Below are 72,089 nucleotides of genomic sequence, written 5' to 3'. Positions count from 1 at the left end.
ATGTGTGTGGGTTTATCTCTGGGCTTTCTATCCTGTACCACTGATCTGTATTTCTTTTTTAGTGCCAGTACCATACTGTCTTGATTACTGTAGCTTTGTAGTGTAGTTTGAAGTCAGGGAACCTGATTCCTCCAGCTCTGTATTTCTTTCTATTAATTTCACTTGTTTCTCTTTACTTTTTAAAAACATGACTGCTATGACATTTAAAATTACAAATATAGCTGGAATTTTTGACTCCCATTATATTTCTGTTAGACAGTAGTGTTTCACATTCTCTCTATCTGACTTTATCTCAAACTGTTCTCCATGTTCACTATGTTCCAGTCACACTGGGTTTCCTGGAGATGCTTGAACTTCTCAGGTTCATTCCTGCCTCAGGGTCTTTATATATTTTATTCCCCTTTCCTGAAGAGTTATTCCCTTAGAACTTCCCTGATCTCTCTATTCTTTATGTCTGGGCTCAAAAGTTACTTCTAAGATAAGCCTGTGCTGACTATACCAGCTAAAGATCTGTTCACTCGTAATCTCATCTCCTTTTAAATGTATTTATATCATTTATTCCTGGATGAAATTTATTTACTTACTTATGGCCAGTCACCCTCTAGAATGTGTGATATATGGAAGCTGAGATCGTAATTACTTTTTGTTGACCTGTGCACCTCCAGAATAGTGTTTGGCATGTATTAGGTACTTGTTAAATGAAGAATAATCAAGATCTATGCTTAAGAGGACTTACTGCTATAAGTTAATATACAAATAGATAGATTTGACCTGGTCTGGGAAAAATCAGGAAGTCTTCCTAAGAAGCAAACATTGAGCTAAGAGTAGAGAGTGAGTAAACATTAACCAGGGGATAAAGTGAGGGAAGACCAGTCTGGGTAGAAGGAAGAGAATGAAGAAGAAACTCACTAATTAGTAAGTGATCTGATGAAAAGTAAAGGATAAAGATTGCAAGCAACAGAAATTTCTGTCTAAATAGATAAAAAGGAATTTTGTTGTAAGGAAATTGGGTAGCTCATGAAGGCAATGGGACATGGGAACACCAAGCTTAGAAAACGGACAGGCACCAAGGGAGGCTAGTAGCATTCAACATCATTCCACAGCAATGGTCAGGGTACCACCACGTGTGCTCTTGCATTGGAGAGCAACTGCCATGAGTCGGCTCTTGTTATTCCTGTATACTTGCTGCTCTGTGGATGTACATTCAACTCTGCCAAACTCGTAATGAGTAAGCTATGACTTTTTCTGAGGTTTTAGGTCATGACTTCCATACTCCACGTCCTAGTTGGAAGTACTTGAATGGCTGAGGCTATGTACTGATTATCTGGAATCTGAAAGAAGTCTCTCTGACTTCCCTATTGTGGGCTGAGGCCTTGATTCCCATTTGTTTTGGTATTGACACCAGATAGAAAGGGTGTTACTTGGTGGGCTTCCAAAATGACAAATATTCACCACAGTCCACTGCCTTGGCTTCCCCAATCATCATATACATTTTTCGCTTATAACCTCTTTCACTCCATCCGAAGTTTTCTTGCCTAACTAAATAAAATTTGGGTTATATGGTCCTATACAGCTCATGGTTAAGTATTTAGTCTTGACTGGGCCAGTTAAAATGCATGAGCATTTTCTTAAAAGGAGAATAATATTTGTTGAGTAGTTCACAAAATTGATTGTGAACTAGACTTGGAAAATGGCAGGAACCAATAGACACAAAGCCAGCCAAGGATGTGGCCATAGGAGTGGCTGTGTCTGATGCCAATACTGGTGCCATTAGCAATAACCACTTACTGAAGCCTCTGGACCCTGCTCCTCGGAGAAACTCACCATCAAGGCACAGGATTTTGAATTCAGCATCAGGCACTACAAATAATGCAGACTGTGTCAAGGCTGTGAGTCACTTACAGCAGAGTAACGGACTGAGTGTCTGATTTGTCAAGCCTAGGAGTTGGAAAAGGGACTATTTTACCTTCTTTAGCTTCTTTAGTTGGTTTGAGATTCCCTCAAATAGGATACCTAAATGATCCATCCAAATGTCAATCCAAATCCTAAATGATCCATCCAAATGTCAATCCAAAATGACAAATGTCTACTGTAACATATTTTTCCTTGCATCAATATTTAAATAGTTTTAAAAAGTTTGTTGTCTTTTTTTATATTTAATGCCACTTCCTTGAAAATAAAATATTTCTGAATCTGTGAATCTATGAATTGAATGTTATTTTTTGTATGTAAATAGTATTTGCACTGACATTCACCTAGTTATTTATTTTCTCAGTAGTGAACATCTTCCAAGATAAACATTGAAACTGTTTATAGGAAAAGATTTCTTTCAATATTTTGAGACATAATTCCTTTTAGGATATGCTGTGATCACTTCCTCCCCAACATTAGGCTAGAGATTTTAAGTTCAAATGCTCTTTTCTAAAACAAACAACTACCAGTAAATGATTTTAATCCTTAATAAATTACATCGATGATAGTTTATTTTAAGTGAGAGTGGGTGGCTTATTAAATTTGGGTGTGGCGTATAGATGTTCAAATATAACATAGGGTTGTAATTTAGCTCACAGTCTTGGAAAATTAAGCAAGATAGTAATGATCTGATTTTTAAATAAAGCATCTTTTACTGCATCCGATACATTTTTCAATCCTTATAGAAAATGGTGGTGAACAAGTATACTAAAACTCATTGTTGAATGGTTTTACTGGGATATCTTATGCATTGGTTCATTGTGAGAATTAAATTGATATTTAATGTGAAAATATATTTAAAAGCCCCAAGTTTTATTTGTCCATTTGTGTTGTACTATAGTACCATACAGTCATCAAATGGATTTTAAAATGTTTTCATTCACTTTCTTATTATAAATGTAGTATATATTCAGTGTAGAAATTGAAAAATATAGAAAAGCAAATGAGGCATATTAAGAAATCAGTCATGACTCTACTTTCCAGAAATAACCACTATTGACATTTTGATGTATTGCTTTTTTTTTTCCTGTGTTTACCTCTATGTACGTGCATGCATACATGCATGTGTTTGTGTACTATTATGTACACTACTTAACAACCTGCTTTTTTATTCACAGGATATGTATAGTGATATGATTGTGAAGCAAGAAAAGGGCCTGGGACTATGGACATATTCAAAAGATACAGCTTAAATGCTGAATTTTTAAAGTTTAGAAGCTAATTTTTGTTTGGCCTTGCCTGCGTAAGAGTATACAAGTGAAATTCTTCACAGGGCTTTCCTGGCAAGACCCATCCTGGGTCATTCAGAGGCTGTGCTCCTCAGTTACAGCTTTTTTGTTTCCTGGAAATCCTCAGATCCTCCTCTGTGATACCAAAATATCTGCTTTTTGCAACACCACACCTCACCACTGCCAACACAATCTGTTGTAATGAACTTGCATTTTTTTCTTTTCTTGTGTTTTCAGGGTTCTTAATCTCACTCACTTTTTCCTGAATCAAAGATGTTTGATTTTGGCTTCCAGTTAATTTTCCATTTGTTTTATCTTAATGATTTCTGAGTATATTCAGTGATGATGCACTGGATTGTTCTATGTCATTCTTATTTATTTATTATTTTTTTAACATCTTTATTGGAGTATAATTGCTTTACAATGGTGTGTTAGTTTCTGCTTTATAACAAAGTGAATTAGTTTTACATATGTTCCCATATCTCCTCCCTCTTGTGTCTCCCTCCCTCCCCCCCTCCCTATCCCACCCCTCTAGGTGGTCACAAAGCACCGAGCTGATCTCCCTGTGCTACGTGGCTGCTTCCCACTAGCTATCTTTTTTTATGTTTGGTATTTCATTCTTGATCACACTTTAGAAGGACAGATCATTTAACTGTTCTGGACCTCAAGTTCCTTATGATTAAAATGATGATTCTGGTCTTTTCTGGAGCTAACGTGGAATGTCTGTATGTCCATAAAAGCAGTATGGAAGAATAGAAAGAGCATGGGCTTTGCATCAAAGAAAGCTGAGTGCAAATCTTGGAGCTCTGTGACTTTGCCGCTTACTGTTTTCAGACATGCATTTTCTTTTTCATTTATTTTCCTTTTTGCTCCTCTGATTGAATGAGAGGAGCAAACTGCCTTGTTTTCGAGTTTGCAGATCCTTTCTTTGCTTCATCTAGTCTGCTGTTGAATGCCTCTTTGGAATTTTTAGTTCAGTTCTTGTTTTCTTCAGTTTTGTGTTTTCTCTTTGGTGCTCCTTTATATTTTTTATGTCTTTGTTGAAATTCTCAATTTGTTTATACATTTTTCTCCTGACCTTGTTGAACATCATTATGACCATTATGTTGAACACTTTATCAGGTAAATCATTTATCTCCATTTCATTAAGATCTGTTTTGGGGTTTTATCTTCTTCGTTTGGAACATATTCTTCTGTTTCTTCTTTTTTTAACTCTCTTTGTTGGGCTCTGTGTCTTAGATAAAACAGCCACCTCTCCCAGTCTTGATGGAGAGGTCTTGTGTAGAAGAAGAACCTTATCTTTCAGCCTCACCTTAGTTTTTGGTTGTCTCTCAAACCTTTGTGATTGTCTAAGTGACCTTCTTTGTTCTTGTTGGTTCCCAGTAGTTGAGGGTGTGCCTAAGACTGTCATTATCCCAAAGGGAAGGATCTCAGTCAGCACCTAGATGCAGGCTGGTTGGAAGCTGGACCTTCAGGCAACAGCTTCAAAAATATGCACATAGACTTTTTTTTTTTTTTTTTTTTTTGCGGTACGCGGACCTCTCACTGTTGTGGCCTCTCCCGTTGCAGAGCACAGGCTCTGGACGCACAGGCTCAGCGGCCATGGCTCACGGGCCCAGCCGCTCTGCGGCATGTGGGATCTTCCCGGACCGGGGCACGAACCCGTGTCCCCTGCATCGGGCGGACTGTCAACCACTGCGCCACCAGGGAAGCCCCAGGCAACGACTTTTAATGTAAACAAACAGACCCTTTTCAGGGAAAGACTGGGAGGTGGGCATTTATTTTTCTGTTCCTTCTGTGCTGAGCCCCAGGGGGATAGCCATGATAAGTCCTCTATAATCGTTAAGAACTGTTTGTTTATGGTAGTCTTCTGGGTCTTCTGGATGCAAACCCTGCTGGCTTTCAGAGCTAGGTGTTTTGGGATCCTGTCCCTGAGGTGGAAGTCTTAAAAGTTGGGATGCTAGATGTCAGGCAGGTCCACATCCTTCAGTCCTCAGGAAGAAACTGGGAATTGTGGGTTTCCTCTCAATTGTATGTTGCTGTGCCAGGAGTGAGGTTTATGGCAAGACTGTGTCTTGGCTTTTCCTACCCATTTCCATGTGGGTTTTTTCTTGTTCACCCAATGTGTAGGAATCACTCAGCTAGTTTCTGGACTTCTTTCAGAGGGAATTTTTCCATGTGTTGCTGTAGATTCGGTGTGTCTGTAGCGGGAGGTGAGTTCAGGAGACTCTGAGGTTGCCATCTTGGACTGGAACTCCCAAGCTTGTATTTTCTTATGCATAAAAAGGGGGTATAGATGTTTTTGTGTTTGGCTACATATAACAGAACTGACTACAATGGCTTGAACAAACAAGGGGTTTACTTTTCTTACTTATCAAGGTGTCTGGACATAGGTGGTCCAGAGCTGGTGAGCCGTTTCCTACATGTAATCATTACCTTGGGCTGCTTCTACTGGTCTGCTCCACCATCCTTCGTGTGTGGTTTTCACCTTTATGAGTGCACCGCCAAGCACAGTATCTGTATTCTAGGCAAGAAGAAGGGAAGGGTGTGCACCGCCAAGCACAGTGTCTGTATTCTAGGCAAGAAGAAGGGAAGGGTGTGCATCACCAAGCACAGTATCTGTATTCTAGGCAAGAAGAAGGGAAAGGTGGAGTTCAAAAGGGACATGCCAGGTGAATTTTCACGGGGAAAACAAACCTCACAACCCAAGAATTTTCCACTTCTGCTTCATTAGCCAGAGCTGTGACACAAGTTTATCCCCAGAAATGAGGGAATCTAGGGCATTATAGTTTTGCTGAATATATTGACATCCTGAATAAAATCCTAGTTTGGCTAGTCAGAAAGAAGGTGGGAATAGATAATGTGTAGGCAATATCAATGTCTGCAGTCAGGAAAAGCTAACTTCCATTGGTTGTTGAGATGTCATGAAATGACACATGTGAGATACAGAATACATATTGGGCCCTCAAAGAATGACCTCTCCTTATTTTGTGGTTATTCCTATTTTATGCTGTAGTGACTATTTGCAATAATCGTGGTGCTTGAATGATTTAATTATGTTACATTTAAAAATCCATATGTCTAAAAAATGTAAGAAATGTCTGTTTAAATGTCCATATGTCTAAAAAAATGTAACAAGTGTCTATATCCCAGCTTTTTCCCATCAGTTCTGGTTGTTATCCAATGTGGCTCAAGAATCAGATATCTCATTTTCATCTGATGTGTTAGATATTAAAAATAAAAAGAACTAAATAAATTGCAGAGATATGTATTCAATAATCATAAATGTGAACAATCTAAATGAACAATAAAACCAAATTAACTTGGGGAAATGTTTAATACTTTGGGGAGTCTTAATATGGGAGAAAATCCTGTCAGTTAGAGTAAGTTATCCCTTGTATAGTGTGGTTTCAGAGGAAACTGGAGAGCATATTTTCTTTGGAAATGCATCCTTACCCAAAATGATTTCCTTGAGTTCTTTTGTTAGTCTGCCATACACCTGATATGCCCATGGTTAGATTATGAGAATATATTTCCACAGTGTCCTTTGAAAATGTGTTAGCTGGAAGGAAATTCTGAGACATTAGTTATATATGTATACTAACTCAGCCTCTGTGCACCAGTGCTGAATCAAATCTTGGCGACAGTTTTGGGTGAGGTAGAAAAGAATAGCTTTATTGCTTTGCCAGACAAAGGTGGGCACAGCGGGCTCCTGCCCTCGAAAACTGTGTGTCCCAACCCGGGAAGATTTGGTGAGGAGTTTTATAGCAATGATTCAATGATGGTGTTGCTGATAAGGATCAGGGTGTGTGCAGGGCCTGTGCTCTTTTAATCTGGTTTGGGTAATCTTTTGCTGAGCTTCTCTGGTTCCTTTAATCTGGCCTCAGGTGCTTTTCTCTGGTATGAAGAATGCTGACATCTTCCATTTGTTGGGTTTTAGTTCTCTGAAGAGCTTAAGGATATTGTCGTGTGTATCCCTTGAGGAGGAACCAGGACCCTGCCCCAAGGCTGCACTCTTGTTTCCTGACTGCTCCTCCCCTGTCTCTTCAACTGTTTGAATCTGCCCTTTGGAACTCAGGGAAGGTCATGGAGGCTGAACAGAAAGGCTCTCACGCCCAGGAGCCCCACAGGGTCCTGCTTAGTTTCACAGTGAATAGTCTGCTATGAAACATGGTGGACACAAAGTCCATTTTTTTGGTTGGGGAAAGGAAGATTTGAAACTTAGGGGGAGGTCAGCAGTATGAAGAGATTAGGAGGAACCACAAGAGGGCAGGTGAGAATTAAAGTCAAACATCTAGAAGACATAAGCTTGTCTCTTCTTTCAACGCATCCACGTGCAGTACTAACACTGAAGCACTTTGTTATTATCACCTAGGTTCATGGAGTAGAAAGAATACTTGACTTAAATCTAACTCAAGGACTCTGATATTTGACAGGAACTATGAATCATTGCTCCATGAAATACTTTGAGGGCCATTCCAGATATGACCAGCGATACCTCAGAACTCCTTAGAGCCTTATACCTGCCCTCCCCTACCCCCACCACTGCCATTACACACTATGGAGAAGGGAATATTTCATGGTTCCATGAATGTCTTTGTGATCATCAGAATGGTACCCTGGGGACTTCCCTGGTGGCATAGTGGTTAAGAATCCGCCTGCCAATGCAGGGGACATGGGTTCGAGCCCTGGTCCGGGGGGATCCCACATACCGTGGAGCCACTAAGCCCGTGCACCACAACTACTGAGCCTGCACTCTAGAGCCCATGAGCCACAACTACTGAGCCTGTGCGCCACAACTACTGAAGCCCGCGTGCCTAGAGCCCGTGCTCTGCAACAAGAGAAGCCATCACAATGAGAAGCCCGTGCACTGAAACGAAGAGTAGTCCCCACTTGCCACAACTAGAGAAAGCCCGCATGCAGCAACAAAGACACAACACAGACAAAAAAAAAAAAAAAAAAAAAAAAGAATGGTACCCTGTAGACTGCCTGAATGTTCACATTTAAGACATTTCTCCAGGTTGATCGGAAGAGAGAGGAAACTTCTTTCATCTAGACTACTAAAAACTTGCAACCCAGAGTGCAGCATTAGCATTAATTTGCATAGTCAGGAGAGTGGGGGCAATATTGAGTGGTCATGTAATTCATTAGACTAAAGTGCACTTTCTTCTATAAATCAGCTCCCTTGAAAGATTTAAATTAGATCTCAAATCCATTTGTTTTTTGTAGTCCTTGAAAATTCGTGTTTATGTTTATTTAGCGAACATTCTGTGGCATTTATAAAATGCCTTAAATGTAGGCATTTAAAATATTGACACATTTAATCCTCATTAGAGTCCAGTGAGTTGGGTTTTTTTATGATCATCACTTAACAGTGGAGGAAACCGAGGCACAGAGAGGATGAGCAACTCGTTCAGATCACACAGCTAGCAGGCAAGAGAGCCAGCATTCAGACCATGCAGTCTGGCTCCAGGGCCCAAGCTCTAAGCCATTATTCTAGGCCTTGAGGAACATGCTTTCAGACTGATTCACAATCCTTCTTCTTAGTTGTCTTTTGTCTTAAGATCCTTGGTGTTCTGGAATTTTAACATAGAACATTTTGATAGTATTTTACCTGCAGCTCATCTTGATTTCTGCACAATAGATCCACAACCATGATGTCAAACTGATCAGGTGTTAGAGTTTATTTATTTGAGTAGCAGTATTTTCACTTCATTTTCCAAAGGCAAATGAAGATATAGAGTTTCTACATATTCCCAGAATTATATCACATCCTCTTATAACTTGCATGAAAATAATCACCACCCAAAAGCATTAAACATTTGGATATAAAAGCAAAAATCTAAGAAAAGCTTGCAATGGCAGGCAATAAACTACTCTATATGGTTAGTGTGTCAATGGTTCTGTGTCGTGATAAGTTTTATTGTGCAAGAAAACACATTGTTTTAAAAACCTTCCTCATAGCAGAGGACACAGTTTTTATCTTCAGTGAATTGACCATTTCTATAACCTTTCGAATATTACTCATAGGGCAACTAGAGGAACCCAAGAGAGCTGAATGAGTCAGGAATGAGAATAAAAAATATAGACTTGAAAAATTACGTGTGTGTGTGTGTGTGTGTGTGTGTGTGTGTGTGTGTGTGTGTGTCTTTATCTTTTACCCAAGGAGAATCATAGTTTGATTTTCTGGGTACCTCTGAAAAAGGGTAGTGATCTTTTATTCTACATGAAGATGCGCCCCCATTTGCATTTAGAGGGCTAGTACTGTTGGAGCTGACACCAGCTCACAAGAGTGCTGAATGTTTGCAATTTTTCCCATTCTACATTCAGTGACTCGTGCTGTAGCTTGAAATTGGCCATGATGAGAGTATTTATACCATGGAAATCAGGGAACAGTGGAAATCAGGGCCTTTTCTTTTTCCCCAGAGACAGTTGTCAAACATTTAGGAACACACCACTGGGTGCTTGAATACATAATGAATGCACAGTAGTTAAAATTTTCCCTCTAATAATTTTGAACAAAACAAACAGACAATTGAGAGAAACACACCCTCTTTGACTTAGCTTTACTTATTTTTCATACAATTTATTTTGTGATTCAAAGCCTATCTCAGGAGGAAGACAGTCCTAAGAACACAAAATTCACCTGTGAACTTTGTAACCAGACTTCCCCAAACGCACTCCCTATCAGCCTTGGAAAGCTTTGTCAGGAACAGAACCCTCATTGGGTTTTCATTTCCACTTTTCGCCAAACATTTTCAGAGAAAAATGACTTCCTCCTGAGTATCCATTAGCCCCCAGCACTGATGCTAATGAGCAAACTACAAGCAAGCTGACGCGCAAATGGATGTGAGTCACCCGTACACTTAGCCTGCCCGGCCTCCTGCGTCACCACTGACACTGGTTCCTTCCCAGCCAGGCAAAAATCATGGTCTGTGTTTGTCCATTGCTGGGAGACAGCTGATCTGAAGGTGCCCCTTTAAAAGGATGCGCTGATTTGTTCTCGTGAAATCATTCGTGCATCTACCTCCCCATATTGAGATTTGCATCCAGGTTGAAATGTACTTCAATGAATAAGATTAAGCTAAGAGAACAGACCTTTTAAAAGGTATTGCTTAATCAAGAACAGAAAGCCAAACAAATAGAATTGAGAGCAAGCCTGCTTTTTCTATACAAATATAAAGAAACATTCCATGAAGACGCAGGTAAGACCAAGAGCCACTAGGCAGCTAAGAGTAGAGAAACAGTAAATGCTACCCCATAAGAGCCTTGCTCTGTGGGATTTGTTTTGTGCCTTCCTAACTGCAGATGCTGCCAATGGAAGAAAGGAAGGAGAAGTCTGTGGCTCTAGGGCTTTCCTAGGAAAGCTTCACAGCACTGAATAGTCAACAAACAGCAGATGGTACAAAGATTTCTAATTAGCCTCTGGGAAGGCAGTGAAGCATTTTATGTCCATGGGATACTAATGGAAACAAATTGTGATTTCAAGTTTCTGTTACTGAACGAACGATGCTGAAGCCTTGAGGAGTGGCTAAGCATTCACTGAGGGACATTTTTATTTTTAAGAGTTATATTTATCAACCAGGAGGAGGTGGGCATCATAAGGAAAAACTTTGATTCAGTGGGAGATCTTGCAACGCTCAAGTCTAATTTATTTGTTTATATTCTTCTTGGTTCCCCAAATTATTTAAGTCACTCTTTGAAAGATGTGGAGGGAGCTTCAAGATGGCGGAGGAGTAAGACGCAGAGATCACCTTCCTCCCCACAAATACATCAGAAATATATCTACATGTGGAACAACCCCTACGGAACACCTACTGAATGCTCACCCAGCATAGGAGCACCTCAATACATAAGGCAAATGCTAACAGCCATAAAAAGGGATATTGACAGTAACACAATAATAGCGGGGGACTTTAACACCCCACTTTCACCAATGGACAGATCATCCAAAATGAAAATAAATAAGGAAACACAAGCTTTAAATGACACATTAAACAAGATGGACTAATTCATATTTATAGGACATTCCATCCAAAAACAACAGAATACACTTTCTTCTCAAGTGCTCATGGAACATTCTCCAGGATAGATCATATCTTGGGACACAAATCAAGCCTTGGTAAATTTAAGAATATTGAAATTGTATCAAGTTTCTTTTCTGACCACAACGCTATGAGACTAGGTATCAATTACAAGAAAAAAACTGTAAAAAGTAGAAACACAATACACTGCTAAATAACCAAGAGATCACTGAAGAAATCAAGGAGGAAATCAAAATACACCTAGAAACAAATGACAATGAAAACACGACGATCCAAAACCTATGGGATGCAGCAAAAGCAGTTCTAGATGGAAGTTTATAGCAATACAATCCTACCTCAAGAACCAGGAAAAATCTCAAATAACCTAACCTTACACCTAAAGCAATTAGAGAAAGAAGAACAAAGAAACCCCAAAGTGAGCAGAAGGAAAGAAATCAAAGATCAGATGAGAAATAAATGAAAAAGAAATGAAGAAAACAATAGCAAAGATCAATAAAACTAAGAGCTAGTTCTTTGAGAAGGTAAACAAAATTGATAAACCATTAGCCAGACTAATCAAGAAAAAGAGGGAGAAGACTCAAATCAGTAGAATTAGAAATGAAAAAGGAGAAGTAACAACTGACACTGCAGAAACACAAAGGATCATGAGAGACTAGTACACACAGCTCTATGCCAATAAAATGGACAACCTGGAAGAAATGGACAAATTCTTAGAAAAGTACAACCTTCCAAGACTGAACCAGGAAGAAATAGAAAATATGAACAGACCAATCACAAGCACTAAAGCTGAAACTGTGATTAAAAATCTTCCAACAAAGAAAAGCCCAGGACCAGATGGCTTCACAGGCAGATTCTATCAATCATTTGGGAAAGAGCTAACACCTATCCTTCTCAAACTCTACCAAAATATAGCAGAGGGAGGAACACTCCCAAACTCGTTCTACGAGGCCACCATCACCCTGATACCAAAACCAGACAAGGATACTACAAAAAAAAGAAAATTACAGACCAGTATCACTCATGATTATAGATAAAAAAATCTGCAGCAAGATACTAGCAAACAGAATCCAACAGCACATTAAAAGGATCATATGCCATGATCGAGTGGGGTTCATCCCAGGAGTGCAAGGATTCTTAAATATACGCAAATCAATCAATGTGATACACCATACTAACAAACTGAAGAATGAAAACCATATGATCATCTCAATAGATGCAGAGAAAGCTTTGGACAAAATTCAACACCCATTTATTATAAAAACTCTCCAGAAAGTGGGCCTAGAGGGAACCTACCTCAGTATAATAAAGGCCGTATACAACAAACCCGCAGCATACATCGTTCTCAATGGTGAAAAACTGAAAACATTTCCTCTAAGATCAGGAACATAGTTTTGCAAGTCCTAGCCACGGTAATCAGAGAAGAAAAAGAAATAAAAGGAATACAAATTGGAAAAGAAGAAGAAAACTTGCACTGTTTACAGATGACATGATACTATACATAGAGAATCCTAAAGATGCCACCAGAAAACTACTAGAGCTAATCAATGAATTTGGTAAAGTTTCAGGATACAAAATTAATGCACAGAAATCTCTTGCATTCCTCTACACTAACAAAGATCAGAAAGAGAAAGGAAGGAAACAATCCCATTCACCACTGCAACAAAAAGAATAAAATACCTAGGAATAAACCTACCTAAGGCGGTAAAAGACCTGTACTCAGAAACTATAAGACGCTGAACAGGAAAAAAAAAAAAAAAAGATGTGACACAAGCAAGTGAGCTAATTGAGCAAAAGAGAAAACAAAGATGAAAAAGTAATAAATATGGGAAGAAGCTAGTTCACAGTTTGTATGGTTGAGGCGGCCCTTACATGCACTAGAGGTGGGGCATGGTGTCTGCTTGAGCTTTTAGGAAATCAAGGTAGGAGGAAAATATGATGAATTATTCCCCCATGTATCTTTTAGTTGATTTTGGACCTAATAGTTTGTATGTCTTATTCCTTTACCCCTATATTGCCCCTCCCCCCGCCACTGGTAACCACTGGTTTGTTCTCTATATCTGCGAGTCCCCTTTCTTTTTGTTATATTCACTAGTTTGCTGTATTTTTTAGATTCCACATATAACTGATATCAAAAACATTTTAAATGTTTAGCAAAATTAATGGAAAGGAACCTTCTACTTCTATGATTTGTAAAGTGACATATCAATCTAAATTGAGTAATAGTAAAAATTACTCAGTACTGCAAAGATGGGTAGGCTTTAGAAGCAGGTCTTTTATTATTACAAAATCTCCCCGGCAGTTGTAACTGTGCGCACTCTGAAGAATCAAAGCGACACAAGCCTGAACCACAGCTCTCTTCACAGAACGCTCTTCTTTCTTATCCAGCTTCTCATTTTAAACTGAAAGGGGCTGCCTATTTGTGAGGCAGTCTTTATCCTTATCCCTGTCAGTTCATTCTCTTTTTCTCTTTGGTATGAAGACCATTATAGACTGAAACTCATCAAGGACCCAGCTGTGCATTTAAATGTTGATGGTTAAACAGCCGTTTATTTTTCTCTTATTTTATCCTGTGTTCAACTTTTATCTTGCCCCTTAAGCCCATACTTTAAAACAACCTGCAAGATGGATTCAACCGTACCTTCAGGACCACAAAAATATGATCCAGTGGTTCTTTATGTTGACTAAAGTTATGGGCTAGGGAAGGAGAAAGGGAGTTATTGATCATGAACAGGTGGGGGTTAAGAACACCTTGACAAAGAGGAGATACCTTTCCTTTTACACAGGAGGGATAGAAGAGGTTGAGTGGACTTTGAACAAGACTGGGTGGTGCAGCCAGGAGGAAAAACAATCAAGAGATTCTGACTAGATGGTTTCAACATACAATATAAAACTCAGAGCTACTCTATTGGTTTTCAGGCCCTGTGAGGTCAAGAGTACCTGGAAGCTTGCTGGAAGTGCCAGTTTCTGAGCCCTGGAACCCAGAGATTCTGAACTAGAAGATTAGGGAGGCCAGGGACAATGGTGGAAGGGCAAGGAGAGGGGCACAAAAATATAATTTTCAGGTATACTTTAAGTTGATCCAATGTAGGTGATTCCCAGATGCTACTTTATTTTATATCCTTTTCCCTTTTATGCCAGTGCCATTATTCTTATTATATTCCTTGAGTTCATGACTATAGAAAACTTTACTTTTGATTCTAAACTCTGTACATTCAGAGCTAACCTGTGTCATCCCCTTTTTCACCATCTTCTCTGTCTCCTCCATCTGTCTATTCAATATCTGTCTGTCTGTGTCTCTCTTTTATTTCCTGAAAAGGGTACCTATGTTATATTTGGTTTTTTTATTCTTTTTCTTTCATTTACTAACACATCTTGGAGTTCCTTCTATAATAGCGCATACATACCTGGGCCATTCTTTCAGTGGCTGCATATGATTGTATAATTAGGTGTACCAAACATTATTTAACCATTGCTTTAATAATATAAATTTAGACTGTTTTAATTTTTTTTTTTTTTTTTTTTTTTTTTTTACGGTATGTGAGCCTCTCACTGTTGTGGCCTCTCCGTTGCGGAGCACAGGCTCCGGACGCGCAGGCTCAGCGGCCGTGGCTTACGGGCCCTGCCGCTCATCTTCCCGGAGCGGGTCACGTACCTGTGTCCCCTGCATCGGCAGGCGGACTCTCAACCACTGCACCACCAGGGAAGCCCAATTTTTTTCTATTTTAAGAGACCATACAGTGAACATCCATGTACTGGGTTTTGGTGAACTTTGAGAGTATGTCTATAAAGTCTTAGAAATCTGACTACTGAATAAAAAGTTTTGGTTAATTATTCAAATTTTTTCTTCAAAATGTTTAATCTAAATCATATTTCCACTTGAAGTAGATAAGAGTGCCTTTTCCCCAAGCTTCATCAGGATTGTGTTGCAGGAAGGGGGACCCCTTCCAGGGCCTGAGAGTGGGCTCTTGTCTAACACTCAGAAATGAATTGTCCAAGGAGACATGTGCTGACAAAGCAAGAGACGTTATTGGGAAGGGGCACCTGGGTGGAGAGCAGGAGGGTACGGGAACCCAGGAGGACCTCTCTACCAGTGGCTCGCAGTCTCGGGTTTTATGGTGATGGGGTTAATTTCCGGGTTGTCTCTGGCCAATCATTCTGACTCAGCGTCCTTCTTGGTGGCACACGCATCACTCGGCCAAGATGGGTTGCAGCGAAGAGGATTCTGGGAGGTTGGTAGGACATATGGACTGGTGTCTCCTTTTGACCTTTCCCAAATTCTTCTGGTTGGTGGTGGCTTGTTAGTCCATGTTTCTTGCCAGGACCTCCTGTAGTAAAATAACCCATGCAAATGGTTACTGTGGTGCCTGGCCAGGGTGGGTGGTTTCAGTCAGTGTTTCCCCTTAAAACTGGATATGATCAATCTTAAAAATTTTTGCCAATCAGAGAAAAAGACTTTTCATTTTTATTTCTTTAATTACGAACAAGGCAGATTTTTTTTATTGTTCATAAACCTATTATATTTTTAAAATATGTAACTCATATATCTGTAACCATTTTTCTTTTGGGTTGCTTATTTTTTAATAGTTTTATAAAAGTGCTTAGAAATTAACAAATGAATCCTTTGTTATGCCATCTAGGTTGAAAAACACTTTTAAAAAGCACTTTGTTTCTAGATTTTTTGATGATGGCCATTCTGACTGGTGTGAGATAATATCTCATTGTAGTTTTGATTTTCATTTCTCTAATGATTAATGATGTTGAGCATTCTTTCATGTGTTTGTTGGCAGTCTGTATATCTTCTTTAGAGAAATGTCTATTTAGGTCTTCTGCCCATTTTTGCATTGGGTTGTTTGTTTTTTTGTTACTGAGCTGCACCATTGTAAAGCAATTATACTCCAATAAAGATGTAAAAGAAATAATAAAAGCACTTTGCTTTTGCATTTATTTTCTGTTGTCTAAAATATAGAACAGTCTATCAAGAAATGTGAAGGGTCTTTAATTTTACCCTGCTTTTAATCTAACTGCCATAGTTTCATAAATGCTGGTAGAAAAATGAGTCTCCTCGGTCAGAGATGAGGGACAAAAGCAGTAGCAAAAGTGTCAGCACTTTTGGGTGATTTCCCTGAGCCCCAGTTCTCACAGGTGACACAGAAATGGACAGATGACACTTGTATAGACAGTGGGATGCAGTATAGGAGGGGAACCCTGAGCTTAGGGAAACTTAGTATTTTATAATGGGCAGCAAGCATGTCTGCTCTTTGCTCTAAAGCATGGTTTCTGAACCTCGTCACCACTGACATTTTGGGCCAGACTATTCTTTGTTGTGGGAGTTTATCCTATGTATTGTAGGATATTTAACAGCATCCCTGGTCCACTGGATGCCAATATTACCCTTAGTCACGACAATCAAAAATATCTCTAGACATTGTCAAATGTTCCCTGACGGAGAAATCACCCTTGGTTGAGAACAAAGATGTGCCATCTGTAGAGACACGATTACTATGTGTCTCGGTGTGTTTCTCCTTGGGTTTATCCTGCCTTGGACTCTCTGTGCTTCCTGGACCTTGGTGGCTATATCCTTTCCCATGTTAGGGAAGTTTTCGACTATAATCACTTCAGATATTTCCTTGGGTCCTTTGTCTCTCTCTTCTCCTTCTGGGGCCACTACAATGCAAATGTTGGTGCATTTAATGTTGTCCCAGAGGTTGCTTAGGCTGTCTTCATTTCTTTTCATTCTTTTTTCTTTATTTCCTCCTGTGGCAGTGATTTCCACCATTCTGTCTTCCAGGTCACTTATCCGTTCTTCTGCCTCAGTTATTCTGCTATTGATTCCTTCTAGTGTATTTTTCATTTCAGTTATTGTATTGTTTGTTCTTTAATTTTTCTAAGTCTTTGTTAAACATTTCTTGCACCTTCTCGATCTTTGCCTCCATTCCTTATCTGAGGTCCTGGATCATCTTCACTATCATTATTCTGAATTCTTTTTCTGGAAGGTTGCCTATCTCCAGTTCATTTGGTTCTTTTTCTAGGGTTTTATCTTGTCCCTTCATCTGGCATATGGTCCTGTGCCATTTCATTTTGTCTATCTTTCTGTGAATGTGGTTTTTGTTACACAGGCTGCAGGATTTTAATTCTTCTTGCTTCTGCCGTCTTTCATATATTATTTTATAAGTATTTTTTTCATGGAGGTGAGACCATAGGGACACATCTATTTACAATCTTTCTCATAAAATACCATATGCTCTACAATGTAAATGGCCTCTTCTGTCTTCTCTATAGAATTTTCCTTTTGACAATAACCTTGTGCCAAGTGGAGTGTTGTTTTGGGGAAGAGCAAAGAAGGACATCAAGTTTCCGCTGATATATGGACTACCAGCTTTCAGATAAAAGAGATATAGTCCCTTAATTTAAAATGTCTCTCCTTGGGCTTCCCTGGTGGCGCAGTGGTTGAGAGTCTGCCTGCCGATGCAGGGGACACGGGTTCGTGACCCGGTCCGGGAAGATCCCACATGCTGCGGAGCGGCTGGGCCCGTGAGCCATGGCCGCTGAGCCTGCGTGTCCGGAGCCTGTGCTCCGCAATGGGAGAGGCCACAGCAGTGAGAGGCCCGCGTACCGCAAAAAAATAAACAAAATAAAATGTCTCTCCTTATAAACACTATGTAAATATTGTACAGATATTTTAAGAATGTTGACACGGGAGGCCAGTTTATTAGGCTGCTCAGAGATGCCACTTATTTCAGTGCTTGCGGGAATTTAAAAGTAGAAGAAATTAGTTGGTATGAATAGTCAGTAGAGGGATGAGGAAAGAAATAAGGTAACATTTAGGTCTTGGAGGTGTTATAGGTAAGGCACAAAAGGTGTTGTTGCAAATCAAATCCCATATTTTAATCTGAGTGTATATTTTACAGTATTTTGCTTTTAGGAAAATTACTGCATTTAAGGTATTTCCAAACCTTGGAAATATTATATTTTGATTAATCATTTTTTTTAACTTCTAAATATATTCCCAACTTATTTCTGTTGGATACCATGCTCAAGTTTATCTGTTTTTTCTTTTTCTGAAAATATTTGTTAGGAACAGATATAGGAGATGTTTACTTCCGGATGGCATTTTCGTTTATGGCGGGCCACTGCTTTCATGGAGGCAACTGAATAAGACCAGATAAATAATAACATGATACTTTTAAAGAAATCAGAGGATATTGAAAACAACAAGGACTAGATGAACCGAACTGTCCGAAGTGAAAGAATTTTCCGAGATGAGCTGATCATGTCCATTGGACTTGCTGGGGGAAAGAGAAACCAGCCATGCTTTCATTGATCATGTAGGGCTGGTGTCACAAACTGGAAACAGGAGAGACCATGGAAGAGACAGGTGGCTTTTTCCACTGGATATTTGCCAAGTTCTAGTACTGTGAGGAGCTAGGCTGGAACTATTACAAGGTACAGTGAAACCTCCCAGTCTCACGGTGCTTTTAGGAAACAAGACTTATTACAGGTGGTGTCTAGAATTGAGACAGAGCTAATATCCTTTTCAAGACATTTGCTAGAGTTTGGAGGTGGGTGGGGGATGGAGGGCAGAGGGCCAAGCTATAAGATTCTGCAGGGGCGATCTAGATCTGGATCTTCCTAGGAATCTCAGGACTAGGGAGAAGGATCTCTATTGCACTCTTAATCAAAATCCAGGAAGGGTTCCATCTTAGAAAGAGAGAAAGCTAGATATAGACAGAGATTTATTACAACTGAAACTCATTCCCAACAGGATCAATGTCTGATTTGAATTGAGTTCATCAGATCTTTATCCTGTCTATCTGAAAGGAGTGGGGGAAATTCTGTCTCATAGTAGATAACACCATTTGGAACCTATACAGTTCTTTTATTTACACTACGTCCTGCATGCAATAAACAATTATTAGACATATGAAAAGGCAAGAATATATGGCTGATAATCAAGAAAAAAAACACAGATGATATAAACAGACTCCCGAGTCACCCAAATATTTGATTTAGGAGAGAAGGAAAAGTCAGGATGTTTGCAGTTGACTTAGGAAGGCAGAGACTCGAAAGAACTTAGCTCCCATCCTTGCAATAATGAAAAACCCAACAACAAAAATGTTTTTAGGTTTTCTTGAAGCTCTCAGAGAGCTTGAATGGATAAGCACTTCATAAAAGAGGATATCCAAACGGCCAATAAACATAGGATAGGGGACTTCATTGGTTATACCCACAAGAATGCTGTGCAGTATTGCTATTCTAGACCAATTCAGTGGTCTGTAACAATCAGACCACCACTTATTGGTCTTGTGTCTGTGATCAGCTACAAGGTGGCGAGGCAGCTCTGCTCACCTTGCCTGGGCTCACTCATGTGTCTGAGGGTTTCTGGCTGTCAGCTGAGGCTATCAGGGCACGTGACTCTGTACTGTAGCTGACTAGCCTGGACCTGTTCTTACAGCAGCGGCAGAGGAACAAGAGCGAGAACAGAAACAAGGCTTTGCAACTAGTGCACGGTAACCTGTTCATTGTATAGACTATCGACTATTGACTATATAGTCAAGCTCAGATTCAGGGGATGGGTAGATAGACTCTGGCCTCTTCGGTGAAACTGCAAAGTCACGAGGTAGAGGGTATCATTACAGACGTGGGTAAGGAATGATGCTACTGATGCGGTCTATCGGTGTGCTGTTCTCTCTTTGGCGGTTTTTTTTTTTAAAACATGTGCATGTTTTATTTATTTATTTGGCGCATTGGGTCTTCGTTGCTGTGCGTGGGCTTTCTCTAGTTGTGTCAAGCAGGAACTACTCTTCATTGCAGTGTGTGGGCTTCTCATTGCCGTGGCTTCTCTTGTTGCGGAGCATGGGCTCTAGGCACATGGGCTTCAGTAGTTGTGGCACGCAGGTTCAGTTGTTGTGGCTCTCGGGCTCTAGAGTGCAGGCTCAGTAGTTGTGGCATGTGGGCTTAGTTACTCCGCAGCATGTGGGATCTTCCCGGACCAGGGATCGAACCCGTTTCCGCTGCATTGGCACGAGGATTCCCAATCACTGCGCCACCAGGGAAGCCCCTCTTTGGCCGATTTTATGCTCTCCCACTCAAGACTGGCTTCCCAACGGATAGAGAACAAGTCTGTCTCTAGCTCTTGAACTTTACATCCTGTATCCTCCACATCAGAGATGGCTTGGCCATCTTCCTTTTGTTCCAGTTAGGAAAATCTCTGGAGAATGATCCTGACTGGGCTGACTTGGCTATCTGTCTAAAGCTCCCCCTTTCAACATTTTGGCCAGAGATTTGAGGTCATGAAATAAGTCATGATTCTGATCACCATATCTCTCTCTGTGTTTCTGGGACATTCTCAGTAAAAGGAAAATCATTGTAACCAAATGCATCCAGTTAATTGTTATTTATAATATTCTGTGTCTAAGGAATCCAAAATATTTAGCAGCTGTAATTGGAACAGTGCCTGACATTTAGTTATTTGATAAATCTGGTTGGTTGTGTTTCATTCAACAAATATTTGAGTTGAATGATTGTTATTTTCCAAGCACAGTATAAGGTTTTCAGGATAAGTTTGAAAGTTAAGACAACAAACTCCTTCTTTTTTTTTTTTTTTTTTTTTTTTGCGGTACGCGGGCCTCTCACTGTTGTGGCCTCTCCCGTTGCAGAGCACAGGCTCCGGACGCGCAGGCCCAGCGGCCATGGCTCACGGGCCCAGCCGCTCCGCGGCACGTGGGATCCTCCCGGACCGGGGCACGAACCCATGTCCCCTGCATCGGCAGGCAGACCCTCAACCACTGCGCCACCAGGGAAGCCCCAAACTCCTTCTTGAAGCTTATATATGTCGTGAGGGATAAGTGGATGAGTATGTTGAGTCTATATAGAGAAACCCAAAAATTCTGAAAAACTTGTTTTGGGGGTAATTTAGGTTGCATAGTTGTAATAGGTCATTCAAAAGCACAGTAACTCTGGTATGACTGAAAATGTAGACCTTCTGTCAGACACTTCTCTCATACTATTTATTAAGTTACACAAAGTACTTATACTAAAAGAATACACATAAAATCACTTGAAGTGAAATTGCTTTTCTTCCTAATATAAATATAACTTTTTAATTGAGGGTCCACAACACAGAGGGTGTAAAACATATTTATTTTCTCTAACCCTGCTCCCAACTCTGCCCTGGTAGATTATTTGCTTCCAATCCTTTAGTGAAATAATGAGCAGATTTCATAAATTATTTTTATTACTTTTGAATCTTATGAATCCATTCACTATAGTTCAAATTCTGATTTCGAATTTCATCAAAGATTGCCCTCCTCTTTGCTATTGGCTGCAAAAATGCCTGAAGGCAATCTATTAGGAGGACACTGCAGAGACAAAATGACCCTCACCCAAAAACTGGTTCAGACTGGTGATACCACACATGCACAAAGAGGTTAATTACAATGAAATGAGGCTTTACAGAGAGAGCAGGAAAGCTTCCAAGCATGTCCCAAAAAATGGCCTAAGAGAGCAGGGAAAGGAGAGTGGCTTGGGGTTTTTATTGTGGTTAGGGAGTGGAGCTGGGATGAGGTTCCCTTGAGGATAGGGGCTTATGTGGTTTGAACTTCCGGCTGGCACCGAAGAAGGAAGCACGTGGGCTTTTGTATCAGCTTGCCAATTGGGGGGCAGAAAGGAAGGAGGATGGTGGGGCCTGACCCCTATTGGCAGTCAAACACCAAAAATGAAGTCAGACTCTTTATTGACAGTCTAAGCAAGATTCTTTTCTCTCTTTTTTTTCTGCTCCTCCAGTTGGGAGAAAGGGCAAAGAGAGAGAGAGAGAGAGAGAGAGAGAGATTAAATAGAAGAATAGAGTCTTTAATCTGAGTTCATTCTAAACAAATGACACAGAAACAATTATTAAACAACTTTAACATAACTCAATAGCAAAACCCCAAATAATTTGATTTAAAAATGGACAGAGAATCTGAATATTTTTCCAAAGAAGTCCAGCAACTACATGAAATGATGCTCAACATCACTGAAATCATCAGTGAAAACCAATCAGAACCACAATGAGATATTACCTCACACCCGTTACAATAGATATCCTCAAAAAGACAAGAGATAACAAGTGTTGGTGAGGAAATAGAGAAAAGGGAACCCTCGTACGCTGTTGGTGGGAACGTAAATTGGTGGAGCCACAATGGAAAAGAATATGAAGGTTCCTCAAAAAAACTAAAGATAGAACTACAAGTTTGTTCTCTATAACTCTGTTTCTGTTTTATGCCTGTTTATTTTTTAAGATTCCACACATAAGCGAAATCACACAATAATTGTCTTTCTCTGTCTGACTTATTCACTTAGAATAATACCATCTAGGTCCATCCATGTTGTCACAAATGGCAAGATTTCATTCGTTCTTCTTTATGGCTGAATAGTATTCCATTATATATATATAATATCAAATATATATATACATCAAATATTCTGTATCCACATCTTTCTTGATGGGCATTTAGGTTGCTTCCATGTCTTGGCTATTGTAAATAATGCTACAATAAATGTAGGGGTGCATGTACCTTTTCTAATTAGTGTTTACATTTTGTTCAGATACATAGCTAGGAGTGGAATTGCTGGGTCATATGATAGTTCTATTTTTAATTTTTCAAAGGCTCTCCATACTGTTTCCCATAGTGGTTGCACCGCTTTACTTTCCCACCAAGAGTGCAAGAGGATTCCCTTTTCTCCACATCCTTGCCAACATTTGTTATTTTTGTCTTTGAGATTGTTAGGAGAAAGGTGCTTTATAAATCGAAGTAGTTGCTATTAATCATCATCATCGTCATAATAAACTTGGTATTGGAGAAATCATAAAAAAATAAAATAAAATGAATGCCTCCCATGTGTAGGTTAGGCATCATGAAAATAGGACAATATGCCACATTTTGTCAGTGAGTGGCCAGAATATTTATATGCAAACTCAGATATGAGGACTGGCCATTTTTTAAACATCTTCTATGGATCAGTCATTGTACTAGGAGCTTTACATACATGACCTTGTTTAAACTTTAACCTGAGGTAGGTGGTCTTACCATCTTTCTACAGATGAAAGCAAAATAGAGTTTCAAAAAGAGGGAAAGAGAGACAGATAAAGAGAGATGGAGATAGAGACAGAGATAGAACTAATGCCTATTTTAATCACCTGGCTGATAAGGGCTAAAGCTGAGATTTAACCCCAAATATGTGTCCCCCCCATCTTGCCTCTCTAGAGAGAACCAGAGAAGTAAAAACATCACTTTCCTTCCAACATGACTATGACCCAGTAATGATTTTGGAAAATGGTAGTCTGTGAAACCCACTAACTCAGGTCCTGTTCCCCTGGCTTTTGTACTCAGGGTGCCTGTATTTGTGAAGGAGAGTCTGAAATAGCTCCATTCCTGTCCAGAAAAATTTCTGGTTATAAGCCAATTTAGAGAAAACAAATTGTCCACTTAGACTGCTGCAGTACATAAAATATTCACCATTCAACTGTCACTTATCTTGAGCAAGTTTTTAATGGGCTAAGGTACTGAGAAGGTAAAATTTATCTTGAACTCTAATAATAAACTGAAGAGACCATATCTAAGAGTCACTGAGCTGATGTTAGTAAACATCAGAAAGGAAAGGCTAAGGTGTGGAAGTGGTGACGGTAGCCAGAGGCATACCAGGAGAAAGGGGGGACCCACTAAAGAAAAACTTTGTCTACGCTTCGTGGAAATTGTTTATTTTCACTTGCAGAGTGTAAAACACTTAATATTTGAGGAAAACAGTGTCAGCACAGTGGCTGAATGCACTCAATAAAAGAGCATAGAGTTTTTAATCTTATTAGACCTATGTGTTAATTAGAGATTTGCCATTAACAATTTATAGGACCATTGGAAAACTCTCATCTCCTTTGAAAGTGGGACAACTCCATATGTTAGGGTTGTGAATCTTTGTACTAATTTTATGAGTGTTTATATAATACGCTTTCAGTAAATGTTTGTTCCATTTCATTAACAACGCAGTAGTGTCATAAGTCCTTGTTTTGTTTCCTAGAGTATCATTTTTTTTTTTAATGTTAGCTTTGAGTCACCAAGGTTTTATAAAAGCTCCACAATTAAGTTCCAAATTTATTTTCTTCCCTTGGCTTTTATGGGAAGTTTTCCCAATGTCTCAGTGAACAAGTCCAAGTGTGATATCCAAGTTCTTTGAGAAAATGAAGCTGTTTATCTGCTATATATATTCTCCTTGGGAGTTATGAGCCTTCAGAACAAATTTAGCAGATTTTGTTGTAGATATTACAGACACAGGAAAACCTAGCTTGCTAATCCACAGATAGGTCATTTAAACATTTAGAACAGAATTTAAAAATCAACATTAATTAAGGATATTAGCATATGGTAAAACATTATCACCATATTTAGGAGCTGTTGAACTAGGTATATTTCAAATAGAGATTCACATTCAGAATTAAAGTGGATTCTGTGTTAAATAATGATCTCCCCGAGTGGGTCACACGTTCTTCCATCAAGGAAAGGTAGTATAACATAGAGGAAGCAACAGAGAGTTTTGAAATAAAAAACCTGGGCTTGAGTTGGCTCCATAATTAATAGTTGAGTGCCTTTAGTTTAGATACCTACCCTCCTGTAAGCCTTGGCTTATCATCTAGGTTACTGTGACTAGGTTACTGTGAGGTTCAAATAAATAAAAAAGCATTTATGTGGAAAAGTTTAATATTACCATCATAATCATCCCAAAGAGCAAAAATATCATGAATCTTGATGAACCAAGGTAATAGCGGCAACCGGTAGGATGGAAGGGAAATGTGAGAGTTAATCCAAGATGGATTTTAAAACAAAGTAAAAGTCAACTCTCTGTCATCGTGGGTTCTATAGCTTCATCCCTGGTGTGAGAAATTGACTGAGTAATAAAGCTGATGAGCCCTGATTCACATTGATGGTGAGAAGGACCAAGCCTTGGGGCTGGGCTGATGGGGAGACAGCAGAACCTCTTCTCCTCCCCATGTCCCTTTTACAAGAGCATCTGGAGGGATGGTTCAGAACATTGCAGGCTGCTTAGGTGATGACAATCAGTGCGAACTAGCCCCTACAGTAAGTCCCCTACATACGAACGAGTTCTGTTCTGAGAGCATGTTCATAAATCAGTTTTGTTTGTAAGTCCAACGAAGTTAGCCTAGGTACCTGCTAACAAAATCGGCTATATGGTACTGTACTGCAACAGGTTTATAATACTTTTCACACAAACAATACATAAAGAGCAAACACAAAAAATAAAACATTTCAAATCTTACAGTCCAGTCCCTTGAAAAGCACAGTAGTGCAGTACAACAGCTGGGATACAGGGGCTGGCATCGAGGGATCAGGCAAAAAGAGTTACTGACTGGAGGAGGGAGAGGAGGTGGGATAGTATAGAGATGGGCGGTAGAGCTGAAGGATTGTCAGCAGTAGGAAATGGAGGGCAAGCTGCAATTTCACTCACACCTGATGTCGAGGGCACAGGTTCTGGTTCCTTGCTGGATTCAATTCTATCTACCATCTTGAAAAACCGATCCGCTGCTTTTACGCTTGCTTCTGGACATCCTGGGCTTGAAATAAAGATACTGTACTACTGTAGTATATACATATACTGTGCAGTAAAGTACACAAAAGCACAACCACTTGTAGAGGCTGCATGCACGTGACAATGGACACCAAACACGTGAACTAGCTTACGTGATTGGATATGTGCACGCACGTCCACATCTTTGAAAGTTCGTAACTTGAAGGTTCATATATAGGGGACTTACTGTACTTGTTAGATAACGCTTGGAAGATGAATTCTTGCGAGTTCTTACTACTGTTATTCATACACTGGTTAGTGTGAGTACCTAAGTGTTGACCACCTCCTCCAAATGTAATGCAGACCATAGTTTTCATGGAAAGCTTGCTTGGACAAAAATACAGCTCAAATAATGGCATGCATATCATTTTCACATACAGCTCCTCAACACCACTTGGAAATCATAGTTTCCTTTGCCTGCCCACTGAGAATGTGTACTGGGTAGATGAGTTTCTAACTATAATGACGCCAGAACTTGGTGGAGGGGCTGGCATTCAGTGGTTCACTAGACTTCATCCCGTTGTCAGTGACAACTGCTCTACAAGGCCAGAGATTAGAAAGAACTGTGTCAAAAGGTCTTGAAAGGGCCGGTCCAAATTGCTGATGAAAGTAGATGAAGCTGTGAAAGAGATTTATGAAGACTGATTTAGAATTGAAAAGCGTGATGAGACACTTTTGGAATGCCACCGCGTGGCTGGGGCCAGGACAGAAGGGATGAGAAAGGGTAAAACACTGAAGCCTGTTTGCCAGCAGACACATTAGGCCCTTCCGCTCGGATCTCAGTTGGAAGATTCGCTGCTCTGTAGGCGTAGTGATTGTGGGAAATGCCTGTGGTTTTCCCAGCCTTCCTCTCTCAGCAGGCTTTGAGTGCAAGTCGTCTCAAAGGCTATAGGAAACCAATAGGAAAAGGAGAAGTAAAAGCTAATAATCCAGATACAATAGAAATAGCAAGGAACTGTAAATTGAAACAAGTTTTTGTTAGGCTGGGACTCATCTTACAATGTTACTGGCTCACTCTTTAAGGACAGTGCTGTCTGGGGGGTTCTTGTTTGGCTTAGAATCGCCCACACAGGAATAAGCCCAAATAGCCTCTGTAGAGATAACAGGGGCTCCTCTGACAGTGTGCTTATCTTAGTGGAAGTCAGCAATTTCTGCCCCTTCAACCAAAAAACTCTAGAAAATGTATCGGTTTACTGAACTTTTCAACCTTAGCCAAGTGCCGTCAAATTTTAGTCTCTTTAGGTTGTCTGTACTGTCACGCTCACTCTAGATATAATTTAAATTATGGTTGTAATTGTAATGTATCAAAGCGATATCAGGATGGAAGAGTTGTTACTGTCTTCCGATTCTTTTTATGAATAAAAACTTTAAAGGTGTTTAAGATTCTAAAATTTCAATAGGACAGAATGTTCTTGACTACCTGTATAGGTATGTTGGTGTGTGCTTTAATCTTGAATAAATGGAACAAAATAATTCTTAGTAGATACACCCCTAGTTCCACATGAAAAATATTATGGGAATAATTACGTTGTGCATGGACATGGCATGCGAGGATTCGGAATTTTTTAGATTGGGTTTAAATCACCAGCCGAACACTCTCAAGCAGATTAGTTAATTCCTGTGCCCTGTATTGCTCATCTGTAATTTGAGGATGACACCATCCTCCCAAGGTGTTCATGAGAATTAAATGAAATACATAGAAGAGCAAAGTGCTGACATCAAACAAGGGCTCAAAATATTATTTCCCATTTCCTTCTCTAGGACAAAATCCCTTATAGCCTGAATTTACTAATATGGGGTGGGAAAAGAGTGTAGCAGTTAAAAATAACTTTTGTGCCACTGAGAAATAGCCCATCTGCCTATATGTATTTTATAGGATGAAACACTTAATATGAAAATATTTTCGGTTGGTTACTTAGATTTATGTACATGCTATATTATAAAATCTCAGAAACGTTGGATGATTTATTTTTTTAACTGTGAGCAAGGTTTGCTTATCTCCACCTTTGGGATAGAATACAAAATTGGCATACGTACAAACGACTTAAACCCATGAATGAATTTTTATCTTTTTCTCAAACATGGGAAAGATTTGAATAAGACTTAAGAATGAAGTTAGCAGGAGGAATTGCAGCTGAGATATCAGTCTCACACTGAGATGTGACACCATTCATTCTTGAATCTGGTATCTAAGCTACCACCTTTTTCTGGCTCCCTCATTAACTCATTCATACAAATTAGAATATGAACATCTCATTTTACGCTTCCTGAGACATGCTGTGTAGAAGGTTAATGATCAAAAACAAAAAGAGAACAGCCTTTAAAACTGGATGTTTTCATTGCAACATTCAACGTCTAGGGAAATGGGAGTAAAACAATGGAAGAGAGATTTGGTTGTTGCAATTCATTGGCCATTGTTAAAGATAAACGTACTAAGAACTAAAGGAAGGTAAATAAGGTCTGTGGCTTCTGGTCACTTTTCTAGTAGGACTTGGCAAACAGTGCTTGTGCACATGCCATATGTTTGTATTGCCATCAGTCTGTACACTACGCTACTGCTCAAGGTTCTGACTCTTCTCTCTATAATTTTGAGCCTTTAAAGTTCTGTCCTCAACTGCCCTGATTACTTCCACATATGCTATCCATCTTCATGGACCAGAGTAGCTGTTAGCTCCACTTCATTCTCTTAACTGCAAATGAGAGCTTATTTCTGCTCTCCTAATCATGGCACCTACCAGTTCAGGTACCTGAGTGTGGGGCTGATATCTGGGATAGCCCATAATAAATTCCTTTCTGTTGTTACTCAACGTTTCCTTTTTCATGTTTCCAAGAACAAGATACTCATTTGAATTAATTAAACAATAAATAATTTAGAGGGATGTACTTCTTCAGAAGTACATCCTAAACTCAGGGTGATTATTTTTAAGCTTGTGGCTAGATTTCCTATATGCACATTCAGGCTTAAAGCAGACTGTGGTCATCTTAAAATAAATGGAAACAAATGCTACAAAAAGATTTAGAATTTAAGGAATATTTAAAATTAATATCCAACCTCTCAAGGATCATTTTTTGTATTGAAGTCATTTTTTTTAATTGTAACTTTTTACTCGAGTTTCTTTGACAGGTACAATTATAGCTTCCTAAAACATTGTCTAAATGATGACCTTTTAAACATAATGCTTTAAAATAAGGCATACACAAGGGAAAGATTCAAAGTGCAAAATGACAGGATGTGAGGGTGATCTGGCTGAGACATCTGTCACCCCATTGATTGCCAGGGTGGATTCAGCTGATCCGACTGGCTAGGTGCGTGTCCCCATCCTCCCTCACCGCTCCATGTGCATCCCTCCTGAAGTTGCACGCTCAGTCGAAGAGGACGACCTTTTCTGATAGAGGAGGACCGTTCTCTGGTCAAGGGTATACAAGTAGCTGCACTCCCCTCCTAGAACCTCCAAACAAGCTCTCAAGGTCAAAGTGAAAAATGACATAGAGTAAGTAGTAAATCTCTTTCCTATCTTAGACCACCAGTGCCATAGCCTCTCTCCCCAGAGGAATCTAATATTACCAGTTTTGATGTATCTCTAGAAAGATATATATGTGCATAACTGTGGTAGGGAATAATGCCCCCACCTCAAAGACATTCACATGCTAATCTCCAAATCCTATGAATATGTTGCCTTATATGGGAAAAGAGACTGCAGATGTGATTAATTTAAGGATCATAAGATGGGAATAGTATTCTGGATTATCCAGGTGTGTCCATTGTAATCACAAGGGTCCTTATCTTATAAGAGGGAGGCAGGAGGGTCAGAGTTAGAGAAACTAACTTTGAAGATGCTTTGCTGCTGGTTTTAAAGATGGTGGAGGGGCCATGAGACAAGAAATTCAAGTAGCCTCTTGAAATTTGGAAAAAACAAGGAAATTAATTATCCCCTAGAACATAGAGAAGGAATGTAACCCACCCAACACCTTGATTTTAGCCCAGTAAGACCTGTTTTGAGTTTCCAACCTGCAGAATAAATTTGTGTTAAGTCATTAAGTTTGGGGACATTTGTTAAGCAGCATTAGCAAATTAATAAATCTATATTTCTATTGGTGTATATATATATATATATATATATGTACACCCACACACACATACGTATCACATTTCTATCTTTTCTGGAAATAAGAACATATTATATGCACTTAAGCACCTTCCATTTTATTTTATAATATAGTCTTGTTAGCTCAAATAGATATACCTTTTCTCTTAAGAGCTGTGTACTATTTTGATAAAGGTTGCAATACATTTTTATATCAGTTTTCTATTCTATTGATGAATATTTAGCTTATTACCATTCTTTTTTTCAACAAAGAGTGCTGTACTTAATATCTGCATAATGTTTAAACAATTATTATATAACATTTCAAATTGAGACAGGGTAATGTAATACACTGACATTTTCCTATTATCTCACTTCAGCGTTTACTAGCCCATGGTCAGTCTTGTTTCTTCTATAACCCACTCCAACTTTTATCACCATCTCTGGGTTACTTTGAATTACTTTGAATATAATCCCAGATAGGATATCATTTCATCAGTAAATATTTGAGTATATGTCTCTTAGCATAAAGAATCTTGTTCTATAGGATTTTGTTTACTTTGAGCGTATACCTAGGATGTATTTTAGAAATAAAAATGAACTCGAAGAAGAACCCTATTTTCAGTTTGAGAAATTATTTCAACATGGGGTATGTTCAATAATGGCCTACTGCCATCTCACCCACTACACCCCAGTATACCAAATTTATTTTGATAGATTTATCAAATAATTTACACAGTTCACAGAAAGTAATTTTAAAAGTTTCAAGATGAATTTCATGATATATTCACCTTGATATTTATTTATTTTTAATTGAAGTATAGTTAATTTACAATGTGTTAGTTTCAAGTGTATAGCAAAGTGTTTCAGTTATACATGTATATATATTGTTTGTCAGATTCTTTTCCATTATAGATGATTCATCTCAATATTTAAATCCATATAAATTTTAGGAAAAAATTAACTGTTCATTGAATTAATTATTCATCTTTGTGAATTAGTTTTGTAGGTGGTGGGGAAGGTGGGGAGTGGTCACGGCACATCTTTGAAATATTGTTTCTTATAAACACAACTTGATTTTTCCAAAGATCTTTTTCAATGCCAGCAGGTTCAAAATCATTGGAAAATTCAAAATTAGAAAATCTTAAGTGCATATGAAACTTGTTAAGATGTTTTTTTCCCCAGATTACTATTGTGATTCTTAAAGAGTCTTGTTTACCTTAATAGCAAAGTTTCTTCTTATAGGGTATCTTCAATCTGTGGTCGAGGATTCTTCTATCCACCTATTGAAATGAAAGTTGAAAGCTAAAGTCTGTAAACGATATTAGAACCTTATTGTCTACCTTCCTTTCTCCACATCCTTTTTCTCTGTTTCCAGAATTCATGAGTTTCAGGATTTGTCTTTGTTCTATTTGATGGATAAATGAAGGTGAATGCTCTTAGAACTGAAGCATGCTAGTAAAGTTTAGTGGTGGGCTTGCCAGAGTCTTGTACCATTTTTAGAAACAAGAAAGAATTTCAAAATAAATAATTTTATTAATAATGTTTTTAGCCAGAGGATTTCAGTATATTCCTAGCTTAGATTCTACCAGGGGCATTAAAACCATTCAGTATTCTATAGGGAATGAGTTACTGCTTTTCTCTTTGTATCCACCCCACACACATATGAGTTTCTCTGACACTTTCTGCAAAACACAGCCATGCAACACCTAGAGAAATGCTTCTGGGATACTTACAGACATATGTTCATATTTTATTTTACTCAAAATATGGATCCCACTACATTTATTTAATACATAAATATATATAAATAGATATCTTCATGGCATGTCATAACAGTGTTTTTAGTCATCAACCTGAGCCCAAACAAGAGTTTGAAGCTTTAGTTGTCCTTTAAGTCATGCATATGCTCGTTGTGCATTTTTACTAATAAAAATACACATAATCCTTTCTAATACTCCTTTCTCATATGTGTGTGCATTTGGGAAGAGTTTGTGTGGTTAAAAATTGCTTTCTGCTCTTAGTTTGTGGAGTGTAGAGAAAAACCATAATGATTTAAGTCAGAAACAATTCCCTTTCATTGCTCTTTTTGATTTCCAGAGGCTCAAAGCATCATCAACTAACCTGGTCCACAGGTGGGATCTTTTGTGATTTGCATCAGTAAAGGAGCTTAATCAATTTTCAGAACTTTACACCATCCACCAGGCTACATGGTCACATACTTTGTAAAAATTTAGTTACACTTATTTTAATTGCTTGGTTAACTAAATTTCCTACAAAGGGTCTAAGATAAACTTCACCCATAGTGATTTCTGCTGTATGTTGAAGAACATTAAAGAGAAGACCTACAGTAGATTGAGACTTCTAGGCCATTTAAAACCCAAATGCCCCCTTTTTCTGGATAAGTGGTGAGGAGTGATAATCTTTTTGAAAACCAAATAGGTACAACTTCTGTTAATCCTAAAATAAAATTGTCCGAAATAGGAAAAGAAATCAAATGCTTTAGGTGTTAAATGGCAACACAGTTTGACTGTCTCTTGGAAATAATTAAAGGCGATTAAATGAAGTAACAAGTGTTGAGTTGGTTATGTTTACATTTTTTGAAAATTATTTTCCTGTGTAACATATAGTACTTCTATTAAGTTGTATATTTAATTAATCAGAATCCCTGATTCCTTTAGAGATCTATAGAAATAAGAATGTAATTTACTTTGAGTCAAATTCTACATATAAATCCATTTCTCAAAATGAATCATTTACTCATTGGTGTATTGATTCAACTAGTATGTATTGAGTGACTGCTGGAAACAGACAACTTTATTAGAAAATGTATATTATGTATATTATTTCTGAGTCTCATATTATCCCATTTTAAAGGTGAGGAATTGAAGCTCAGAAAGTGCCAAGTCAGGGTCTCATAGTTTGGCGATAGTAGAACTGCGTGAGACCAGAGGTTTCCTGACTGTTCCATCTTCTAGTCACCATTCCATAGATACCTCTAATAATACTGCAGAGTAAAATGAGTGCTTTGCTGGAGTTACAGGTCAAGTGCTATGGAAATATGGGGAATTAATCATGTCTGAGGGAGTGGGAAAGACCAGATAGCTATAAGGCCGAAAATGTTTGACCTGGTCACTCATATATTTTGCTAAGAAGTTTGCTTTTTGTTCATTAGGCCATGGGGAGCCATTAACAGATTTTTAAAGAAGCATAAGGCATGGTTCAAGTGTGTATTAAGAGAATAACTTTAGCAGCTGTGAGAATTAAAGACTAGAGCAGTGTTTATTTTTCTGGCTTTTTTGATTGTTCACGAATTTACTACATATTTACTATTTATAAATTATATTACTATATTATAGTACTAAAATTATGTATATTATAAAATTATACAAAAGAGAGAAATGAAATAAAGATTCCATCTTTAATTCTTTTACATTTTATTATTAACAGTAAAATATGCTTCTAATATAAAATTAAGATAGTCATACAGTTTTGCTACTATATATAATTTATGTCTGTTTATATTGAGAACAGTGTGATTGAATACATTTCTTAAAAAAAACCCCAACAACTCTATAGTTTACACATTGTCCTGGAGCTATATGAAGTGCTTGTCTTAGTTTGTCTTGATGCTTTAATTCCATTGCTGTGACGGTTGTTGTAATATTTATTCAGTTTTCATGGTATTTATTCATATGTAAATCCTGTCCTCCAATTAAGAAAAGTTTTGTATTAAAATTTGCCTAGGAAATTTCCATTTTTCCTAATATTGGGCAGCTGTTATAAGCTAATTGGAAGTTGTAGGATTTTAAATTTTTAATAAATCAGCTCTATACCCACTGATACTATTTGTAAAAATTCTTAATAAGTGAGCAAGATGTATTCTGAGTTTCTAAATGTGTGGGTAAGAATTTTTATGGTTGCTGGTATTATTATCTGGGGGAAAATTATATAACCATCTTAAATTTGTCTAGTTCATCATGTTTCTACCTCAGAATGTGGCTTCTTAAATATATCGATGCTCCGATTTTCTTCTCTGGGCTTTGGCTTGACTGTTTAGTGCTCTCTTCAGTTGACTGTTTTATTTCATTTTATTTATTTTTGGTGTGGAAATCTTTTTATCACTATTTAGTGATGACCAGTGTGATTACAACTGAATATCATCAAAACCCTACCGTAACAGCTTTGTGAAGCAATATGTTGAAGGGACTATCACTGTCAACTCCTCTACTCCAGAACACCCTCTTTTCCCAAAGGAGAATTACCATGTTAGAGGGAACATCTGGCAAAGGTGGTGGGGGGTGCTAGTATTGACTTCCCTATTAATAATTATAGCTAAGCTTTACCTAGAACTTATTATTTTTCCCATGCACTGTTCTTTATTAATCAATTCTCACATAGGATAATTTTTCTATAGGAAAAGTATTAATGTTATCTTCCTATTATATATAAAGCAATGTATCATTTTTAAATTTTATTTTCATTAAATTTTGTAGGTAAAAATAAATGTAAAGAGAAGATTTCATATTTCTTCCAGTACTCTAGGACATTGACTTCATCATCCCTGGGCTATGTGGGTCTCACTTTGGAGACCCCTAGATTAGAGATGTGATAGAGTGAAGAAAGCAAATGGATGAGAAGGTCATGGCAGAAGGCAGGTAAAAAACAAATCTCCTGAACGAGGACAGGGCAAGTGGAGTTATATGGAAGGTAGAATTTATAGAAGTTCTCACTCTTTGACATAAACTTCAGCGAATACAGAAGAAATTATGTGCAGGTGTAGCACAAAGGGCATACCTCCAACAGCTCCAGAATTGATGACATGTAAACTTTCCGCTTGATTCCAAGCTGTGGGTTACTGTTGCATTCTTTCTCAGATCCAGCCATTTGATTTTTCATTTTCCAGTTTGTTGCTCAGTTGGTAACTCAGTCAGCACCTCCCTTGGCTCCCCCAGTGGTAGCAGAGGCCTGCTGAGAACGGCTGCCACTTTGATTTTGGTGAAATGATGTATGTGATCTCTTCAGGCACAACAGGGTGATGAGAAAAGCATTAGCTGTTCAGATTGTTTTGTTTCATATATGGATCTAGTCACATGGTCAATTGGACACATTCTGAACTTACAGATCAGCCTGTGCCTACATAATACCAGACCAAAAATTTTCAAGTGGAAATTCCAGCCACCTATTTAGATATTTATTTGAGTGATGCTAAACAGCTGGATAACTTACTTTCGTGTAATAACCATTTTTTAACTTTCTTGGTTAATTCAGGAGCATAGGAATCCATGCTTCTCCTCCAGTGTTTAGATTGCTTTAGAGGTGTTGTATTAGTCAAGGTTATCCAGAGAAACAGAACCACCAGGAAAGCTGGCAGTCTGGTTGTGTGATTCAGTTCAAATCTGAAGGTCTGAGAACCAGTGGAGTAAATCATGTAAATTCCAATGCAAGGCCAGAGAAATGAGTGAGATGTAGCAGCTCAATCACTGAGGCAGGAAAAAAAAGACAAATTCCTCTTACCTTGGCCTTTTGTTCTATTCAGGCCCTCAACAGATCACTTACCTGATGGCCATCAATATTTCTTTTTCTTTTTTATTACAGTTGTGCATTTTTCTTTTAGGGTATTTAATTTTTCTAAACAATGTGTATTTATCAAGAATATCAGCCTTCCACCTCCCGTCTATATATTTTATGAATCTTTGTCCTCAGCTTGTCATCTTCCTTTTAATGTTTAAATGTTTTAATTAAAAGACCTGGAATGGCTGAAGGGATACAATAAAATACCTAGGAATAGATCTACCTAAGGAAATAGAAGACCTGTACTCAGAAAACTATAAGACGTTGATGAAAGAAATTGAAGATGTCACAAACAGATGGAAAGATATACTGTGTTCTTGGATCGGAAGAATTAATATTGTTAACATGATCAAACTACCCAAGGAAATCTACAGATGCAATGCAGCCTCTATCAAAATGACAATGGCATTTTCCGCAGAACTAGAAAAAGTAAAATTTGTATGGAACCACAAAAGACCCTGAATAGGCAAAACAAGCTTGAGAAACAAGAACAAAACTGGAGGTTTCACACTCTCTGATCTCAAACTGTACTACAAAGCTACAATAATCAAAACAGTATGGTACTAGCACAAAAACAGACACATCAATCAATGGAACAGAATAGAGAACCCAAAAATGAGCCCACACATATATGGTCAATTAATCTATGACAAGGGAGGAAAGAATATACAATGGGGAAAAGATAGCCTCTTCAACAAATGGTGTTAGGAAAACTGGATAGCTACATGCAAAAGAATCAACCTGGACTGCTCTCTCAGTCTATGTACAAAAATAAATTCAAACTGCATTAAAGACTTAAATGTAAGCCTGAAACCATAAAACTTCTATGAGGAAACATAAGCAGTACGGCCTTTGATATTGGTCTTAATAATATATATACATTTGGGTATGTCTCCTCAGGCAAGGGAAACAAAAGCAAAAATAAATGGGGCTATATCAAACTAAAAAGATTTTGCACAGCAAAGGAAAATACCAACAAAAAGGAAAGGCTTCATATGGAATAGGATACTTTATTTGCAAATGATATATCTGATAAGGGCTTAATATCCAAAATATACTAAGAACTTATAAAACTCAATGTCAAAAGAACAACCAAATAAAAATGGGCAGAGGATCTGAATAGAACTTTTTCCAAAGAAGACATACAAATGGCCAACAGGCACATGAAAAGATGCTCAACATTGTTCATCCTCAGAGAAATGCAAATTAAAACTGCAATGAGATATCACCTCATACCTGTCAAAATGGCTGTTGTCAAAATGACCACAAATAACAGATGCTGGTGAGGATGTGGAGAAAACAGAGCTCTTGTGCACTATTGGTTGGAATACAAAGTGGTACAGCCATGATGGAAAACAGTATGGAGATTCTTCAAAAAGCTAAAAATGGAACTACTGTATGATCTAGTAATTCCACTCCTGGGTATCTGAAATGAAATGAAATGAAAATGCTAATTCAAAAAGATACATGCACCCCAATGTTCACAGCAGCATTATTTACAATAGCCAAGATGTGGAAGGAACCCAAGTGCCCATCAATAGATAAATGGATAAAGAAGAAGTTGTATATATATACAATGAAATATTACTCAACCATAAAAAAGAATGAAATCTTGCCAATTGTGACAGTATGGATGAATCTAGAGAGTATTATACTAAGTAAAATAGTTGGACGAAGACAAATATTGTATGATTTCACTTACATGTGGAATATAAAAACAAAACAAATGAACTAACATAACAAAACACAGAGCCATAGTTACAGAGAACCAACATGTGATTGCCAGAGGGGAGGGAGGTGGGGGGAAGAAAGAAATAGGTGAGAGAGATGAAGATGTACAAAGTTCCAGTTGCAAAATAAATGTCATGGGTATGAAATATAGAGTATGGGGATTATAGTCACGAACTATGTAATAATCTTGCTACGGTGACATATCATCACTAGACTTATCACAGTGATCATGTAACTCCTTATTTCTAATATTTAAAAATATAAATAAATATAGTTAACACTGCAATATGTTATATATGAAAGTTGTTAGGAGAATAAAACCTAATATTTCATATCACAAGAAAAAAATGTTTTTATTTGTATCTATATGAGATGATGGATGCTCACTAAACATCGTGCTAATCATTTCATGATGTATGTAAGTCAAATCATAATGCTGAACACCTTAAACTTATACAGTGCTATATGTCAATTATATCTAAAAAAAAACCTGGAATTAGAAAGAAACACAACACATGGCAAGGCTAAAAAAATGTGACATGAAGTCTATATTTTTGTACATTATAACCAGTTAGTTATCTGGCACCAGTTTTCTATATTATAACCAGGTTATTGAATAGTCCTATTGCTTTCTAAAGATATGTGCTTTCATATTTGATTATATTTTCAGCATCTCTTTTACTTTATTGTATATTATTGACCATACTATATGATGATATTTTGATTTTATTCTATATTTTAAAATCTTAAAGTGCTAATTAACATTTCCCTGCTCATTTCTAGCCCCCAATTTTTTTCTTTATATTGTCTTTTTTTTCTAAGAAACTTTAGAATCAATTCAATATATGTCAGAAAGTTCCATATTGACTTTTACTGGAATTATATTAGGTAACTATGTAAGACCAAAGCATAGAGTATCAATATTTTTACATTGAGTATTCCAAATTATGAAACTAGTTTTGTTCAATAGTTATTCAGATTGGGCCTCCCTGGTGGTGCAGTGGTTAAGAATCCGCCTGCCAATGCAGGGCACACGGGTTCGAGCCCTGATCCAGGAAGATCCCACATGCCGTGGAGCAGCTAAGCCCATGTGCCACAACTACTGAGCCTGTGTTCTGGAGCCCATGAGCCACAACCACTGAAGCCCGTGCGCCTGCACAATGCAATGAAGAGTAGCCCCCTCTCGTCACAACTACAGAAAGCCCACGTGAAGCAACGAAGACCCAATGCAGCCAAAAATAAATAAATAAATTTTAAAAAATTAAAAAAAACTTATTCAAATCCTTTTACATCCCTCAATAAAGTATTCGACTTTTATTTTTATAGATTCCTTAAAATTAATATATATATATGTGTGTGTGTATATATATATATATATATATATATATATTTTTTTTTTTTTTTTTTTTTTTTTTTTTTTTTTGCGGTACACGGGCCTCTCACTGTTGTGGCCTCTCCCGTTGCAGAGCACAGGCTCTGGACGCGCAGGCTCAGTGGCCATGGCTCACGGGCCCATCCGCTCCGCGGCATGTGGGATCTTCCCGGACTGGGGCACGAACCCGTGTCCCCTGCATTGGCAGGTGGACTCTCAACCACTGCGCCACCAGGGAAGCCCAAAATTAGTTTTTTTTTTGTCCCCAGGCATTTTATAGAATTGTTTTTATTTTCTTTGTATTTAAATTAGTGTTTTATTTTCAATTTTCTAAATAATAGTGGGAAAATTCTTTATTTTTGTTTATTTTCTGGTATCCAGTCACTTAGTCAACTTTCTTATCAAGTCTAATAATTTTTATTTTGATTGTCTGAAATTCTTTGTTAAATAATTCTATCATCTTAAAAATATAATGCTTTTAACTCCTTATTTCTAATATTAAAAATCATATTTTATTGCAGAAATAATGTAAAATATTTTTGAATTATTTTAGCTCTAGTGAATATCTTGTATATCAAATTCACAGTGGAAAATGAGATGAAGCTTTAATTGCTACAAAGGCCTGTGTGTTTTTAAATTGTGTATCACAAACTAATTTCAGTTATATATAAATATCACCTTACATATATATTTATATATAAAATATCACCTTCTTTAGTGTTACAATTGCATATAAATCGACGACTCAAATCAAATATTACTTTTTAGTACCAGGGACAGCATTTTGAATGTACATTTCTGGACATCAACTCCCGAAACTTCTTTACCATTTCTGTCTATGTTGGTTACAAAGGCTCTTTTTCTCAGAAAATTTTCCTCTTTCATGACTCCTTTTTTTTGCTAAGGTCTATTAGAAGACCTATAATGGGAATCTTTTTTTCTTTATATCACTTGTTTAGTGACACAGCTTTAACCCCTTACTAGCTATATATATCAGCCTACGTGATATTATTAACCTCCTAGTCAGTGTGGTTTTGAGAATGCATGGTTTTTAGTCTGATGATAGAAGGATAAGTCAATCTTTCTGGAATATGTATGAGCCTAAACATGTGACAGCAAATATACTTCTGTAATACTATTCAGATTTCTCATGATTTCTTTGTCAAGTCAAAAATAAGACATCATTTTCAAATGGAAATAAACTTACTTTAGAATACTGTGAAGTTTTAAACACACAATCAATGTGATTAAGTACAAACTTATTGGAACAAATCAGGAATTGGCTAATGGGGCACAGGGAGGAAGCACTGTTTATCCTGGCCATGAGGTCTGCTTGTGTATAACATGCAGGATTTGGGAGCCTCAGGAGAGACAGTGAGAACTTTTCCTTTGACACTCTGAGTGGTCTGGCTTAAGAATTCAGACAGAAAAGATGATCCATTCTGCTGATGACCAGGTCAGCACCATGGGGAGCTGATGCAGAGGCTTTCTAGAGACATGTCAGTCTGTGAGCCACCCCAGCAATAGCAGGAAAATGATATTAGAAGGAATTAAGAGAGGTGTATATACCAATTCCCCGTAGGTTTCTGATCAGGGTTTTGATGTAGGCTTGTGAGCTGTAAAAAGCCTTGGTACCCTTTTTGCCTTTTTTGACTGCTGTCCGTATAGCCCGGGCTTTTTTGTTCTTTCTTCTTCTCTCCAGTTACTCCAACCAGACTTCATATGGAGGCTCACTTTGAGACTTCCATGATGCCATCACTTTATTCATCATCTAGGGCAGTTTGCACTTGCCTCCAAAATTGCACTTGTCATGATGCAATGTAATTACTTGTTAATTTCCTGAGGACACCATGTACTGTCAAGGGTGATGTTGAATTTACAGCGGGGCTGCTTTTAGGAAAAAAGAGGTGGACTCAAGTAGAACAGCGATGAAAAAGCCTAATTTAGGAGGAAATGGCCGCTATGCATTAAAGAAAGACACTGATTTTAGAGAAGAGGCTCTTTGAAGGCTCTGTCTTGGTTGTTGCAGATAAGCCTGGGGGCTATATTATTTATGTTACTTTTTACCTCCAACATGAGTTAAAGGGATAAGATACCTGAATTACCTAGTTCAGCATAGATATCTTATTGAAAACACGAAAGATAATTTACAGTTTCTCAAATATATCTGATGATCAACATCATCTGGAATGATTGTCAAATATACAGATTACCAGGCCTCTTGCCTTGAAATCCTAGTTTAGAAAGCCAGCGTTGGTTGCACAGGAATTTGGGTTTCAAACCAGCACACTCCTGGTGAATCTGGTGCATGGTAGTTGTTTGAGAATCAATGGTATAGGCTATAATATTAAGAAAATGGATGTTTCTTTTCCTCTTCCAATATCTATTCTTTGCTTCCTTTTTTATATCAGTGGAACCCACAAATGGAGACACAGTTTTAAAAATTGTATGTGTGACTAGATATAGCCAATATTATATATGTGGAACTGACATATATAACTTCCTGGTATTGTCCTTAAGGAGACAGTCTGAGCTGCTTTTCCAGCCCTGCCTTCATCTTGCTGCATGGGTGGGATATGGACATGGTGGGTGCACCATCATAGACCATGCAAATAAGGACCACACTGTAGGTTTGAGGGAGCAGCGAGATAGAGGGAGTCAGAGTCTCTGGACATTCTCATGGAGCAGAGCCCTTTCACGAGACAGAGAGACATTTCTATCTAGCTATTTCAGATCTCCATTATATATTATCAAGCTATATCTTAAATAACATAACATGATAAAATTGTAAAAAAATAAAGCATAGAGCCTGGTAAAAATATAAGTTAATATATGAAGACCAAAACAGAAACCAGAACCTTAAGTCATAGTTATTTATGTAAACTGGTTATCTCTGAGACATGCATTTCGTTCCAAGTTTCTATGAGGTAGAAGTAAAAAGTACATGGTTAGATACACTTTCTCCAATATCATAAGGTAAAGCTTGTCTTATGACTTAATTCTAAAACAATTTCTTCATGTCTTGCTACTTGACATATGACAAGTGTTGCAATGACATATGCAGTGAACAGGGACCTCAGTAACTACTCACAGCAGTTGTATTAGAGGGTTCACAGAGTAGTTCCTTTGTGTGCTCCTTAATCACAGTAATCAAGATCATTACTATCCTGGAATCAACGTGGTGTAGATTTCCGGTGCTTGGAGTTGATTTAAGTATAAAATCTAACACTATTACAGCACTGGTTTTCATAGTTTTTAGTTATCAGAATCCATCTTCTATTTTCAAGTGAAATCTTTGGCAGAAAGTCAGTATATAAAATCAAACTCCCTTGATTTAGACGGGAGTGAGAGACTCTGAAATCTGCCACCTTGGCCTGCCCTTGTGCTTGAAACCCAACCATAGAAATTTAGAACATAATAAGGAAGGCCTTGCTTTAGAGGAATGGGTGCCACCTGTGCTTCAAATCACATACTATAAATATCACTCTCCTTTACATGGGTTTTGATAAGATTAGGACAGCAGACCATTCAAGGTTGTATTCACTGGCAAAATACCATGCATTTATATAGAGTATGAAAACTGGCAACAGCAAATTCCAAAAACAGTAAGAAGTGTTTAGACAGTCTCTGGTGTATTTTGATGATTTTTTAGAGTAATATGGATTCTGGTTGCCTGGTGATTTAAATTGATAATTTACTGGCCATAGATTAGTATAATCCCATCCTTCTGAATTAACGTAAGAACTTGAATTTACTCATTTAAATTATTTTTTAAACATCTTTATTGGAATATAATTGCTTTACAATGGTGTGTTAGTTTCTGCTTTATAACAAAGTTAATCAGTTATACATATACATATGTTCCCATATCTCTTCCCCCTTGTGTCTCCCTCCCTCCTACCCTCCCTATCCTACCCCTCTAGGTGGTCACAAGGCACAGAGCTGATCTCCCTGTGCTATGCGGCTGCGTCCCACTAGCTAGCTATTTTACGTTTCGTAGTGTGTATATGTCCATGCCACTCTCTCACTTTGTCACAGATTACCCTTCCCCCTCCCCATATCCTCAAGTCCATTCTCTAGTAGGTCTGTGTCTTATTCCCATCTTGCCCCTAGGTCCTTCATGACCTTTTTCCCCCGTAGATTCCATATATATGTGTTAGCATACGGTATTTGTGTTTCTCTTTCTGACTTACTTCACTCTGTATGATAGACTCTAGGTCCATCCATCTCACTACAAATAACTCAGTTTCGTTTCTCTTTATGGCTGAGTAATATTCCATTGTGTATATGTGCCACATCTTCTTTATCCATTCATCTGTTGCTGGACACTTAGGTTGCTTCCATGTCCTGGCTATTGTAAATAGAGCTGCAATGAACATTTTGGTACATGACTCTTTTTGAATTATGGTTTTCTCAGGGTATATGCCCAGTAGTGGGATTGCTGGGTCATATGGTAGTTCTATTTTTAGTTTCTGAAGGAACCTCCAAATTGTTCTCCATAGTGGCTGTATCAATTTACAGTCCCACCAACAGTGCAAGAGGGTTCTCTTTTCTCTACACCCTCTCCAGCATTTATTGTTTCTAGATATTTTGATGATGGCCATTCTGACCAGTGTGAGATGATATCTCATTGTAGTTTTGATTTGCATTTCTCTAATGATTAATGATGTTGAGCATTCTTTCATGTGTTTGTTGGCGGTCTGTATAACTTCTTTGGAGAAATGTCTATTTAGGTCTTCTGCCCATTTTTGGATTGGGTTGCTTGTTTTTCTGATATTGAGCTGCATGAGCTACTTGTAAATTTTGGAGATTAATCCTTTGTCAGTTGCTTCATTTGCAAATATTTTCTCCCATTCTGAGGGTTTTCTTTTGGCCTTTTTAATGGTTTCCTTTGCTGTGCAAAAGCTTTGAAGTTTCATTAGGTCTCATTTGTTTATTTTTATTTCCATTTCTCTCGGAGGTGGGTCAAAAAGGATCTTGCTGTGATTTATGTCATAGAGTGTTCTGCCTGTGTTTTCCTCTAAGAGTTTGATAGTTTCTGGCCTTACATTTAGGTCTTTAATCCACTTTGAGTTTATTTTTGTATATGGTGTTAGGGAGTGTTCTAATTTCATACTTTTACATGTACCTATCCAGTTCTCCCAGCACCACTTATTGAAGAGGCTGTCTTTTCTCCACTGTATATTCTTGCCTCCTTTATCAAAGATAAGGTGACCATATGTGCGTGGGTTTATCTCTGGGCTTTCTATCCTGTTCCATTGATCTGTCATTCTGTTTTTGTGCCAGTACAATACTGTCTTGATTACTACAGCTTTGTAGTATAGTCTGAAGTCAGGGAGCCTGATTCCTCCAGCTCCGGTTTTCGTTCTCAAGATTGCTTTGGCTATTCGGGGTCTTTTCTGTTTCCACACAAATTGTGAAATTTTTTGCTGTAGTTCTGTGAAAAATGCCAGTGGTAGTTTGATAGGGATGGCATTAAATCTGTAGATTGCTTTGGGTAGTAGAGTCATTTTCACAGTGTTGATTCTTCTAATCCAAGAACATGGTATATGTCTCCGTCTATTTGTATCATCTTTAATTTCTTTCATCAGTGTCTTATAATTTTCTGCATGCAGGTCTTTTGTCTCCTTGGTAGGTTTTTTCCTAGATATTTTATTCTTTTTCTTGCAGTGGTAAATGGGAATGTTTTCTTAATTTCACTTTCAGATTTTTCATCATTAGTGTATAGGAATGCCAGAGATTTCTGTGCATTAATTTTGTATCCTGCTGCTTTACCAAATTCATTGATTAGCTCTAGTAGTTTTCTGGTAGCATCTTTAGGATTCTCTATGTATAGTATCATGTCATCTGCAAACAGTGACAGCTTTACTTCTTCGTTTCTGATTTGGATTCCTTTTATTTCCTTTTCTTCTCTGATTGCTGTGGCTAAAACTTCCAAAACTATGTTGAATAAGAGTGGTGAGAGTGGGCAACCTTGTCTTGTTCCTGATCTTAGTGGAAATGCTTTCAGTTTTTCACCATTGAGGATGATGTTGGCTGTGGGTTTGTCATATATGGCCTTTATTATGTTGAGGAAAGTTAACCTCTATGCCTACTTTCTGCAGGGTTTTTATCATAAATGGGTGTTGAATTTTGTCAAAAGCTTTCTCTGCCTCTATTGAGATGATCATATGGTTTTCCTCCTTCAATTTGTTAATATGGTGTATCACATTGATTGATTTGCATATATTGAAGAATCCTTGCATTCCTGGAATAACCCCACTTGATCATGGTGTATGATCCGTTTAATGTGCTGTTGGATTCTGTTTGCTAGTATTTTGTTGAGGATTTTTGCATCTATGTTCATCAGTGATATTGGCCTGTCGTTTTCTTTCTTTGCGACTTCTTCATCTGGTTTTGGTATCAGGGTGATGGTGGCCTCCTAGCATGAGTTTGGGAGTGTTCCTCCCTTTGCTATATTTTGGTAGCATTTGAGAAGGGTAGGTGTTAGCTCTTCTCTAAACATTTGATAGAATTCACCTGTGAAGCCATCTGGTCCTGGGCTTTTGTTTGTTGGAAGATTTTTAATCACAGTTTCAATTTCAGTGCTTATGATTGGTCTGTCTATATTTTCTATTTCTTCCTGGTTCAGTCTTGGCAGGTTGTGCATTTCTAAGAATTTGTCCATTTCTTTCAGGTTGTTCATTTTATTGTGATAGAATTGCTTGTAGTAATCTCTCATAATCCTTTGTATTTCTGCAGTGTCAGTTGTTACTTCTCCTTTTTCATTTCTAATTCTATTGATTTGAGTCTTCTTCCTGTTTTTCTTGATGAGTCTGGCTAATGGTTTATCAATTTTGTTTATCTTCTCAAAGAACCAGCTTTTAGTTTTATTGATCTTTGCTATCGTTTCCTTCATTTCTTTTTCATTTATTTCTGATGTGATCTTTATGATGTCTTTCCTTTTGCTAACTTTGGCTTTTTTTTGTTTTTCTTTCTCTAATTGCTTTAGATGCAAGGTTAGGTTGTTTATTTGAGATGTTTCCTGTTTCTTAAGGTTGGATTGTATTCCTATAAACTTCCCTCTTAGAACTGATTTTGCTGCATCCCATAGATTTTGGGTCGTTGTGTCTCAGTTGTCATTGTTTTCTAGGTATATTTTGATTTCCTCTTTGATTTCCTCAGTGATCACTTGGTTATTAAGTACTGTATTGTTTAGCGTCCATGTGTTTATATTTTTTACAGATCTTTTCCTGTAATTGATATCTAGTCTCCTAGCGTTGTGGTCAGAAAAGATACTTGATAAGATTACAATTTTCTTAAATTTACCAAGGTTTGATTTGTGCCCCAGGATATGATCTATCCTGGAGAATGTTCCATGAGCACTTCAGAAAAATGTGTATTGTGTTGTTTTTGGATGGAATGTCCTATAAATATCAATTAAGTCCATCTTGTTTAATGTATCATTTAAAGCTTGAGTTTCCTTATTTTTTTCATTTTGGATGATCTGTTCATTGGTGAATGTGGGGTGTTAAAGTCCCCTACTATGAATGTGTTACTGTCGATTTCTCCTGTTATGGGAAAAAGTGTTAGCCTTATGTATTGTTAGTATTTGCCTTATGTATTGAGGTGCTCCTATGTTGTGTGCATAAATATTTACAATTGTTATATCTTCTTCTTGGATCGATCCCTTGATCATTATGTAGTGTCCTTCTTTGTCTCTTCTAATATTCTTTATTATTATTATTCTTTCTTTCTTTCTTTCTTTCTTTCTTTTTTTCGGTATGCGGGACCCTCACTGCTGTGGCCTCTCCCATTGCGGAGCACAGGCTCTGTACGCGCAGGCTCGGTGGCCATGGTTCACGGGCCCAGCCGCTCCGCGGCATGTGGTATCCTCCCGGACCATGGCACGAACCCGCGTCCCCTGTATTGGCAGGCGGACTCTCACACACTGCGCCACCAGGGAAGCTGTAATATTCTTTATTTTAAAGTCTATTTTGTCTGATATGAGAATTGCTATTCCAGCTTTCTTTTGGTTTCCATTTGCATGGAATATCGTTTTCCATCCTCTTACTTTCAGTCAGTATGTGTCTCTCGGTCTGAAGTGGGTCTCTTGTAGACAGCATATATATGGGTCTTGTTTTTGTATCCATTCAGCCAATCTGTGTCTTTTGGTGGGAGCATTTAGTCCATTTACATTTAAGGTAATTATCGATATGTATGTTCCTATTCCCATTTTCTTAATTGCTTTGGGTTTGTTAATGTAGGTCTTTCCCTTCTTTTGTGTTTCCTGAATAGATAAGTTCCTTTAGCATTTTTTGTAAAGCTGGTTTGGTGGTGCTGAACTCTCTCTGTAAAGGTTTTAATTTCTCCATCAAATTTGAATGAAATCCTTGCTGGGTAGAGTTATCTTGGTTGTAGGTTTTGCTCCTTCATCACTTTAAATATGTCCTGTCACTCCCTTCTGGCTTGCAGAATTTCTGCTGAAAGATCAACTGTTAACCTTATGGGGATTCCTTTGTGTATTATTTGTTGTTTTTCCCTTGCTGCTTTTAATGTCCTTTCTTTGTATTTAATTTTTGATAGTTTGATTAATATGTGTCTTGGTGTGTTTCTCCTTGGAATTATCCTGTATAGGTTTCTCTGTGATTCATGGACTTGATTAACTCTTTCCTTTCCCATATTAGAGAAGTTTTCAACCATAATCTCTTCAAATATTTTCTCAGTCCCTTTCTTTTTCTCTTCTTCTTCTGGGACCCCTATAATTCGAATGTTGGTGCATTTAATGTTATCCCAGAGGTCTCTGAGACTCCCCTCAGTTCTTTTCATTCTTTTTTCTTTATTCTCCTCTGCATTAGTTATTTCCACTATTTTATCTTCCAGGTCACTTATCCGTTCTTCTGCTTCAGTTATTCTGCTATTGATCCCTTCTAGAGAATTTTTAATTTCATTTATTGTGTTGTTCATCATTGTTTGTTTGCTCTTTAGTTCTTCTAAATCCTTCTTAAACGTTTCTTGTATTTTGTCTATTTTATTTCCAAGATTTTGGATCTACTTTACTATCATTATTCTGAATTCTTTTTCAGGTAGACTGCCTATTTCCTCTTCATTTATTAGGTCTGGTGGGTTTTTACCTTGCTCCTTCATCTGCTGTGTGTTTTTCTGTCTTCTCATTTTGCTTAACTTACTGTGTTTGGGGTCTCCTTTTTGCAGGCTACAGGTTTGTAGTTCCCGTTGTTTTTGGTGTCTGTCCTTAGTGGCTAAGGTTGGTTCAGTGGGCTGTGTAGGCTTCCTGGTGGAGGGGACTAGTGCCTGTGTTTTGGTGGATGAGGCTGGATCTTGTCTTTCTGGTTGGCAGGTCCACGTCTGGTGGTGTGTTTTGGGGTGTCTGTGGCCTTATTATGATTTTAGGCAGCCTTTCTGCTAATGGATGGGGCTGTGTTCCTGTCTTGCTAGTTGTTTGGCATAGGTTGTCCAGCAGTGTAGCTTGCTGGTCGTTGAGTTAAGCTGGGTGTTGGCATTGAGTTGGAGATCTCTGAGAGATTTTTCCCTTTTGATATTACGTGGAGCTGGAGGTCTCTTGTGGACCAGTGTCCTGCAGTTGGCTCTACCACTCAGAGGCACAGCACGGACTCCTGGCTGGAGTACCAAGAGCCTTTCATCCACACGGCTCAGAATAAAAGGGAGAAAAAATAGAAAGAAAGAAAGAGGATAAAATAAAATGAAGTAAAGTAAAATAAAGTTATTAAAATAAAAAATAATTATTAAGAAAAAAAATTTAAAAGTGAATAAAAACAAACAAAGCGGATGGACTTACCCCTAGGACAAATGGTGAAAGCAAAACTATACAGACAAAATTATACCAGAAGAATACACATACACACTGACAAAAAGAGGAAAAGGGGAAAAAATAATATATCTTTTCTCCCAAAGTCCACCTCCTGAATTTGGGATGATTCGTTGTCTATTCAGGTATTCCACAGATGCAGGTACATCAAGTTGATTGTGGAGGTTTAATCCGCTGCTTCTGAGGCTGCTGGAAGAGATTTCCCTTTCTCTTCTTTGTTCGCACAGCTGCCGGGGCTCAGCTTTGGATTTGGCCCCACCTCTGCGTGTAGGTCGCCTGAGGGCGCCTGTTCTTCGCTCAGACAGGATGGGGTTAAAGGAGCAGCTGATGCAGCGGCTCTGGCGCACTCAGGCCCGGAGGGAGGGGGTCACAGCTTGCGGGGCGGGCCTGCTGCGGCAGAGGCCGGCGTGAAGTTGCACCAGCCTGAGGGCGCTGTGTGTTCTCCCGGGTACGTTGTCCCTAAATCATGGGCCCCTGGCAGTGGCGGGCTGCACAGGCTCCTGGGAGGGGAGGTGTGGAGAGACCTGTGCTCGCACACAGGCTTCTTGGTGGCGGCAGCAGCAGCCTTAGCGTCTCATGCCCGTCTCTGGTGTCCGCGCTGATAGCCGCGGCTCGCGCCCGTCTCTGGAGCTCGTTTAGGTGGTGCTCTGAGTCCCTTCCCCTCGCGCACCCTGAAACAATGGTTTCTTGCCTCTTGGGCAGGTCCAGACTTTTCCCCTGACTTCCTCCCGGCCAGCCATGGCGCCCTAAACCCCTGCAGGCTGTGTTCACGCCGCCAGCCCCAGTCCTCTCCCTGCGCTCCGACCGAAGCCCGAGCCTCAGCTCCCAGCCCCCTCCTGCCCCGGCGGGTGAGCAGACAAGCCTCTCGGGCTGGTGAGTGCAGGTCGGCACCGATCCTTTATGCGGGAATCTCCTCGCTTTGCCCTCCGCACCCCTGTTGCTGTGCTCTCCTCCGCGGCTCCGAACCTCCCCCCACTGCGCCACCCAGTCTCTGCCCGCGAAGGGGCTTCCTAGTGTGTGGAACCCTTTCCTCGTTCACAGCTCCCTCCCACTGGTGCAGGTCCCGTCCTTATTCCTTTGTCTCTGTTTATTCTTTTTTCTTGTCCCCTACCCAGGTACACGGGGAGTTTCTTGCCTTTTGGGAGGTCTGAGGTCTTTTGCCAGTGTTCAGTAGGTGTTCTGTAGGAGTTGTTCCACCTGTAGATGTATTTCTGATGTATTTGTGGGGAGGAACGTGATATCCGTGTCTTACTCTTCCGCCATCTTGAAGCTGCCCTACTCATTAAAATTTTTAAACATCTGCCATGTTGGAAAAAACAGAGGCATATATGAAAAGAAGTGCTGGAACAGTAAAAAGGGAAAATGGAAAATTAATTCAGAAGATTTGAATTTGTTCTAAAGTAAAAGTTGTTTTTTAGATGGAAACACTTAATCGAGCTAACAAGATTTTTAGGGGTTGATTTCTTGATTGGTTCCAGATTTTGGAAATCTTCATTCCAAATCTCTGTCTGAGGTATTTTTTAAAACCATGGAAATAGAGATGGTAGCTTAGTAACTAATACTGCTTTGGAGATTAACATTTTCAAGCAGGGCACCTTTGTTCATGAAAAATATAGAATCTACAAAAAAAAAAGGCAGCTTGAAATTCAAAGCAGACATTTGGCTTATTATATTGGGTTAATTAAGGATAACAGGGAATGAAGACATCAATAGAATTTTGTCACTTAAGAGTTTGTTTTGTTACAGAGAAGATAATATTGTTTCACAGGATTACAATAAAGGCTACATGAGCAGAATTAATTTTGAAGATTCCTGAATAATTGTTTTGCATACAATCCTCCAACACAGAGTCTAATTACTCCTTTTTTGAGTCACAGAGAAGCAGAACTTGAAAACACCTCATTCATTCCAGTATATATATATATATATATTTTTTTTTTTTGCGGTACGCGGGCCTCTCACTGTTGTGGCCTCTCCCGTTGCAGAGCACAGGCTCCGGACGCGCAGGCTCAGCGGCCATGGCTCACGGGCCCAGCCGCTCCGCGGCATGTGGGATCTTCCCGGACCGGGGCACGAACCCGTGTCCCTTGCATCGGCAGGCGGACTCTCAACCACTGTGCCACCAGGGAAGCCCTCCACTATATATTTTTAATGTCTCTGTGTGTGTGAATGTGTAGAGTGAGCACGTTTGAAAAAATCTAACTTTGAATACCTTTTTTCAGTAACCTACACTACCCCTTGGCTCATCACTGCCTCCACCATTTCTGTCTTAACACTTTTGCGCTGCCTTACAGTGATATTAATTGTCCAGGTTTTGAGGCATTTGTGCCTGTCAATTTGTAACCCATCAGGCTACTTCCTGCCTCTGGCATCTGAAGGGAAGTTCAGTTGCTTGCACTCATTCTTTGACTCTTTCTAGATGTGAGTAGCCTCTTTAGGTGGTGAGCTTGAAGGCAGTGGTGGGCCAGCTGCCTCCTGACAGCTCATTATGCACATTCTTCCCAAGCCCTGATCAGGAACACTTAGCTTGGTAGCTTGCAATCAGCCCTTGTGATATTTACACCATGGAAATCTACAACTGCTATAAATGGCGGGTGGAGGTGAGTTACCAGGACACCACTGATTTGAGGGTACACCTGGGTGCCACCAAGTCCACTCTTAAAAAGGTGGGAATTGACTCTTTGCTTTCAGAGTCAACACTTGGTGGTGCATTTAGCTTACCAGATACAGAAGGATGATTTTCTCCTGAAAGTAAATACTAATTAGGCTACAAGGAATACAAGGATTGTAAGGAAGGAAAGGTTGAAGCAACTAAATGTTAGAAATTAAGATGATATATTCTGGAGTGAGAATTCCAGGGGTCTGTAATTAAATTCTGAGCGAGCACCATGATGTAGATAGAATAATTGTTTTATTTCAGATGAGGAAACTCAGGCTCAGTTGATAGCATGTCTATGATTACATAAATGTTATGGGACAGAGGTGGGCTTCATTATTATTATTACCTAGGTCTGCTGGATTCCATAGCATAATACCTCTTCAGAAAGCTTAGAATTTTTTGTCTTCTCAGTTATGGGATAATTGACAGAGACCACAGTGTAGGTTTAGGTTTGGCTGCAAATAACAGACTAAAAAGGACCACCTGTATCAGTCAAGTGTTGCTGCAAAACAAACCACTCCAAAACTTAATGGCATGCAGCAGTCAAGCATTTATCATGCTCACAGGTCTTGGGGTGGTTCCAGCTAAGGTGGTTCCAGCTGAAGGTCTGTGGATCAGCGGGGGTTGGGTGGAGTTCTGCTTCACCTGCAGATCTGAAGGTGAACTTCAAATCCTTCTGTCTCTCATTCTTTAGGGACCTGCAGGCTAATAAGCCAATTTCTTCTCATGACAATGACAAGCAAAATAGGACAAGCTCAACTGCACGTATACAGTTCAAGCCTCAGCTGCTAATATTCCACTGGCCAAGGCCAAAGGTAAGGGTTGGGGAAAAATACTATGCCTTTTGTGGGAAGAACTGTAAAGACACATAGCAGGTGGGATACAGGGAGAGGTGAGGAATTGGGGCCAATATTCAGTGTACTAGATTATGGAACAGTGGCTTAAAAAGATAGGTGTTTGTTTCACTATCACAGGAAGGTTTGGTGATACCTTGTCCAGAATGCATAGCAGTTTCACTCCACAAAGACCTGAAGGACCTAGGCTCCTTCTATTTTCTATCTTATTACTCTGCATACTGTTGCCAAGAGTAGGTGTCAACAATCTTTTTCTCTAAAGGGCTAGATACCAAATATTTAGGCTTTGTGGATCATAAGGTCTCTTGTAACCACTCAGTGCTGCCATTGTAGTGCGAAAGCAGCCGTAAACAGTAAGTAAACTAATGAATGTGGTTGTGTTTCAGTACATTTTTTTAATGGGTGCTAAAGTGTGAATTTCAAATAATTTTCATGTGTCATGAAATACTATTTGTCTTTGAGTTTTTTCAGCATCTAAAAACGTAAAATCCATTCTTTGCTTGTGACTGTATAAAAATAGGCAGCTGGCCTCATTTGTCTCTGGGGCTGTAGTTTGCTGACCCCTGCCCCAGATCATCTAAAGGATCAAATGGTTGCTAAAGCATCACAGCTGTATCAGTCGGTAGGAAGGAAGGGAAGAAGAAAAAGGGAGCAAAGGGCACGTTCAGGCTGGATTTTAAGAAAGCTGCTAAAAGCTGCCATGTGACATTTCTCCTTGTATCTCACTGGCCAGATTTAATCACACGGTCACAGCTAGCTGCAAGGGAAGCTGGGATTAGCAGGCTTTTTGCTGATCAGTCAACTGCCTAGCTAAAAACTGGGGGTTCTTTCTCTGTGGAGGAAGGGGAAAATAACACTGCAGGACAACCGGCAGGCTCTGGTGTTTAGTGTGCAGAGTGTGGAGGTGAAGAGACAGCAGAACTGAATTCACTGACCACATGATTGGGCATGATTACTGTTTCACTAAATCCTATTTTTTTTAAATCATAGAGAAGGGAAGTGCCTACTTCAAAAACAATATGCCATAAGCTTTCTCTTTGAGAAAGGAAAATAAGAATCAGAAATATGAATCTTCCTTTATAAATAGGAAAACAATTTAAAAAACTATAAAGCAAATTATTTGATCCACAGTTTTTTTTCCCTTATGACTCTGTGCATTGTCTCTACTCTATATTTGTAAATACACTAATTTTTTAAATTGATGTATAATTGATTTACAATATTGTGTTAGTTTCTTGTGTACAGCAAAGTGATTTACTTATACATATATATATGTATTCTTTTACAGATTCTTTTCCATTATAGGTTATTATGAGATATTGCATACAATTCCCTATGCTCTACAGTAGGTCCTTGTTGTTTGTCTATTTTACATATAGTAGTGGTAAATACTCATAATTTTTGATGTAGTGAAAAACCCTTTTAATCAGTAGACTTATTTATCATGTTTTGTGACTATCCATCATTAAGCCATGTTCTCAGACCCTGACTCCCGTCTAAGTTTGGGTGTTGAGGTTTGTGAAACATGTGTCAGATAATTGTGGTTGGTTATAAAGCATGGCTCATGTAAAAAATAGTAATTGTTCATAAAGTGTAACTCTCATCAGTCAGGTCAAATACAACTAAAGTAAAAATGGAACTACTGTGAGTTAAAAACAAGCAAAGAAGAAAAGCAACTTACCAATCTTTTGTCTCCTATTACTAAGGCTTGCCCTTCTGCAACCCTATAAACACTTCAGGGTAATTTTATAACAGGAGTGGTAGCACAAGTCTTTGATGCCCCACTTTGTTCCAGACTCTCAGCCCACGTGGAATTAGAGTCCTAGCTGTGATGGGCATGTCTGTGCACAGGAAGGGTCCTGCCTCAGGGGCCTCCCATGCTTCATTCCACATTTCTGCCTCAGGACTTTCTCCAACCAAAGCGGCCAACCTTAGTTCCACACAGGAACAGCCATAGTGCAAGGGCATTGGTAGTCCTTGGGCAAGCCTTAAAAGACTGGGGGACAGGAATCAGTGGGTAAGTGTTCCACACTCCTAGACTTTGTATGAAATGTTCTGGGTTTTTTTTCTTTTTTAATAAATTTATTTTATTGAAGTATAGTTGATTTACAATGTTTTGTTAACTTCTGGTGTACAGCAAAGTGATTCAGTTATACACATACATAATTATTTGCATCTGCTAATCCCAGACTCCCAATCCATCCCTCCCTTACCCCACCTCCCCCTTGGCAATGACAAGTCTGTTCTCTATGTCTGTGAGTCTGTTTCTGTTTCATAGATAAGTTCATTTGTGTTACATTTTAGATTCCACCTGAAGATGGACATTTAGGTTTCTTCCATGTCTTGGCTATTGTGAATAGTGCTGCTATGAACATAGGTGTGCCTGTATCTTTTTGAATTATAGTTTGGTCTGGATATATGTCCAGGAGTGGGTTTGCAGGATCATATGGCAACTCTATTTTTAATTTTTTGAGGAACCTCCATACTGCTCTCCACAGTGACTGCACCAATTTACATTCCTACAACAGTACAGGAAGCTTCCCTTTTCTCCACACCCTCTCCAGCATTTGTTATTTGTAGACTTTTTAATTACGGCCATTCTAAGCCATGTGAAATGTTACCTCATTGTAGTTTTGATTTGCATTTCTCTTATACTTAGTGATGTTGAGCATCTTTTCATGTGTCTGTTGGCCATCTGTATGTCTTCTTTGGAGAAATGTCTATTTAGGTCTTCTGCCCATTTTTTGATTGGGTTGTTTTTTGTTATTAAGTTGTATGAACTGTTTGTATATTTTGGAAATTAAGCCCTTGTCGGTTGCATCATTTGCAAATATTTATTCCCAGTCCATCAATTGTCTTTCCTTTTTGTTTATGGTGGGGTTTTTTTTGTTGTTTTTTTTTTTTTTTCCTGTACTCATCTGAGAGGCCCTAGCAAAGCTGAATTTTTGTTGCTGAGGACAGTGACCTCAGTGCTTCCCAAATCCTACTTCTTGGTATTACTTCCCAGAAAAACTACCAACGTTTTCATTCTTATATCAGTCTTTGCTTTCAAGTCCGAACTAAGCCCAGAAATTCAGTCTATTACCTCTTCTTTTCAGTGATTTAATAAAAGTGTTTATCATAGTTTCTGTACCTAAAAGATAACGACAAATGTGTTTCTTTCAAAAAAAAATCCATTAGTATCATTTGTGTAGTGCTTCTCGAGCTTTTGAACTCATGAGAATCTGTTGGAGGATTCGTTAAAACACAGATTGCTGGGCCCCATTCCAGTGAATCAGTAGGTCTGGGTGGTCTGGGGTAGAGCTTAAGAATGTGCATTTCTCACCAGTTTCCAGGTGATGCTTATTCTGCTGTTTCTGGGACCACACCCTGAGAACCACTGCATTAGTGTGTTGTAAATAAACACACCTAAGGTTCAAGCAACACCTTGAATGAGAATGAATGCATATTAACGTCTTAAGCAATTCGGCCTGCTCTAACAAAATACCACAGACTGGGTGCCTTATAAATGGCAGGAATTTTCTGCTCAAAGTTCTGGAGGCTGGAAATCCAAGATCAGGGTGCCAGCATGATTAGATAAAAGCCCTTTTCTAGGGTGCAGACTTCTCATTTTATCCTCACATGGTGGAAAGGGCTAGGGAACTCAGTGGAATCTCTTTCTCTCTCTTTTAAAAATTTTTTATTGAAATATAGTTGTTTTACAATTTTTTGTTAGTTTTAGGTGTACAGCAGAGTGATTCAGTTACGTATATATATATATATATACATATATATATGTATATATATACATGTTCTTTTTTAGATACTTTTCCATTATAGATTATTATAAGATATTGAGCATAGTTCCCTGTGCTGTGCGGTAGGTCCTTGTTGGTTATCTATTTTATATATAGTAGTGTATATAGTGGGATGTCTTTTGTAAAAGCACTATTTCCATTCATGAGAACTCCACCCTCATCTCCTAAAGGCCCTGCCTTCTAACATCATCACATTGGACATTAGGATTCCATCATGTGAATTTTGGGATGACACACATTCAGGCCATAGTAGATGGGAATGAGGTAGAATACCTAGGAACATGTTGGGACACAGGTCCAGAAGCAACTCTGAGGAGAAAGAAATCTAAGGAAAAAGGTAAAAAGGGCAGGAGTGTATTGCACTAAAGTCGTGATAGATATCCGAGAATCAGAAAATTCATGTAAGACTGAGCAGGCAGGTAAATGATCAAATAGCAGCCATCTGTACAAACTCACATGGAGTCAAATGGCATCAAAGAGATCCAGTTGTAGGGCCATGTCTCCAGCCACTGGAGATCAAGGAGATTAGAAGCCAAGATCAGGAAAACCCCTGGAAGAGATGGTAGGATTGAAGTATTGTCTGTGTGATCACTGGGACCCTAAAAATCAATGAGAGTGGTGGGAGGGACCTGGACCAGTGCTTCAGTATTCAAGTGTGGCTGCCATTCAGTTATGACAGTGACTTCTCTTAGGTTCCTTCTTTCTTCCCTCCTTCCTTCTCTCTCCTTCCTTCCTTCATTCAATAAACAGTTCACGTACTACATGCTACTTGAGCCTCCTGTGGCTACTCAGAGAATGAATTTGACCTGATCCTTATGTGTGTACTTCCTCACTCATCCCAATAGTCAGCAGTCATTCACTTATTCATTCATACACGGATATTTACTGAGTGCCTCTTACGCAGACGCCCTTATTGAATACTACAAATGCATAGTCCCAGACTTGAGCCTCTTGGGGGATTATGTTACCTGCCCAAGTTATAGGGTGTGAAATCAGAAAACTCTTCATCATGACGAATCCTGATTTATCAGCCATCCCCAAAGACCTTTGCCCAATATTGCTGTCTTCTGCCATCTCTTTTTTTTTTTTTTTTTTTTTGCGATACGCGGGCCTCTCACTGTTGTGGCCTCTCCCGTTGCGGAGTGCAGGCTCAGCGGCCATGGCTCACGGGCCCAGCCGCTCCGCGGCATGTGGGATCTTCCCGGACCGGGGCACGAACCCGTGTCCCCTGCATCAGCAGGCGGACTCTCAACCACTGCGCCACCAGGGAAGCCTGCCATCTCTTTTAAAGTAAAGCTGAATTGCATTGAACTAGATGCTTGTGCATGCTTTCCTTTTGAAATTGAGCAACAATGAGAATTTAGCCAATCATTTAGTTTTAAAGTATCATTAAAGTATAGACTGTCCGGTCTCAGGTAGTTGTGGCTTTGAACCCCAAGCTTGCCATATAGGATGGCCTTGGGGTGGAACTGAACCTCCTGAGCCCCGATTTCCTTATTCATTGAAACAGACTGCAGACATCTTCTCACAGGGCTGTTTGAAGAATAAAATGATACTTGTCTTTCTCTGTCTGATTTATTTCACTTAGTATGGTAATCTCTAGATCCATCCATGTTGCTGCAAATGGCATTATTTCATTCTTTTTTATGGCTGAGTAATATTCCATTGTGTATATGTGCCACATCTATCACTTATATGTGGAATCTAAAAACAATGATACAAGTGAACTTACTTACAAAACAGAAACAGATTCACAGACTTAGAAGATAAACTTATGGTTCCTAAAGGGGAAAGGTGGAGGGGGGAGGGCTAAATTAGGAGTTTGGGATTAACATATACATACTACTATATATAAAACAGATAACTAACAAGGACCTACTGTATAGCACAGGGCACTCTACTCAATACTGTGTAATAACCTATATGGGAAAAGAATCTGAAAAAGAATAGATATAGGTATGTGTATAACTGAGTCACTTTGCTGTACACTTGAAACTAACACAACAGTGTAAATCAGCTATACTCCATTATAAAATAAAAATTAAAGAAAAGAATAAAATGAGGTGATGTATGTAAACTTTTTAGCAGAGCATCTCACATGCAGGACAGCACACTTGGATAAATGTCTCTTAAACAATGGGGTTTTACACTGTCCCACTTCGCAAGTCCAGCATTGGGAGGCCAGCCTCCTTCAGTCCTCACTTTTCCCCAGCCTCTGGGTGCTGCCTTTCATCCTCCACATGTTTTCTCATGGTTGCAAGATGCCTGCCACTGTAGGACCCACAGAAATACAAAGGAAGGGGATACTGGGTGAGAGAAATGTCCTCACGGGTCTTGCTCTTTTCATCAGGGAGTGAACCTTATGACTAAGAGCCTCTCTGTGGAATCCTTTTATGTCTCATCTACAGGCATTTGAAGCTGGTGACTTGAATAGCTGACATTTTCAAATTATCATGGAGGGAGGGAGGATAGCCAGTGGAACAGGAGGGGAATAGCTTTTTCTCGGCAACCTACGGTATCCGCCACGTATGCTGAAATAAAGATAGGTTTTATCTTGTAGATTTTCTGAGGAGTAATTTTTAATTAATGTGTTGACAGTGCTTCTCTCTCTCTTCCTCATTAATTTGAACACCCCTATCCATGCATTATCTGACCGGTGGAAAATTCAACACAACACTGAATGGGCTTACTCTGCACACGACATTATAGGCAATTGAGTACAAACACTTTACTTTTTGATAAGAGGCCTGTTAAACTCTAGTAGCTTTTGGAAAGTTTTATTTTACTACTTCGATAGTAGTAGTTTATGGTTTCCTTTTCATTAATGCAAACTTCATAATCCAAGAAGAATTCACTAAGCATTTGTGTACAAAGCATGATGATGGCAACTTGAGGGACACTCAGAGGGAAAAAAAAAAAGACACCATTATGTCTTCAAGAAGTTTACCATCTAGTGGAAGTAAGGAAAGGAGAAGCAAAGTGTGTAGAGCCAGGGTAATACTCACAAAGTTGAAAAGTTTATGGAGAAGGAAGTAAATCAAGTAAGATTCGAGTTTTGGCTCAGACATCTTCCTTATCCCTGGAATGCCAGGCTTCCTCAAAAGAAGAAAATAATAGCAATGGCTTATATACAGCTTCCTGGATTCCATCCCCTGCCATCAACCCCGCTCCTCAGCATATTAGGAGAGACATCAGTGCAGCGAAGGACGGTCATGCCATTGAAACTCTTTGTAGACTGAAAAATAGTTAAGTCCGCTTTCCAGATCTTTGCTCATTATGTTGTATGTTACTTGAAAGTTGGAAAGGTGTTTTGTTTACCTTCCTGTTTTATTCTAAAACATGATCAGTGCCATTATGTTCCATGAGGAATAAAAGAATGCTTCTGATCCCATGGTCACTGGATCAGATCTGGTTCTAGAATATGACTCATATTACAAAGGTTATGTTCCCAGGAGAATCCCGTAACATTTGAAAAAGAAAACCCTGAGAGAGAGAGGGAACAAAAAAGAGATGTGGAGGCTAGTAACTAAATGGTTAAGGAAATAAAAAACAATCCTTGGAACTGAAAGATTCAGAATCATAAAATCATATTCAAAATCATATCATTCAAAATCACATCATCTCTTAAATGTTCTCACCACATTCACACAAAACGGTAATTATGTGAGATGATGAATATGCTAACTGACCTTATTGTTGTAATCATTTCACAATATATACATATATCAAATCATCATGTTGTACAACTTAAACTTATACAGTGTTATTTGTTAATTACCTATCAATAAGGTTGGGAAAAAAAGAAAATCATCTCAATTTTTTATTTATTTATTTTTTTTGCGGTATGCGGGCCTCTCACTGTTTTGGCCTCTCCCGTTGCGGAGCACAGGCTCTGGACGCGCAGGCTCAGTGGCCGTGGCTCACGGGCCCAGCCGCTCCGCGGCATGTAGGATCCTCCCGGACCGGGGCGCAAACCCGTGACCCCTGCATTGGCAGGCGGACTCTCAACCACTGTGCCACCAGGGAAGCCCTCTTGATTTTTTAAATCTTCAGCCTCCTGGCCCTCATCTCAGTCTACTAAGCTTTCTGCCTATTCAGTGATGACTACTATGCATAGTGATTCCTTTCACAAACCTTCCTTTTTAGGTCTACGCCCTTTGCTTGCCTAGAGTCTGATACAGAGTATAGTGGAACAGTCAGAGCACTGTGGCGGACGTGTGTTCCACAGTTGAATAAAATACCACTAATGTGTTTAAAAATTATTTTTTGGTGGCGGGGGAGGGAAATGGTCAAAACTATACCAGACCACAATATTTGATGGAACTAGCTCCCCCAAAATTAGAACAAAAATGTTAAAGATGGCTTCTACTGAAAGTTGAACCATCAATTTATCATTGCATTTTCATGGGAAAAAAAATATCTTCTTCAAAGCTACTCAACATTAGTTTGCCTTTATTCATAAAATTATGCGCAACCTGTGTTTTACATGACAGTTAAGGGTTGTAGCTCTATGTCTCCTTTGTGTTCAGAAGCTTGCAGGAATTAGCTGTTACTCATAGATTCATGATTTTTCGTTATTTTTAATAAAGTATGCTCATGATTTTGAACTCTCTGTCACTTTTTGGATGAAAAGCATAGTTTCAAGGTCTACAGTAAATGCTGGTTTTTCATTATCATTTTTTAGGAGTAAGACTCCAGTTTGGACCCATGGCATTAACAATGCAGTGCCCAGTTCCCACGGTAGTTGAACGTCAGATTCTTTTCCTAAAATCTAAGTTCTTTAGTGTTAAGTAAGACCATCTGTGGGACATCAGATGTCTAGTTCACATGGGGCTACATCAAGCCGAGTCCAGTTCCTAATTAGTTTTCTCTCAATTGAAAAAGAAATTTCTTACGGCATGAACTCAGCCAGGGCTTCCTTGGTACACATGTAAAATCCCTGGCATGGAGTGGGTGCTCAGGAAATGGCTAACCCATTAAGGAAACCTGGCCAAAGAGGGATTGCAATCCAAGTCGTTAGGATAAATTCAGAATTAGTGTTCCTTTTGATGGAAAAGTTCACATGAAAATTTTGAGTACATTTTCTAGGCATTAACATACTTTTATAAACAAATCCATCACTAGGAACCTTATAAATGTATCAAACTGTGCTCATAAATAATCCTTGAAATTCATATGGGCTTAATAAATAATGGAAAAATTCACTAAGTTTTTCCAGTTTCCAAATATTGGCAAAAAAAGTCACACAACTTTTGATCAACACAGCACAATCTAGATATACCCACATGTAACAAGCTAAACACATGATATAAATGTGTAATGACTATATTTAGAAATTATCATAATTATTTGTATGTAGTCTACTCATAGCTTTTGTTTATGCATCACAAATATTTTTTTGTGAAATATGGTTTATATATTTTGAAATTCTTTTTTTCTCATGTACAGTAGGCATAAAAAATACTTGCTTGCGGTATGTCTCATTGCCTTGTACTTTTTAAAACTGTTTTCAGATGTCAGTCTGTGTAATGTGATAACTTACCATAAGGACTTCATGAAATGTTTTTTGTTCTTCCAAATCTTTGCAGATTTGTAAAATAAATATTTGTTGAAAATATTACCCTTTGTGCAGGGCTCAATAACTTAAAAGAAGAGAGAGACAGAGACAGAGGGAAAAAAATACATACCCTTAATCAATGTAGTACCTCATCTGAAGATGTTGAAGTTCAACAAAAGGATATAATCCAAGCTTGAAAGTATCTTCAGTGTTAATCTGGTCCAACCATTATCCACTATATAAATCTCACACATCTTTTTTTTTTTTTTAACATCTTCATTGGAGTATAATTGCTTTACAATGGTGTGTTAGTTTCTGCTTTATAACAAAGTGAATCAGTTATACATATGTTCCCATATCTCTTCCCTCTTGCGTCTCCCTCCCTCCCACCCTCCCTATCCCACCCCTCCAGGTGGTCATGAAGCACCGAGCTGATCTCCCTGTGCTATGCTCCCACTAGCTATCTATTTTATATTTGGTAGTGTATATATGTCCATGCCACTCTCTTGTTTTGTCACAGCTTACCCTTCCCCCTCCCCATATCCTCAAGTCCATTCTCTAGTAGGTCTGTGTCTTTATTCCTGTATTACCCCTAGGTTCTTCATGACATTTTTTTCTTAAATTCCATATATATGTGTTAGCATATGGTATCTGTCTTTCTCTTTCAGACTTACTTCACTCTGTATGAGAGACTCTAGGTCCATCCACCACACTACAAATAGCTCAATTTCGTTTCTTTTTATGGCTGAGTAATATTCATTGTATATATGTGCCACATCTTCTTTATCCATTCATCCCCATGATGGACACTTAGGTTGTTTCCATCTCCTGGCTATTGTAAATAGAGCTTCAGTGAACATTTTGGTACCTGACTCTATTTGAATTATGGTTTTCTCAGGGTATATGCCCAGTAGTGGGATTGCTGGGTCATATGGTAATTCTATTTGAAGTATTTTAAGGTACCTCCATACTGTTCTCCATAGTGTCTGTACCAATTCACATTCCTACCAGCAGTGAAAGCGTGTTCCCTTTTCTCCACACCCTCTCCAGCATTTATTGTTTCTAGATTTTTTGATGATGGCCATTCTGACCGGTGTGAGATGATATCTCATTGTAGTTTTGATTTGCACTTCTCTAATGATTAATGATGTTGAGCATTCTTTCATGTGTTTGTTGGCAATCTGTATATCTTCTTTGGAGAAATGTCTATTTAGGTCTTCTGCCCATTTTTGGATTGGGTTGTTTCTTTATTATTGAGCTACATGAGCTGCTTATAAATTTTGGAGATTAATCCTTTGTCAGTTGCTTCATTTGCAAATATCAATTAAGTCCATCTTGTTTAATGTATCATTTAAACCTTGTGTTTCCTTATGTATTTTCATTTTGGATGAACTGTCCATTGGTGAAAGTGGGGTGTTAAAGTCCCCTACTATGAGTGTGTTACTGTCGATTTCCCCTTTTATGGCTGTTAGTATTTGCCTTATATATTGAGGTGCTCCTGTGTTGGGTACATAAATATTTACAATTGCTATATCTTCTTCTTGGATTGATCCCTTGATCATTATGTAGTGTCCTTCTTTGTCTCTTCTAATAGTCTTTATTTTAAAGTCTATTTTGTCTGATACGAGAATTGCTACTCCGGCTTTCTTTTGGTTTCCATTTGCATGGAATATCTTTTTCCATTCCCGTACTTTCAGTCTGTATGTGTCTCTAGGTCTGAAGTGGGTCTCTTGTAGACAGCATATATATGGGTCTTGTTTTTGTATCCATTCAGCCAATCTGTGTCTTTTGGTGGGAGCATTTAGTCCATTTACATTTAAGGTAATTATCAACATGTATGTTCCTATTCCCATTTTCTTAATTGTTTTGGGTTTGTTATTGTAGGTGTTTTCCTTCTCTTGTGTTTCTTGCCTAGAGAAGTTCCTTTAGCATTTGTTGTAAAGCTGGTTTGGTGGTGCTGAACTCTCTCAGCTTTTGCTTGTCTGTAAAGGTTTTAATTTCTCCATCAAATATGAATGAGATCCTTGCTGGGTAGAGTAATCTTGGTTGCAGGTTTTTCTCCTTCATCACTTTAAATATGTCCTGCCAGTCCCTTCTGGCTTGCAGAGTTTCTGCTGAAAGATCAGCTGTTAACCTTATGGGGATTCCTTTGTGTGTTATTTGTTGTTTTTCCCTTGCTGCTTTTAATATGTTTTCTTTGTATTTAATTTTTGACAGTTTGATTAATATGTGTCTTGGCATATTTCTTCTTGGATTTATCCTGTATGGGACTCTCTGTGCTTCCTGGAGTTGATTAACTATTTCCTTTTCCATATTAGGGAAGTTTTCAACTATAATCTCTTCAAATATTTTCTCAGTCCCTTTCTGTTTCTCTTCTTCTTCTTCTGGAACCCCTATAAATCGAATGTTGGTGCGTTTAATGTTGTCCCAGAGGTCTCTGAGAGTGTCCTCAGTTCTTTTCATTCTTTTTTCTTTATTCTGCTCTGCACATAGTTATTTCCACTATTTTATCTTCCAGGTCACTTATCCGTTCTTCTGCCTCAGTTATTCTGCTATTGATCCCATCTAGAGTACTTTTAATTTCATTTATTGTGTTGTTCATCGTTGCTTGTTTCATCTTTAGTTCTTCTAGGTCCTTGTTAAACGTTTCTTGCATTTTGTCTATTCTATTTCCAAGATTTTGGATCATCTTTACTATCATCATTCTGAATTCTTTTTCAGGTAGACTGCCTATTTCCTCTTCATTTGTTAGGTCTGGTGGGTTTTTATCTTGCTCCTACATCTGCTGTGTGTTTTTCTGTCTTCTCATTTTGCTTATCTTACTGTGTTTGGGGTCTCCTTTTCACAGGCTGCAGGTTCGTAGTTCCTGTTGTTTTTGGTGTCTGCCCCCAGTGGCTAAAGTTGGTTCAGTGGGTTGTGTAGGCTTCCTGGTGGAGGGGACTAGTGCCTGTGTTCTGGTGGATGAGGCTGGATCATGTCTTTCTGGTGGGCAGGTCCACGTCTGGTGGTGTGTTTTGGGGTGTCTGTGGACTTATTATGATTTTAGGCAGCCTCTGTGCTAATGGGTGGGGTTGTGTTCCTGTTTTGCTAGTTGTTTGGCATAGGGTGTCCAGCACTGTAGCCTGCTGGTCGTTGAGTGAAGCTGGGTGTTGGTGTTGAGATGGAGATCTCCGGGAGATTTTCGCCGTTTGATATTATGTGGAGCTGGGAGGTCTCTTGTGGACCAGTGTCCTGCAGTTGGCTCTCCCACCTCAGAGACACAGCACTGACTCCCGGCTGCTGCACCAAGAGCCTTTCATCCATACGGCTCAGAATAAAAGGGAGAAAAAGTAAAGAAAGAAAGACGGATGTAGGGGGGAGGAAGGGAGGGAGGGAAGGAAGGAAAGAAAGAATGTAAAATAAAGTAAGATAAAATAAAGTTATTAAAATAAAAAATAATTATTAAGAAAAAAAATTTTTTTAAAGAAAAAAACAAAAAGCGGACGTATAGAACCCTAGGACAAATGGTGGAAGCAATGCTATATAGACAGAATCTCACACAGAAGCATACACATACACACTCACAAAAAGAGGAAAAGGCAAAAAAATCATAAATCTTGCTCTGAAAGTCCACCTCCTCAATTTGGGATGATTCGTTGTCTATTCAGGTATTCCACAGGTGCAGGTACATCAAGTTGATTGTGGAGCTTTAATCCGCTGCTCCTGAGGCTGCTGGGAGAGATTTCCCTTCCTCTTCTTTGTTCGCACAGCTGCTGGGGCTCAGCTTTGGATTTGGCCCCGCCTCTGCGTGTACGTCGCTGGAGGGCGTTTTTTTCTTCACTCCGACAGGATGGGGTTAAAGGAGCAGCTGATTCGAGGGCTCTGGCTCACTCAGGCGGTAGGGAGGGAGGGGCACGGAGAGCGGGGCGGGCCTGCGGCGGCAGACGCCAGCGTGAAGTTGCAGCAGCCTGAGGCGCGCCGTGCGTTCTTCCAGGTAAGTTGTTCCTGGATGATGGGCCCCTCGCAGTGGCGGGCTGCACAGGCTCCCTGGAAGGGGTTTGTGGATAGTGACCTGTGCTCGCACACAGGGTTCTTGGTGGCGGCAGCAGCAGCCTTAGCATCCCATGCCTGTCTCTGGGGTCCGCGCTTTTAGCCGCGGCTCGCGCCCGTCTCTGGAGCTCCTTTAAGCAGCGCTCTGAATCCGCTCTCCTCGCGCACCAGGAAACAAAGAGGAAAGAAAAAGTCTCTTGTCTCTTTGGCAGCTCCAGACCTTTACCCGGACTCCCTCCCGGCTAGCCGAGGCGCACTAACCCCCTGCAGGCTGTGTTCATGGCGCCAACCCCAGTCCTCTCCCGTCGCTCCGACCGAAGCCCGAGCCTCAGCTCCCAGCCTCGCCTTCCCCGGCGGGTGAGCAGACAAGCCTCTCGGGCTGGTGAGTGCCGGTCAGCACCGATCCTCTGTGCGGAAATCTCCCCGCTTTGTCCTCCTCACCCCTGTTGCTGCGCTCTCCATCATGGCTCCGAAGCTTTCCCCCTCCGCCACCCGCAGTCTCCGCCCGCGAAGGGGCTTCTAGTGTTTGGAAACCTTTCCTCCTTCACAGCTCCCTTCCACTGGTGTAGGTCCCGTTCCTATTCTTTTGTCTCTGTTTATTCTTTTGCCTTACCCAGGTACGTGGAGGGTTCCTTACCTTTTGGGAGGTCTGAGGTCTTCTGCCAGCGTTCAGTAGGTGTTCTGTAGGAGTTGTTCCACGTGTAGATGTATTTCTGGTGTATCTGTGGAGAGGAAGGTGATCTCTGTGTCTTACTGTTCCGCCATCTTCCCCTCGTCCCCCAACAACATCTCTTGAAAGTAATTTTCCAGGCTTTTTATGGATATACCCAGAGACAAAGAACATAGTACTTTATCCTATTTCAGACAACTACAATTTCATAAAATTTGTTCTTATGGTGTGTCAGAAACTGCCTGTCTGAATCTTATTATCGCTGGTCACTCTTCTTCTTGCTAAACCATGTAGAATGAGGCTTCTTTTTTATGTGACAGTTCTTCATATGTCTCAATAAAGCTGTTATATTTTTAATAGCTTCTCTTCTTCAGAATTAAGCATATTTCCTTCTCTTTTCATTTCCCCTTCCTTTTCTTTTTCTTTCTCCTTTCCTTTTTCCCTCCTTCCCTCCTTCCTCCTTTTTCTACCAGGTTTTCAACGTAGATGAGGTGGGTAGACCTGATCCTCTTTCACCAAGGATTCATGATAAATGCTTTAACAGTTAGTTAAATGGACTGCTGTGAGAGCCCCCAGAGTAAGAAGTCGGGGCAGGCTTTGCAGAGCGGATGACACCAAGTTAGAGGATGACTTGTAGGAAAGCCTGCCGAGTAGCACGTGTCATGGGAGAGTGATGTCGTAGGTAGAGAAAGCAGCAGCATATGCATGGTCTTGGAGGAACACTTCTTTTCCTCAAGAGGTGTCATTTATATTGTTCGTTTATATTGTTCTTTTGTTCCTGGTTGATTCCTTTGGATCTCCTCCAATCTGGCTACACTTTAGGACTTTGGATGTGTAGGTTTATAACAAAGAAATCCAGTGAGCACAGAAATAGTTGACCTCATTTCTACACATATTTGAGTATAATAAAGACATTGTACTGGGTTGGACTTTTCACACTGTTGGTTGTTAGGAAGTGAGTTAGGACATTAGGGAGGGAGAAATATGGTGAAGGGCAAGCAGGAAATGAAGACACTGATAAGAAAGGGAGTCAGTAATGGTCATGAAAGGATAAGAGGCATGGAAGAAAATGAATAAGGTGCCCCTTATATGGATGAACTTAACTGGTGTGATCAACATGGCTTTGAGTATTAAAATAGAAGAAATGTAGCAATCCCTGTCATTATTGTGAGATTTGTTATTTGAAAGCTATTTTGAAGTACTACATCTATGTAAAGAAAAAAGAGATGCATTTTCCCACATTAAAAGATGCATGATTTCCTCACATTAAAAATCATTCACTTGATTTTTAGGCAAATCTTCATGGCCTACATCTTTTATATCTTTTTCCATCCTCTGTGATTACCTTACTTAATCTTTTTTTCTACAACATGTACATGTGACTCTTCAATGGAATAAGTACTTTTCCTCCCAAACAACCAATCAACTCATTCTTTTCTTTGACAGTTTTTATTTTTATAAAACCCTGAATTGTTGTACTCTTCTGAGGCAAAATTCAGAGCAGAAATATATTTTCAGTTAAACATATAAAAATTCTTCCTGTTTTGGGGATATCTTTCTTAAAAATTTTAAAGAGTTTTCTGTAGCAATAAAAGTACAGGGACAGGAACATGTATCTTCTCAATTGCTGAGCACAGCTCTAATCTCATGCAAATTTGAATGAATGATGTAGCTCTTGCGGATATGCTCACTGGGGTCCCATCTAACTCCAATGCCCCATGATACTGACCTACAACTTTCTCTCCAGATACCCAATCTTGCTCTTACTTCAAGGTCCAGCCTTCTGGGCCTTTTATAAAAACAATACTCTCCACTTTCAGTTCTTTTTTATTTCCTTGGCCCTTATAAACCTGTCAAGTTTTTGGTTTTGTTTTGTTTCTACATTTGATTAGTTTCTTATCATATTTGGGATCCTTGCTTGCGTACCACTATGTTTGTGTGACTTAATAGAAGACACCCGCTTTGACGTAGGAGATAGATAGGCCCCAGACTGAGCAGCTGCAAGTGGTCTCCTGCTAACAGTTTGAGATACCAGCAGGAGCGTTGGGCCTTATTAGGTTAAAGACAAAGCAACCATAATTTTCTCATTCTTGTAGTCAAGGGGATTTCCTAGCCCAAAGCATGCACAGAAGAGGTCCTCAGATGATTGGTCAGAGACAACTTCGAAAACTGGCCCCATGTAAGGAACTTAAGCCGCCCCTATTGTGATCAACTCGCTCCTAGTTTGCCCATGTGCTCTTCCACATGTACTTTGCTTCTAATAAATGCGGTCTCTATTTCACAATCTTGGTCTCTTTGCTGAATTCCTTTTTCAAGGAAAATCAGGACTGAGGTCCTTCTTCTAGCTGTGCCACTGCCAGAATCACCTTCAGCAGACAAATTGCAAATAGGCACCATCAGTGGACAGACAAATTAGAGGAAGGAGGCTCTTCATCCTGGGGGAAGATTTCAGCCTCCACTTGCACTTTGGGTACCAACATGCCCAACTGCACAAACTACGTACAACCCTGCTCATAATATCCAGCACTTATATAATTAGTAATAGGCCCTCAAGCAATAGTTACATTTATTTCAATCTTTATTTGAATTCACACGATTTTTTTTTAATCATAAAGAGAAAAATGCCATTAAGATCTTTTTTTCCCCCTAAAGAACAAGATCGTCCTGACAATATAGTGTCTATATCTATGAGCAAATAAGAGCAGAAAAGTGGAGGAGAGAGGAAGCAACAAGTAGACAGTTTAGTGAGTAGGACTGTCATTGAAATTGTGGTCACAGTGGAACCAGCTTCAAATGGTTTGACTCTTTTGGCCTGAGTAGGTTATGGAGTAAGACTCTTAAGTTTTTCAAAAACTGTTCCCATGCTTGCACAAGCTTGTTTTTATACATTTCATTTCATTTTGTATTTTTCTTGACTGCTATGTCAAAGTTGTAACATTTCACACCATTGTATGTTGCCAAGTGTGTAGGATTCTACACACTGGTCACGTGATACGTGCTGTGTTTGGAACAGCTGCATGATCTTGTCACAGACAATGAAGAAAGACTACATCCTTTGGCTGGGTTTCCTAAGCTCCTGGAATTTAAAATCTTAGCCAGTAGCTAGGGACAAGTCATCCATGCTTATTATGCTACTCTTTAATATCTAGAGTTTTCTGAACGCTGCCTCATCTTTTAAGTTGCATCAGTTTTTCTCATTCTGCCATATACAGGTTAGCATCCACGAAAAGGGTTGCAGAAAATCAGGTGCTGTTGCTCCGCTTCTTACCAGCTGTGGTGCAGTTATTTTTAGTTCCCTCCTTCATTCATCACTATGACTGAGGGCAAAGGGACTGCCAGCGTTGCCCGACTGGACTGTGTTTATACTTCCTACCAGCTACTTTTCGGAATCAGCGTTTCCTTTCCTCATTGGAGATATCACACTGGGCTATACCTGGCAAATTTATTTTAGTGGAGAAATTATTTAGTAGATTGATGTTAGATGAACTAGTTTATCATGACTCTGGTGACTAGACTGAGACTCTGACTATAGCTCAGAAAAGCCAGAATAATTCAATTGACTTGGTTTCCCTTCTCTTATCTGCCATTTCTGGGAACATGGCAGTTCCCCAGCAATTACTCTCCTTTTCGTGAAAATCAATTTGTAAAATAAGTTGTAGAAAATGTATGACATGTAGTAGCTGTTTTGAATAGGTGAAAATTATACGAGTATTTCCTGTGGAGAGAATTAATCATATGTAGAGTTCAAAAGAGTGAACTTTTTTTATGATCACTTCATGAGATGCAAAACACTTTTTTGGGTCTTTTTGTGATACATCATGTTATATTTTTGGATGCTCACATTGAATAAAGATGCTTGAGAATTAACAGAATAAACTGTCAAGTTATATGATCAGATCGATGATCGCTAAATCTTCACAAAGATGTATACTAGATTGGGTCGCTTTCTTTTACTCCTGGACATCCGTGGAGTTTTCTAGCCATCAGCATCACTGCCTTCACATAAACCCTTATTGATCATACTTCATGGCATTTTCCTCTTCATTGGTTATGCCATAATTTGGTCTACACATTAGAAATTCCCATGGGGACTTAGTTTGAGATAAAATGAAGAGCCTCAGGCTGTTATTTGTATTTGGACTGATAAGTGCCATTTTATTGCTCACAGTCTTTATTTGCGAGTGGTGAAACTTTTGTTCCCTCAGGTTCAGTCAATAAATTTGCTGTTTCTTGATGGGGCTGCATTTAGGAGACGTCAAGACAGTGTGCACAATGAACCCCGTATTTTGTCTACGGCAAGCATGCATTCCATTCATGTTTTGATGGGCATTTGGGAAGTTCCCAGTTTGGGGCTATTATACATAAAGTTGCCTTGAACATTTGAGTACACGTCTTTGTGTGGACATAGGTCTTCATTTTTTTTTTTGAGTAATTCCTAGGAAGGCTATATAGTCCTAGCCTGGAGATCTATCATAATATTTAACATTATTTTAAAAAATCATATACAAGGTTGTTGTGACTTTGTTGGATTAACATTTGTTAAGTTGAGCCCCAGGGAGTCAGATAGTAAGCCTTCTGAACAAAAGACCACAAAGAAATTGAAATAGAGGACTTTATTACTCACAGTTCCTGGAGCAAGTACAGGGCCTGCTTCCAAGGACCATGTAGGGAGGTCAGGCAGGATCTAGGCAGAGAAAGTGACAGTGCCTGGGGCATATGCCATTATTAGGTTCCTGGATGGAGTGCTTTCGGATTCCTGGGCCAAGACCCGATAGATCAATTCAAACCAAAAGGATCAGGGTTTTGGTAAGCTTTTTGGGGGTCTTATCTAAAAGTGTACAGGAGGAAAGGCCCTGGGAGGTGGGAGGAGACTGTTTAGCACAGGGCCACTGGGGGAGTCATATCAGGAACTTGTATTTCTCTGGGCTATTATCTAGAGCATGAGTTTGGGGGAGAGTGTAGGGTCAGTTCAAAGCCCCTGCAGGCTGCTTGATCACACAAAATGGATGCCAAGGCAGCAATATCATGGGGTAGTTTACCTAAACTCTCAGCAATGGTTTTCTGAAGTGGTAATACCATTTTATATTCCACTAGCAATGCTTGAAATTTCTTATTTTTCCACATCCTTGTCAACACTTGTTGGTCTTTTTAATTTTAGCCTTTTTAGTGAGTGTGTAGTGGTATATCGTTATGGTTTTAATTTACATTTTCCTGATGACTAATAATATTGAGAATTTTTTCATGTACGTATTTAAGATTTATATCTTTTTGTCTGTGAAATATCTGTTGAAATGTGTTCATTTTTTTCTGTTTTTTTTTTCTGGGGGGGTCTTATTAATAACTTTTAAAGTTCTTATACTCTGGATACCAAATATTTTCTCCAAATTAGGGTTTGCTCTTTTATTTTGAAGAACAGAATATTTTCATTTTGAAAAAGTCTGTATGAATTTTGTTATTTTGTTGCTAGAATTTTTGGTGTCTTGTCTAAGAAGTCTCTGACTCCTCAAATATCACAAAGATTTTTCTCCTTTGGTTATAGTTTTAGGTTTAGGATTAGGTGTATGATTGAGTCCATGCTAGATTTTGTGCATGGTGAGGGGTAAGTATTGCCATTCACTTTTTTTCATTTGGACAGATTATAGATTTTCCAGCACCATTTATTGAGAAGATTATCCTCTCACTTTAAATTAATTTAATTCCTTTGTTGAAAATAAACTGATCATGTGTGTGTGTGTCTGTGTTTATTTTTACTTTAAATTCTGTCTCATTGACCTATGTATCTATCTGTATGTTAGTACCACACTGTCTTGACTTCTATAGATTTATTGGGTATTATAAGTCTTCCAGTTTTGTTATTTTTCAAAGTTGTTTTGGGTGTTTAGATTTTTTGTTCTTTCACTTGAATATTAAATTCGGCTTGTGAATTTTTACAGTACTTGCTGGGATTTTGTTTGAAATTTATAGATCAAATTGGAGAACATTGACAATGTAATAGTATTGACTTTTTCAATTCATTAACATAGTCTACTGCTTCATTTATTTAGGTCTTTAATAACTTTCAACAATGTTTTATAGTT

This window comes from Phocoena sinus, chromosome 12 (genome assembly GCF_008692025.1).
Source record: "Phocoena sinus isolate mPhoSin1 chromosome 12, mPhoSin1.pri, whole genome shotgun sequence".
Classification (NCBI taxonomy): domain Eukaryota; kingdom Metazoa; phylum Chordata; class Mammalia; order Artiodactyla; family Phocoenidae; genus Phocoena; species Phocoena sinus.
The sequence above is the reverse complement of the archived record's forward strand: the minus strand, read 5'-3'. Positions refer to the sequence as shown.